We start from the raw sequence: 72,089 nt of genomic DNA on the forward strand, positions 1-72,089 counted from the left end.
GAAAAATGTCCTCAATCTGTCTAACACAACGCTCACACCCGCTCAGCTTCAACTTTTGTCGAGAGGCTTAACTTTTTGTCCATCATCCGGTAGATTCAATGAATTTGAACTGTACCAAGACCTCGATAACTTTGCGCGTAATCTCCGCCTCCGTGAATACTTCCATGATTGCAAGGACTGTACGGACGAGAATAGATTGATTCGTGGTGACAAATCATGGTGTCCAGGTGAGCAGAGGGACAAACACCTCGATATGTATATATCAGCAGTTCAAATAGATATAATCAGAGCGTATGACAAAAATCAGCCATCTCAAAACAACATAGCAAAGTCAGAACGAAGGGCACTTGATGAACTACGAAAAAACACTGAAATTGCCATCAAACCGGCTGATAAAGGGGGCTGTATAGTAATTCTAAACACGTCGGACTACTTAAAGGAAGGGGAGACAACTATTAGACACAAAATTCCACAAAGAACTTCCAACGAACCCGACTCCCGAATTTGAAAGGTAGGTAAAAGTAACCCTATATAATCTCCGCCGAGACAAGAAAATTACCGGCAAAATCTTAAAAGCAATGTTACCGGCCCACTTTGTTCCCGGTTTATTATATTTGCTCCCCAAAATACACAAGGCAGGCTATCCGGGACGTCCGATAGTATCCAGTAACAGCACATCAATAGAAATATATCAGAATTCATCAAGTCCTTAATAAAAAAACATCCCCCCAAATTTTCCCTATTACCTAAAGGACACGAATCACTTCATCTGCGGAACTTCAAGTCTCGACATCCCAGGTGGTAATTTTCTCATGACCATGGACGACTGCTCACTGTACACCAACATACCCCACCATGAAGGAATAGCGGCTATGGTTTCTGAATATGTAACATCTGACTCATCAATGAATGTAAGTGGCGAGGTACTGTTTACACTTCTTGAACTTGTACTAAATTATAACCATTTTGAGTTCAATGGCAAGCATTTCCTTCAGGTCACTGGCACTGCAATGGGCACGAAAATGGCCCCACCCTTCGCGAGCACCTTCATGGCTTCACTTGAAATCCCATTCATTGAGCGACGCACCTTGAAACCTATCTATTACAGAAGATACTTAGACAATATTTTTATGATATGGAACCACAATGAGGGAAGTCTTTTCTGCCTAATAGAGGATTTTAACAAGTTCCACCCGTCAAGTAAACTCACGCACAAAATTTACAAAACTAGCATTAACTTTTTGGACGCCACTGTCATGGTCGAAAATGACCACTTCTCAAAAAACCTTCACAAAAAGCCTACAGACCGTCAAATGTACCTACATTTCAACAGCAGCCACCCAAAGCATTGCAGAACGGGTATTCCATATTCTCAGGCCTACCGGTACCGAAATTATGCACCGATATGCGGAAATTTGACAGACACGCAGAACACCTAAAGCATTCCTTATTGAAACAAATTATCCGGACGACATTATTGGCGATGGCATACTGCGTGCTGGCAACGTGAACAGGAGCGATATAACTAAGAGACAAAACAAAGTATCCAAAACGACTTCCCAAACGAACCTTGTACTAACTTACTCCTCAGCAGTGCCACGAATCAACAACGTACTTTCCCACCCTTTCAACATAATGAAGCAAAGCAAACGACTAACTTCTATTTTCGCGAAGCCACCTCACGTGGTCTACCGCAGGGATAAAAATCTGAAGGACATTCTTGTCAGAGCAAAAACAAACACCCCCAAATTTCAATCAGGGTGCCATCTCTGCGGAAAAGCTCGATGCAAGGTATGCCCACAGATGGTCACAACACCTGAATCCAAAGCGAACTTCTCGGACTTCAAATTCTGCATAACAGAAAGCCTTAATTGTGACTCCAGTAACGTAATATACATGCTCCATTGCAACATCTGCGGACAAGAATATATCGGCCAAAGAGACACGCCATTTCGGCTGCGGTTCAATAATCACCGGTACCACGCCACTTCACTGCCGACGCTACCTTTATCTAGACATCTGCGCCTGCCAAACCACAGTTTTGAAAATATCAGCGTAACTCTTTTGCAGTCCGGTTTCTTAAACAGACGCGAGCGCGAACAGCGTGAGGCATATTTTATTTTCAAATTTCAAACATTTGTAGCCGGCATCAACGAGGACCGCGGAATACTCACGTGCCTCCGAGAAGTAAGCCCGGAGGAAATTGGTGACAAAGATTGATAGCTGGAGACCATGCTTATTTTTTCTGACTGACTCACACGTGTACGCTGTCCTTTCTTGTTTTTTTTCTCTTCTTTTTTTCCTTTTTTTCTTTTTTTCACATGCACATACAAAGTTGTTCTGTTCGCCTACCACTTGATGACCATTGAAGGAAAATGAACGAAGATGAAAGAGAGCCGACCGACCCATTAAGGGGAAACCCTTTCCTTACGCACGCCGTCACGGACCCCTCGCGCCACCGCGACGACAATCTTGGGTGGCCCGACACATGCCGAGAACTGACCAGCACGGGATAAGAACAGGATGTGTACGTACACGGACATTTCGTTTTGTTCTTAGTGTTGACAGTGGTTCTTCCTCTTTTTATTTTCTTTTACTTTCTTATTTCTTTTTTCCTTTTATTCTTTTCGTCTTTTCTCTTGTCTTTTTTCTTTTTTTTTCTTTCTTTCTTTCTTTTTTTTAGTTCTCTCTCACTCTCGCAAATATCTTCCAAGGCGAGAGGGACGCGGCAGCAACGAAGTTTGGAAGTTCATGTTAGTATAACTCATCCCCTGATGAAGGGAGGACCCCTCCCGAAACTGTTGGGAAATAAATATATTTATCCTTGTTGACAACGCTCCCGTTGTGCCGTAACCCATATATATATATATATATATATATATATATATATATATATATATAAATATATATATATATAGGGAGAGAGAGAATATGAGAGAGAGGAGCAGAGGAGTGATAGAAAGGCAGCTCATCTGCTCGCGGCTGGCAGTTCTTTTCATTCTTTGAGTAGTATGCATGTACAACTACACAACGGGATCACAGTCCAATCGCTGCTTATTCTTCGTCAATTTGCATGACGCGAAACAACATAATAAATAAATGAAGACCAAAGCGCCTTCTTCTATCATTTTTGTATAGTTTTGTTGTTAAAAACTTCACATCACTTCACTTTATTACCTCAAAGCCCTCTAGAGGGGGTATTACATAAGGGGTGGGAATCATACAGTAAATGTAATACCTATGCAGGATTGGTTCAAGTATGAACAGGTGTAATCAATACAGAAATAAAATATTACATGTGCAGGATCAGTATACATATTAACAGTCGTAACACCTTGCCAAAAAAAGACAAATTGAGAAGCAGTGGCACAAAAAGGAACAATGTAATGTATTCGAATTGAAAAGAAACGAATAACATTTTGTGTAAATGTTGAGTGGCACATTATGGTGGCGAGATTAGTGGAAAGGCCATTCCGGTCGGAAGCTGCACGAAAAAGAAGGAGGTGGAAAAACATTTTGTACATAGTCAACGATCGCAGTCTTACCAAGAAATATAAGTGAATCTCGCTGTCTTGCGCAGCTACCTTAAAAGCAAGTAAATTTGTAGAGATACTTGACGGAACAATGAAGCTCTCTGGCAGCTGATAAACACACTGTGGGTGCATGTGAAGTAAAAAAGCAGAAAACTGCATAACATTTTTTATGAATCAAGTTTTGACAGAAAAACGCAAGAATAACTTCAGTTCACGTGCTTACGCAAAAAAGAATGAGCCACGACACTGCTGTACCAACGGCGTACGGTCCAGACAAGCCGCTGTTCTTTAACTGTGGCACTGCAGCGTTACAAGTTCTCTTTGTTTTTTCCATGAACGCTCGTATACAACAGCAGTGCAAACTGCGCTGGGCTGCAACGAGAAATAAACGTGTAGGTTGTAAATCATGTACAAGAAAACTAGAAAAAGTAATGGTGCCTTCTTCATCTCAACAGGCCAAGAGTGGACAAGGGTAAATAATGCGTCCACGTGCGTTTCTCTTGATATAGATGGCATGTTGTTCGCATTACGGTAGCCTTGCGCAGGCCTCACCGGGATCAAAGGGAAGGTTCACGAGCATTTTAGAACCCTTCGATGAGAGTTCGCGCACTGCGCCAAAAATAGTGTGTTATGCAACCAACGCTACCGGCGGTGATAACGCAGATATTGACAATTCCAAGATGCGTGAATGATAACCCGTCTTAACGCTGATAAAATTACCACCAACAGACTTTTTAGGAGCCAAATATTTTACGGTCTCAGCGCGCACCGTTGTCTGCTGCTGTTGTCGTGATGGTCGATTTTGCTTGAGTGCAACACAGAGGGCACCACCACCTCAGCGGTGGCCGTGCGGTGAGAGGGAGCGACTACGAAAACGGACGTTGCACCGTATTCCCCATTGGGCTGCAGCAATCAGGTGCCTTCTTCTTTCTCAAATGACACATTCATTATGCGATGAACGCTGAACTACCACCTTCAAGCAACGATCGAAAACTCACTCTCGCCCGCGAAAGACAACACCGAAGCATGCAGTCTGCTAGTGAGTCTCTCGACTGAACAAAACGAACTGCTCGTGCTGCACAACCCTTCACCGGTGACCCCGTATGTGTGGGCACCGATTCTTAACCTGCAGAGTAGGGCCGCAAGGAGATTTCTCTTGTGTGCAGCTGAACAATAGATATTCCCAGCGTGCGCACGAACTAGACGTGGACAAGTGGTCTGTGTGTTAGACCCGTGAGCTCCACGTGCTTCTTCACTCCCCTGGTTTCATGTTTTTGTTTTTTGCGCTTGCTACTCTTTTTGCACTTTCAGTGTTACTGCTCATACGATTTCTAAGCGCCAACGACCTAGCAACGATAGAAGCTAGCAATAAATACATGCGTCTTCATATTAGTCGAATAAATTCCAAAGGCTCCGCCAGCATTTTCTTCAGAAATATTTGACAGCAACGCGAAGTTCCTCAAGCGAGAAGGCTGTAGAACAAAGCTACAGGTAGTGGTAGCAGGCCACAAAGATCGAAGCGTTTAATTAAGTACCTGCCTTGCTGCGTTTCCAGATAAATTCGCGTGAAAACTGGTTCTATAAAAACAAGCGACCACTGTCTTATTTTTTCGCGTTCATCGCCCCGGCCAAAATAGTGAGCACGCATTCTTATTTTATCTTGAAAACTGATCAGTCTACACTTCCACTTGCGCCGCATCGTGCCATCATTAAGTATGCGCATTTGCTTCGATTGATTGTTATGTGGGGTTAACATCCCAAAACCACCATAAGATTATGAGAGGCGCCGTAGTGGAGGGCTCCGGAAATTTCAATCACGTGGGGTTCTTTAAAGTGCGCCCAAATCTGAGCACACCGGCCCACAGCATTTCCGCCTTCATCGAAAATGCAACCCTCGAAGCCTTCATTCTGTGTCGCGACCTGCGGGTCAGCAGCCGAGCACCTTAGCCACTAGACCAACGCGGTGGGGCTAAGCGGATTCACTGAATCTCCTGCAAAATTTGAAACGCCTTAACAGCTGCATTCAGCATTCGCATTATGGAGTACTATGATTGTCTTAGAATGTTTTTGTTCAGAAATTTTGATGCCTCAAACTGTATACTTTTGTCACGGTATATTTTTTGCCACGTTTATTTTGATGGCACTAGCAACGCCACTCCTTAGGTGGCTGTCAGGTGGTAATTGTTTTTTTTTCGTTTGAGCATATTAACAGAAGGCTGTGAAAACTTAGGCAGCGATTAATTTTAGCATAGAAAAAAAATACGAGCATTCTTGCTTAGAAAGCGTGGATTTGCTTAGCAAAACAACAGACTATAGAAAGGACACTTACTTTCCACTCAATTCATTCGATAAAGCTTCAAGTAAGGAATTCTTTTGCGCAGGTGCATTAGCAACACTGTTGCAAAATATTTTTCTAAATCGCCGGCTGACCCGTTAAGATTACAAGACCACGCTGGTCACGGGATCGAATGCCGGCGGTGGCGGCTGCGTTTTCTATGGAGACGAAAATGCTGTAGGCCCGCGTGCTCAGATTCGGCTGCACGTTGAAGAACCAACCCTAGGTGGTCGAAATTTCTGGAGCCCTCCACTAGAGGGTCTCATATATTCACATGATGGTGTTTACGACGCGAAACGCTGCATATGTATCATATCAACAATCTAAGAAACATGAAGGGGACGGGCGGTTGGCATTGGTTTACATTTAGCTGCGCTGAATAATTCTGTCGTCGACATCAATTCGCGCTCCCTTGATCAAGAATGATGTCGAGTCAGCGAGCACAACAGCTGACCATATTGAAAAAAAAATACGATGTTCCTCTACAAGCCCGACAAATTTTCATTTTGAAGGATTACAATAAAGTTAGTATTTAAAATGCCTAATAAACGACCAACAGACATATTTAACATTCCGCACGCCTCGTGAGCACTTGCCTGGGGAGAATAGAGTTCAAGTGGATGAGTAATTTAACATGGGTCTTCGCTACCTGTTTTTACTTTTTTTAAGTCTAAGCCGAGTTTTACGAGCATAAGTCAATCTCACACTTTGAAGAAGGTGATGGCTCTAGAAGCGCGCCTTCGCCCTGAACTTTGCCCGGCGAGGCGTGGACACACCAACTCGCGCGGTTATCTCTTCGGGGCGACAGTTCATGCGGGTTTAATTTTCCATGCAAGATTTGCGTCGGAGCCACGAGCTGCACAAAGCCGTCGACTTAGTTTCCTGCAACATATGTGTTTTTGCAAGGACTGGGCGAACGGCTAGAGAAGCCGAAGTCGGCGCTGATTGGTTGTGCCTAGCCGGTCATTGCGGCACAGCGCTCAAGCACAAAGAACGGCATACGAAAAGAGCTGACCAGTATACGCAGGTGGAGCGCTAACTCGCAATCGTGACAATCGTTAATGCACACTCACCCTGCCGCAGGGGTCTAGTACCTATGGCACTCGGCTACTGACCCAAAGTTCACGTGATTAAATCCCAGCTGCGGCGGCTCCATTTTCGGTGCGGTCGGAAATGCTGGCGGCATGTGCGCTCAGAATTGGGTGCTCGGTAATGAAACCCAGGTGGGCGAAATTCCCTATGTCCCTCTACTACGGCGCCTCTCATTGTCATATGATGGTTTTGGGACGCGAGATGGTATTAATAATCCACGCTCGACTTGGGTAAAACCTCGAGTGCTACTTTCGGGCCTCGTTCTTTTCGAGAGGGGAGCATTAAGTGTTGAGCTGCTAGCCGTTCTGCGCATGCCAATCTGATTCATTGCTATCACATTCATTGACTCGGTCTGGTTATAAAACAGTGACATTTTTAGAAGCTCTTTCTTTCCGACTCATCTCATAGGGCCCCTCCTACTGGCTGCTTCCAAAGATTGTGGCCACACATTTGTCTTCATGTGTTTGTTACCATGAAAACGCCGACCTTAGCAAACGGTACGTCTTTCTCGCGTCTGAATTAGGTGGTAGCATAGTGAATAGTGCGCAAGGTGTCGCACGGCGGTGATAGAAAGCGCGGCTTCCATTCACTCATGGCGGGCGGCCTCTCCTAAATGAACGTGAATGAAAAACACATTTGAGCTTCGGTACATGTTAACGAACACCATGTGGCCAAAGCTTTGCGAATAATCATATTGCGCTTTCATAGCCTGAATCTTCATTTATTTTAAAGAACCAAGCTCCTAAAGCTTGTGGTCAACCGTCAGGTGTCCGCAAAAAAAAAGCCGTTGTTTATCGCTAACGAAGCCCTAGCTGCACCCCACCTGGTTTGAACCTCACCTAGTCGCGCATGCACTGAAGAGCAGCTTCCGCGCTGTCCACGCAGACACATTCCGCGCAGCCGTCGCGACAAGATCGCGTGTCGGGGCACGAACTGATTAGGAACCAAGGTCAATGTAATAGTTCGCGATAGTCGGAACAAAAGTGGTCTGAAACCTACTACGACAGGCATCAAGAACCACGTGACAATTGAAGCGGGACTAGGTTAGGGGAGGACAAATAGCGAAAAGAATTAAAATATTTAAACGTTCATTTTCAATGGTTTAAATTTTACTGTTGCAAAAAATTTATAGATTACTTTAACGAAGCTTTGGTCGCCCCGCCGCGGTGGTCTAGTGGCTAAGGTACTCGGCTGCTGATCCGCAGGTCGCGGGATCCAATCGCGGCTGCGGCGGCTGCATTTCCAATGGAGGCGGAAATGTTGTAGGCCCGTGTGCTCAGATTTTCACGCACGTTAAAGAACCCCAGGTGGTCAAAATTTCCGGAGCCCTCCACTACGGCGTCTCTCATAATCATATGGTGGTTTTGGGACGTTAAACCCCACAAATCAATCAATGAAGCTTTGGTCTTTCGTATGTGGCTAAGCGCTGATTTTTTCCCCTTAAGTTTCAGAAACCGTGGGTACATGCAGGCAGTCTGGTAACTTGGGACAACACAAGCGTATCCAGGCGATATGCTATCAGAGCTTGTGTTTAGTGCGGCGTGATATTTGGTTTGGCGCATTAACAAGTCAACGAGCCATCTCTCACTTTTCTGTGATGGTTTCATGCGTACCTTCAAAAGTTTACTTGTTTATCTGCATTTCAGAAGTGAACTAGCTCACAGATTGTGTAGATAGTGCTCCTGTGACTGTCGACTGCTTTCGCTGGCGCACGGCCGGCGTGCCCTCGCTTTTGGTGGCTGTGAACGCGACAGGCTAAGACACCGTACTCTGCGTTTGCCAAAGCTATAATTTCAAAGCTGCTGTCCAACAGCAGCGGTTTTCAACTACTGGGCAGCGTGAGTTGTTAAACTAATATGCTATCATGCTCGTGAAGAGTTGCCTCACAATCGCCTCTGCGAAGTTTCTCGTGCATATTGCAAGTACGTCATTTGGCTAATAAAACAACTTTGCTTCCCCAATCTTTGTAATTTTTGTTTCCTTTCTCTCTCGCATGCATTTAGCGTGACATATATATGCCACAATTAAGTTGCGTAATAATAAAGGCTAGTGGCAGGTCAGCAATTAAGAACAAAAATCAAGATTGTGCGATATAGGGCAAATGCGTTACGTCGCTACTGCTTCCGCTTGTGATGTCATAATTTTTTTTTATTCTTTGTTGTTTGTTGTCCCCTTTTCACATAGATGGTGACGATGGCAACGAGACACTGGCTAGTCGATTCATGGGCTTCTATGTAAGTTGCGCTGCCAGTTGACATATATCTTGTAATAACGATGAAAGATCCCTGCTTCTATAGGGCCTACCACAGCCAAACTTTGCACGTTCGTTTTTAGCGCTGCAGTTTGGACATTCTTGCACGTATGCCAGGGCCTGTCGTTTGACTCTACTCGGTCGACACCAGTGAAAGACGTGGCGTATGCCACGTAATACCTCAAAAATTGACCAGCTTTCATGTTTCTTAAGTGTTACACAGCTACTCTAAACTTCTTTTCAACCCAATTTACGCAAAATTGGTTGTAAAGCTTTCAACAATTATTTTTCGCATACCTGGGCTGATATACGCCATCATTCACGCAGAGCGCGTAGAGGCCTGCCAGATGCCCTCGTATGAGACAGTGATGAATTCCACATGAGACAGAGATGTTGAATTCCAGTGGGAGGTCCAGATCAAGTTTTAAATGCGAAACATTTCTTAGCGATCTTCCGCGACTTCGGCGTATCTATCCATCCATCTTGCCGCCTCTGACTTTTAGCTCTCCTGGCGGTTTCTATGATGGTATCAATACCAAACTTGGTATGGCATGACATGACTGTATCAAAACATAATTGACTGGTCGTAACATGAACATATTGCCACCATTGATGAACGAGCCACTGTGGCTCATACGCGTTTTTGGGAACGAAGAAGAAGAGAACATCTTCGTTGCTCTGGTTCAAGTGAACTCCTGGCTGCAGGTCTTGTTTTGTTCGTGACATTACTGGTGGAGACGCTGGGTACGTGTACTTCGGCTGTGTCGGCCATCGTGGAGACAGCTACATCTCCCAGAGCAAGAATCAGCCGCCGCCTGCGTGGATTACCCCCTGAATTTGGTCCCTTGGCATCGACACCCAGAAAGATGGCAAGTGCGATGACAAGCCAGGCGGTCCAAACCAGCGATGGCCATGATTCTCTTCTCGCCCATGTTTTTCACGTGCCACAGACACCAAAGCCGTTCCATGGAGACATCTTCGAGGACGTTGATGACTGGCTAGACCACTTTGATCGGGTTGCCAGTATCAACGAATGGGACGATGTTCGCAAGCTGCGCCGAGTTTATTTCTACTTGGAGGATTCTGCGAAGACGTGGTACGAGAACCACGAGGGCTCCTTTGCAACATGGCAAGAGTTTAGCCGACAGCTCCGTGACGCCTATCGCAACACCGAAAGGAAGGAGAGGGCCGAACAAGCCATATCCAGCAGAAACCAACGGCCGAACGAACGTGTATTCATGTTTGTCGAGGACATGCTTCGACTCTTCAAGCGCGCGGACCCTGCCAAGCCTGAGGAAAAGAAGGTGCGCCATTTGATGCGCGGAGTAAAAGAACAGCTTTTCGCTGGGCTCGTGCGAAATCCACCGACGACAGTCGCCCAGTTCATCAGTGAGGCAGCTACGATGGAACGTACGCTGCAGCAGCGGTCGTCTCAATACGAACGCCAGATCCCGGCCGCCACATGCGCTATCGGCTCTGACAGCGAGAGACAGACCCTCGCAGACTTCATTCGGAGTATCGTTCGGGACGAATTGCGACAGCTGCAGGCAGTGGTATCCCAGCCACCTGTGTCAGCCCTCGCAGATGTAATCAGACAAGAAGTCCGGCAGGCCGTCACACCCCTAGCCCCAATCGCACCACCGATTCCCGAGGCCCCAGTCCTGACATACGCGGCGGCATTGCAATCCCCTGCGCCACCGGCTACAAATACTGCTATGCGGCCAAGGTACCAGGCTATGCAGCCATTTCACGACACTGCTTCAAGCCCACCTCTCGGCTCAAGGTTTTCGAGCCCACCCACCTATTCACCGTCTATCGCAAGACAAAGTGGTAGCAAGGCAAGCATGTGGCGCACCTCGGATAACCGTCCGCTCTGCTATCACTGTGGCGAAGCGGGTCACGTATACCGGAACTGTCAATACCGGCAACTAGGTCTCCGCGGCTTCCACCCTGATGCTCGATGCCCGCGCTACGGTGAGCGCCCCCGCGAAATTGAAGCCTATCTCACGGGCCAACGTACTCCTTCGACTATTCGGCACCACCAGTCGAGATCACCATCGCCTCGCCGGTCTACGTCACCCAGTTTGCCCTCATCGTCTTCCGCTCCTTTCAGGAACCGGTCACCAAGTCCCCGCAGGGGAAACTAGGAACGGCGACTTCTGGGGGTGAAGTCGCGGCCCGGCGAACTGTAAAAGACCCTCCTTCGACGCAGCGACCAGACGAGGGCGATTCCGGTTTTGCAGTGTTCTCCGACAGCAAAAAGATTGTTTCTGCCGAAATTGCCGTCTTCGTCGACAATCATGCTGTTAACGCCCTCGTCGACACCGGTGCCGACTATTCCGTAATGAGCGCAACACTTGCATCTGAACTGAGGAAGGTTACCACGCCTTGGGAAGGACCTCAGTTGCGCACGGCAGGTGGCCATCTGGTGACGACTACTGGTATGTGCACGGCACGCATTCGAATACGTACGTCAACATTTGCGGGCTCTTTCCTCGTATTGCGCGTGTGCTCCCGGCCAGTCATTCTAGGAATGGACTTCCTTCGTGAATACGGCGCCGTTATTGACCTCCGTGAATTACTTGTGTCGTTCGAGGATCCTTTTTGCGCTGCAACTGACACTACGCAATTCCGGAAAAGAGCGCTCCGTGTTACCGACGATTCTCTGACTCTCCCACCTCGAAGCAGCCTCTTTGTCAAAGTAGAATTGGGACAGGACCTGTCTGACGCGGTAATTGCAGAGGCCAATTTGTCTCTCCTTATTTCACAACAAATCTGTGTTGCCCGAGGAATCATTCAGCCTAGCAATAGGCATGCTCACCTGCTGGTCACAAACTTCAGCGACGAATATCGCCACCTAACGAGACACACTGCCATTGCATATTGTGAAGAACTTGCCGATGCCGATGGTCCGTCCACGTTAGCTTCATTTTCATCGAATGGGCACCCTGACGAGGCCTTCGTGAGCACTCTCGACGTAAACGAGAGACTACCTTCGGCTCAACGAGAAAGCCTTTTGCGTATACTCGGCTCATTTCAAGACTGCTTTGCCATTACGTCAAAGGTTAAACAGACACCACTTGCTCAACATCGTATCATCACGGAGCCTACTGAGAGACCCATCCGACAACATGCCTATAGGGTGTCGCAAAAAGAGCAAGATGCTATACGTGACCAAGTCCAGCAGATGCTTCAGGACGACGTCATTCAGCCATCGACCAGTCCCTGGCCTTCGCCAGTTGTGCTAGTAAAGAAGAAGGATGGTACGTTGCGTTTTTGCGTTGATTACCGTAAACTGAACAAGGTCACCAAAAAGGACGTTTATCCTCTACCCCGGATAGATGACTCGTTGGACCGTATACGCAACGCTAAATATTTTTCCTCCATGGATTTGCGTAGCGGCTACTGGCAAATCGCAGTGGACGAGCGCGACCGCGAAAAGACGGCGTTTATTACTCCCGACGGTCTGTACGAGTTTAAAGTGTTGCCTTTCGGTCTATGCTCAGCGCCAGCTACTTTTCAAAAAATGATGGATACGGTTCTCACGGGGCTCAAATGGCAATCATGTCTTGTTTACCTTGATGACGTCGTGGTCTTTGCAGACACGTTTGAACAACACGTCCAACGCCTTCGTGCAGTTCTTCAGGCAATTCGAACAGCGGGGTTGTCTCTCAAACCCGACAAATGTCATTTTGGATACGAAGAACTGAAGTTCCTTGGTCACGTTGTGAGCCATGCTGGCATCCGCCCAGATCCCGAGAAAACCCGCGCCGTTGCCACCTTTCCCGTCCCCACAAATAAGCGCGACCTACGCCGATTTCTGGGGCTCTGTGCGTATTACAGGCGCTTTGTCAAAAACTTCTCGAAGATTGCTGAACCCCTCAACAAGCTTACAAAAGACGGTGTCTCGTTTGTTTGGGGTCCCGATCAGTGCCATGCGTTCGGCACCCTCCGAAACCTCCTCCAGGCTCCGCCTGTACTTGGTCATTTTGACGAAAGCGCTGACACGGAATTACACACTGACGCCAGCAACGTTGGACTAGGAGCGGTATTAGTTCAGTGGCAAAATGGCGTCGAGCGCGTGATCGCTTATGCGAGCAGAACGTTATCCCCAGCGGAGAAAAACTATTCTGCAACCGAAAAAGAATGCCTCGCTGTTGTCTGGGCCATAACAAAGTTCCGCCCATACTTGTATGGCCGCCCATTCAGGGTAGTTAGTGACCACCATTCCCTTTGTTGGCTTGCGAATCTCAAAGATCCCTCAGGTCGTCTAGCACGATGGAGCCTTCGGCTACAAGATTTCGATGTCACCATCGTCCACAAATCTGGGCGGAAACACACCGACGCCGACTGTCTCTCACGTGCACCGGTCGAAAATGCCAACACTGACCTTGAAGACGACGACACTTTTCTTTCTGCCGTATCAGCGACCAGCTTAGCTGAGCAACAGCGTCACGACTCGGAGCTCATCCCGCTCATTGACTACCTGGAAGGACGCAATTCTCACCTTCCTCGAAGCTTTGCGCGCTCACTATCTTCCTTTTGTTTCCGTGATAGAGTGCTTTATAAAAAGAACTTTCATTCTACACAAGCTATGTATCTGCTTGTTGTGCCAACTACGCTTCGTGGTGACATTTTACGTGCATGTCACGATGAGCCATCATCCGGACACCTCGGCTATACGCGCACGCTGCAACGGATTCAACGCTCCTACTACTGGCCACGTCTCGCGAAGACTGTGAAGCACTACGTTCGCACATGTCGCGACTGTCAGCGACGTAAGATTCCACCTTTACGACCAGCGGGACTACTGCACCCAATTGGCCCACCAAAGGCGCCCTTTCATCAGATTGGCATGGACTTGCTGGGGTCATTCCCCACGTCTTCGTCTGGAAACCGGTGGATTGTCGTCGCTACAGACTACTTAACACGCTACTGTGAAACCAAGGCACTTCCAAAAGCCACCGCAGCAGATGTCGCCCAATTTTTTGTTAACAGCATCGTGTTACGTCACGGTGCTCCAGCTGTCGTCATAACTGATCGTGGGACAGTTTTCACCGCAGAGATGCTGCAGGAAGTCTTGCGATTAAGTGGCACGGAACATCGTAAAACAACGGCTTACCACCCGCAAACAAATGGGCTGACTGAACGACTCAATAAGACAATTGCAGACATGCTGTCAATGTATGTGGACATCGATCACAAGAACTGGGACACCATACTTCCCTACGTAACTTTTGCTTATAACACTGCTGTTCAAGAAAGTACCGGTTTCACACCTTTTCGCTTAGTCCACGGTCGCGACGTCACGACGATGCTCGACGCCATGCTCCTGCTTGACAACTTAGTTAGGAATATACCACACGGATGCCGCCAAATTCGCGCAGTGCGCAGAAGAGGCCCGTCAACTTGCTCGTCACCGTATTCAACGTCACCAAACCACAGACGCGCGCCGCTACAATCTTCGCCACCGTGAAGTTATTTTTAAGCCAGGTGATGAAGTCTGGGTGTGGACCCCTATCCGACAGCGTGGACGTTCCGAAAAGCTTCTTCGCCGCTACTTCGGCCCTTACAAGGTTGTGCGACGTCTCAGCGACGTCACTTACGAGGTTCTACCACAAGGCAATTCGAGACGTTCCCGTTTCACCCCGAAAACTGAAGTCATTCACGTTTCACGTCTCAAGCCATACTTTTCGCGCTGTGAATCGCCAGTGAGTGACTGACTTTATTGGTAACTGCGCGTCTTTCTTTTTGTTTCATCTTTTCCTTACATTTTGCCTATTTTTCTTATTTCTCATTTAACTTTTGTCCCCACAACCAACTACGTTATCCGCCTTACGCCATTCATTTTGCTCGCATGCTAATTTTCATCTAATTTTCTTTTCTTTTTTTGCCTTCATGTACAGCATCGAGACGATGCTTCTCGGGAGAGGGGGTAATGCCACCATTGATGAACGAGCCACTGTGGCTCATACGCGTTTTTGGGAACGAAGAAGAAGAGAACATCTTCGTTGCTCTGGTTCAAGTGAACTCCTGGCTGCAGGTCTTGTTTTGTTCGTGACAATATTGATATGCACGTCATGAATGTCATATTTACATGAATGTCCTGCAGCTCTTGCGGTGGTTTAGTTCACATGACATGTAGCAAAACTGGTATGGTATGACATGAGTGCATTGCGAACACAAGCGACTGACCCTAACATTGAATTTATGACATGCGTGTCATGTAACAACATGACTACGCGCCACGCTCATGGTGCGCTCGCGGCCACTTCGCTTGCGTCACACATACCAAATTTGGTATTACAGTACGTGAATGGATGACGAACCTATGTGGCTGGTGCAAACATGATAATAATTAGATGCGTGTCATGAACAACATGACTACATGCCACGCTCATGATAAGCTGGCAGCCGTTTTGCTAGCTTCATTATACCAAATATGGTGTTACGGGACGTGAATTGATGACGAAGGTATGATACTGGTGCAAACGTGATAGACATAAGATGCGTGTCATGTAGCAACAGGACTACATGCTACGCTCATAATGCGCTTGCGGCTGTTTCGCTAGCTTCACATGTACCAAATTCAGTATTACGTGACGCTAACGTACTACATAGGTAAATGACACATCTAAACATGATAATCGCGAAATGCGTGTCATGTAGCAACATGACTACATGCCACACTCATGATGCGCTAGCTGCCGTTTGGATAGATTTATATATGCCAAATTTGCTATTACGTGACGTCAATGGTGACGAAGCTTTGTGACTGGTGAATACATTGGTTTGGATTGTATAAACTTTTATTTGGTCCTCCAAAACACAGATCACTGTGTTGCGGGCAGCTCCCACGTGGGGACTGATATGCCAAGCTTCTCAGCCGCCTCGCGGGCTTGGTGGACAGCCCAGAGCTGATCTGCCAAGGATGAACTGCGGATTGCCGCCTCCCATCTGGCAGAGGTGATGTTCGATATATGAGCGAATTTGGTGCACTGCCAGAGCATGTGTTCTAATGAAGCTATTTCCCCACAATGTGGACAAAGATTACTTGGGTATAGGTCAGGGTACATGATGTGTAACATTTTCAATGTAGGGTACATCCGCGTTTGCAAAAGCCTTAATATAAGTGCTTGGGGCCGGGTTAGATTTTTGTGAGGTGGAGGGAAAATCTTTCTAGACAGGTAGAAATGTTTAAAGAGCTCGTTATATGTTGTAAGAATTTCCCTGTTATCCCCTTCACCGGTAGAACGCATCCCCGGGGAGGCGCGGTTGGACAGTTTTCGCACCGCCTCGTGTGATGCTTCATTGAGATTGGGAGGGGAATCGTTGATTTGCCCAAGGTGAGCTGGGAACCAACTCAGAAGATGATGCGTTATGTTCTTTCCTTGCAGTATTCTCAGCGTTTGTCCAGAGACCGTCCCCTTGGCGAACACCCGTAGTGCTGCCATGGAATCACTCTAGACGACTTCAATGTTATCCATCTTGAGTGCTAAGGCGATGGCCACCTGTTCCGCAATGATTGGGTCCTTCGTCCTGACCGTCGCTCAGTTCACGACATGGCCAGCCCCATCGACCACCACTGCCACAAACGCTTTCCCACTGGCGTAGGAAGCTGCGTCAACAAATACGACCCCTCGTTCCTCGTTTGAGACTTGACGAAGTATAGTCCTGGCCCTCGCTACTCTTCTTCCAACGTTGTGTTCTGGATGCATGTTTCTTGGTATAGGAGACACCATGATATTCTTCCTGATGTTGTCAGGGATATCATTGTAATTGTGCCTGATTGCCATTGGGTGTTGGCCCAGCTCCTGTAGGATAATTTTCCCCGACCTTGTTGTAGATAACCTTGCAAACTGTGCTCTCTTGGGCTTCTGCTGTTTCTTTGAGCGTGTTGTGAATGCCAAGGTCAAGCAGACGCTCAGTGCTGGTATGTATGGGTAGGCCCAGGACCTTCTTGATATTTTTCCTGAGGAGCAAATTCAGTGTCTCGGACTCTGCTCTTGACCAGTTGTGCATTGCTGCCTCGTACGTGAAGTGGCTTAGAACAAACGCATGCATCAACCTGATGAGGTTGTCTTCCTTGATCCCATTTCTCTTGTTGGCCACTCTGCGTATGAGGTACACCGCACTGTCTGTTTTCAGAGTTAACTTGGCTGTAGATTTGCTGTTGGCGCCGGTAGACTCTATCAGCATGCCCAAGACTTTGATGGAGTCGACCCTCTGGATGGAATCCCCTTAATTTGTACGGAGGTGGATGTCTATCTGGTTTAACGGCTTCCATCCCGTGGGCTTCGGTCCCCGGCGTGCAGTCCGATACAGTAAATGTTCTGACTTACTCGAGGAACACTTGAGCCCAGAAGGACGAAGGTGCTCTTCTACGGTGTCAATCGCCTCTTGCAGGGCGCTCTCAATCTGCCCCTCGCCTCCACCTGTGCACCAGATGGTAATGTCATCTGCGTAGATGCTGTGCTTCAATCCTTCAATGCTCGATAATTTCTTTGACAGTCCAATCATGGCAATGTTGAACAGCATTGGTGAAATCACTGCCCCTTGCGGTGTGCCCCTTGCTTCAAGTTCGATTGCTGCGGTCTCGATATCTGCAATCTTCATCACGGCTTTCCTATCTGTAAGAAAGGACCATACGTAGTCATAGAAGGCTTTCCCCAGACCAAGCTTGGAAATTGCTTCGAGTATGAATGAGTGGTGGATGTTGTCAAACGCTTTTTCTAGATCTAGGCACAGAATGGCTCTCACGTCTCTCGTTTTGTTGTCGATGACCTGGTGTTTGATAAGCTTCAATGCATCTTGTGTGGATAGCCCTGCCCTAAATCCAACCATATTGTGTGTATATATGTCGTTACCTTCCAAGTACTTGTTTATCCTGTGCAGTACGGCATGTTCTGCAACCTTGCCGATACATGATGTCAAGGATATTGGCCTCATGTTGTCCAAGTTAGGGGGCTTTCCTGGCTTAGGAATAAGGATCGTCCTGGCCAGCTTCCACTGCTCTGGCACCCTGCCTTCTTTCCATGCTGCATTGATCATACCCTTCTGGGTTTCAATTGAATCATCATCAAGATTACGAAGAGCCTTGTTTGATAAACCGACCGGGCCAGGGGCCGACCTGCCGTTGAGATTATGCAAGGCTCTTCTGATGTCCTCGATATTAAAGTCGCCCTCAAGACCTGGATTGGGCCTGCCCTGGTACTGTCTACTTGGTGGTGCCAATCCTCTTTTGATTAGGAGGTACTTATGCACGAGCCGCTGCACAACTTGCTGTTCTGTAGTGCGCCATATCTCTTTATGCAAAATTCGAGCGATAACATGCTTTTGATTTGTTTTGGTGGTGTTTTCGTTGAGGAGATGCTTTACCATATTCCATGTCTTGCCATTACGCATCTGCCCATCGACGGAGTTGCAGATTGCTGCCTGGATAGTGTGCGACAATGTTCCTCGACTGATCTGTTTACTTCAGCTATCTTCTTCCTCAGTCTACGGTTCAGGCGCTGACCCTTCCAACGGTACAGTAGTGCTTGCTTTGCCTCAAGAAGATGAGCGAGCCGGCTATCTATTCTTTCAACTGGAAAATCTGTGGTAATGGTGGAGGAGACGGATTTGATGTCATCTTTAATCTGTTTGACCCACTGCTCCAAGCCTTGTCTGTGGCCATCTTGTTCCCTTTCCATCCTTATCTTCCTGAACTTATCCCAGTCTGTGAAGTGGAAGTCTCTCTGCTTTTTACGCTCCTCGGAGAAGGTAGTGGCAAGAATGCAGTGGTCACTCTCTACGTCTACAGCAAGGTTCATCCACTGGGCCTTTCTTATGTTCCTTACAAATGTAAGGTCCGGGGTGGAATCCCTGCAGAATGATGTACCAGGCCTTGTTGGTAGGCTGGGGTCTGTGATTAGGGTGAGATCAAGTTCACTGGCACTTTGCCAAAGTGGATTTCCTTTCCCGGTGTTGTAGTTGTAACCCCATGTTTGATGAGGGGCGTTGAAATCACCTGCTAAGAGGAGTGGACATTCCCTGGCAATATTAACAGCTTTCTTTAGAACCGTCTTGAACCCTTGCTTTTGTTCCTTTTGACTGCTGTATATATTAAGAATGAAAATGCTCTAACGGTTGCTGATACCTGGCACGATCTCTACCTTGACGTGTTCCAACCGGCCTGCTTCTATCTTGAGGTCGTGGGTTACGTGCGTTAGTTTGTTGCATACGAAGGTGCAGACTCCCCTCCCTTCAGTATCCCCTATTACAGGCCGGAATCCAGGCAACGTTGCTTGCGGTGAAAGGGTTTCTTGTAATAATATAATATCAGACTTTTCTTGGCTGCTCCTGATATACTGCTGTAGGGCTGCCTTATTTTTAAGGTAACCTCTACAGTTCCATTGCCAGACACGAAATGCTTCACGTAGCGCTGCCATCATGGTTATTACATGGGCGGCCAGAGCCTGATGCTGCACCTGTCGACAGGTTTGGTACCACTAGTATTGGTGGCCGAAGGGGTGAATTTGGTGCATGAGGAGGCCTTGCTGTATTGTGCAGATATGCTTCGACCTTTGTAATGCGCAAAGTCATATGCTCTTCCAGTGCCGCCACGCTTGACTGTAGCCTACCCATCTGCTCGCTAAGATTGGCTACTATTTTGCTGAGCGTGTCAAAGACCTCTTTCATATCTTACATGGTCGTTTGGTTGGCTTCCAGGTATTCTGCCATGACGGCCTTTTTTTGTAGTTCTCGAGTCCCCCACGCTTTCAGCCGCAGGGACATCAACTGGCTGAGGCATTGGCTGTGAAGACTGCGCACTGGTTAGCTTAGTAAGAAGAATTTTTGTTTCCTTTAACTCAGCTGATAGCCTCTCATTCGATTTTGTAAGTCTCGCGTTTTCTTGCTCTAGCTGTGCAATTTTATCATGCTCTGGCAGCTTACCTGTCATAACCTCTGCCGCGCCGTTGCGCACTCGCTCAGCCCAGCTGCCTTTCGATGTAACTGCAGGCGTCTTCCCCGGGTGTGAAGCCGTGATCTCGAACTGAACGTTAGGCAGCTGGCCATCCGGGTGCCGCCCAGGCTGATCCCGACCCTGATGGTGACCTTGAGAACTCGAGCGCCCCCGTGATTGGGAGCGGGCCTTAGGTCTAGAACCTCTTCTGGAACGCGACCTCCCCCTGGAGTGGGGCCGCCTTTCTTGTTTTTGAGTAGTCTGGATGCTCTGGGTCCCGTAGGCTGGAATAAGCTGCTTGTCGTTGATTTCTGGACTCGATGTGATTGATGCGTCCCCGGCTTCTGCGGCTGCTCGCGATCTTTCCCAACGTCTGCGTCTGACGACGTATGGCACTAAGAACCTGTTCTTGCACTCTTTGTCTGCCGTGGGATGGTGACCGTCACACAGCCTGCATCTTGGATTGCACTGGTGCAGACTATCTTGGTTCTTGATCTCGCAGCCTCTGCAGATGGTTTCAGCTGGGTTTGGACAGACGTCAGACAGATGTCCCAGCTTTCCACAGACGTAACAATTATCGATGTTCTTGTGGTAAAGGGAGCACTGCAAAAGTGAAGGTCCATATCTCACGAATCTGGCCACCTTGTGTCCTTCGAACGCTATAATGATTGTCCCGGTATCCTTGATTCTCTTGGCCTGCAGCGCGAGCGGGTTGTTCGCGTTCACAATCTTTCGGGTCAAAATGTCCTGAGTATCGCTTACGGGGATCCCGCGAATCACTCTTTTACAAGTATCGTGGGATGCCGTGGCGTACGCGCTAACCTCGAAAACTTTGCCTCCAATGTCAGTTTGTTTGACCTTGAGGTATCTTGAAGCTCTGTCTTGGTCCGGAATGCTTGCCACCATAATGTTCTGCTGCAAGTTGGAACAGAGGATGTCCTGCATGGCCTCCTCCTCTTTGATGCCGGCCGCCAGTACTACAGCGTCTGCCACGGCTCCAGTGCCAATTCTCGAGATATTTAATCCTCCACGTGGTCGTAGCACAATTTTACTGACGTCCTTGGGTAGTGGCGGCATGCGTCCAGCTCGCACGATTGTATGCTTGGTATCATACCTACTACGACTGGCTCGAGCGTCTTCCGCAACCCCAGCCTTAGTCGCACCCTTGGCAGCAGGAACGCTAACCGCGGCTTGCTTATTCCTTGAGCGCTTTGTTTCGGCTTCCTTCCAACCCATGTCTTCCGTGCAATCCTCTGGAGAGATGTCCTCTCCATCTACTTGGTATTCCATTCTCAGTTGCAGGTTCTGGAACGCGCAGAGCGTTGAGTCACGTTGGCGCCGGGTCGGCGCATCAGCGACAATCGCCTCCTTGGTTGTTAGGCTTAAATTTCCCGGTGGCGTTGCCGTGTAAAAATGCCCCAAAAACGGTTTAAAAGCCCACTGAACAGCACAAAGGTGGTATCTGCTGATTTCTTGAGAACTTAGGCACACGATGGGACTGAAAACTCGGCGACAAATGCGTTAATACCACAGGAAAGCATTCTTGAAAGCAGGAGCCGATCTTCGTGCGTCTGCACTGGTCGGCACTTAGAGCGTCTCCTGGTGAATACATGACAATCATAAAATCTGTGTTATGTCATAACATGACTACATGCCGCAGTAAAGGTGCGAATACATTTCGACGTGACGCGGTGCGCGTGCTCGCCGGCGTTCATTTCGTCGCGTCACGCCGGCGTTGCCACGCCAGGCACCGGCCCCGCCATATACTCGCAGGCGCCCGCCGCGCTGCGTTGCTTTGACGCATGCGCGTTTCACTGCGTCCGGCGTCCATCCGTCACGAAAAGAGTGAGACGCAGTGTTGTCTGGGTAATGCATCGGTGCGAAATGCAGCATGTTCCATTTCGTGCCGGTTGCCGTATGGGGCTGTGCCAACGGATGCTGTTCGCGCCGTTCGCGCCTTGCGTCAGACTAGAACAAAGTGCTCGCGTTTTGCTAACTTAGGGTAGCTGTGCCCGGCGTGCTCGCGCATCAACGCTACATTGGAGTATATTGGGTCCTTCATGATGCACTCTCGACTGTTTTGCTAGCTCCACATATACCAAGTATGCTGTTACGTGACGTCAATGAATGACGAAATATATGACTGGTGCAAACATGATACTCCTGACATGCGTGTCATGTAAGAACATGACAATATACCGCGCTCATAGCATGCTCGTGGCCTCTTCGCTAGCTCCACATATACCAAAATCGGTATCACGTGACGCGAATAGATAATGAAGGTAAGCGACACATTCAAACATATTAATCACGACACGGAAGTCATGTACGACATCATCTAGCTCCTCCTCGTTACGTTGTGCTGATTTTAAAGTGACATATCAATCTTTCTCATTCCTGCTTTGCATATGATGGATTCTCACTGTACGTGGGATCTGCCATTTTGTTTTTCTGCTCTGAGCGGAGCAACCACATTCCAATGGCGGATTGGGAGCGTGAATTGTGCGTTCCAATGGGAGATTGAAAGCAACCGCAAATCTTGGATTCCTCTGTAGAGCAAAAGTTCTTGATCCGCCGAATTCGGCAGACTTACCCGGAAGTTTAAGTAACGTATTATGTGCGCCTCCTCTCAGCCAATCACTGATGTATATCCGGAAAACGCTTTGCATCCTTTCGCACCTTCTGATACTGCCTCCGTAGATTTCCGCTCACAAAAAGCTCCCATCGAGACGCGCGCGTTCCAACCGCAGATTTGGCGAGAGCGAACCCCCTCTGATCTGCTCGCTCCACTATTGCAATCCGCGGCCCAGCGCTCACGATCTGCCGTTGGAATTCAACATGAGAGAGTTTTTGTATGTATACTGGGAGACTAGCTCATGGTAATAATGTCATCATCATAACACACTTATGTCCTCCTGTGTTAGTTTTTTATGTACCAACGCTAGTAAAGTTAGTGGGATTTGTTTTCTTCTGGTCAGTCCTTGGAATAGATGAAGTTTGAATCACTTTGTGGGGCCAAAGTGTTTGTTACAATACAGTGCGAGACCAACTGAAAAGCGAAAGGTTTTGTAAATGTTTAAAACACTGCAGCAAAAAAATTCCAAGCGGTTTGATGCTTTTAAGCCCAGTGTCAAACGTCGATTTTATTTTGAATAAATAACAGATTTCTGTTTTTGTTCTAAGGTGCAATTTTTCTGTACAGAATATCATTCTCATATTATGAGAAAGAGGCGCAATAACTGAGCCGAATGTTTAATTTTCTAGCCGAGAAATAGTGTAGATGTACTTTCTCAAAGGCCCCCGGATAGCTTACCTCATCACCGGTAGGCATGCATGACTCGCCATCATACGGACCATCGGCGACGGGGCAGTCAGATGGGGTAATCTCGAATGTCAGTGCGTAGTTTACTCCGTTAACAACCTGTTGTGAAGAGCGAAAAACTTTCATTATTTTAGGGTCAGTAGAAAGTCGTTCTATTCAACCAAATTCGGCGTGACGGCGAAAAGTTTCAAATGTAGCTTTCAAACCAAGTTTAGCTTACTTAGTCAACGAGGGAGGTGATTTGGGCTTATTGGTATGGGTGTCTTCAAGGTGCCTTCTCTTGTTCGTGTCCTTTGTCTGCGTTAACATATATTATCATGTTTAGCCTACGTAGTTTAAGGTTTTACAACACCATTTCTAGCTTCGAAGTGGCATTAGTCTTTTTCGGAGGATTACTGTGCAGCAGGCTTCATAAAAAGCGCCATCACTGTCTCCGTTAACACACCAATGCGGTTAAGGCATTGCGTTCTCCATTCATCAAGTAGGCCGTGTTCGCACGAATTCTGTTGCCTCCCCGCTGAGATGTCAACATTTCGGGAGGTCGTTGACGTGTCCTAAGGTTACGCGTACTATCTTTTTGTACATTTACATTCTTATGACACGGGCGCTATCGAAGCTTATGCGGTGGTTCGGCTTCTCGCAGTGGTTTCAGGAGGATTTTTGTTCTCTGATGAATCTACCAACAGTATTCAGCAAGCTTTAGCACGAGGAACCCGCCACGTGTCCTCAAACAGTTTCATTGTGCTAAAACCATGTAGCTTTCATTTATATTGCTCAGAATTCACCGTTACACGCAGACATAAAACTCAAGCATTTCCAGGTACCATCTCAGCAACAGCGCCCACCTCTTCGCGGCTGCAATCAGTCAACGTAAACGAGGACACACGTCGGAGCATTAGTGTTCAGCCTGCCCATGAATATACGTTGTTTCTGTATAAGCGTACTCTTCCCGGATAATATTTCGTCCCGCCAACCGCGTAAAATCACGCTGACTATTTTCATTATCAAGGCCAGTTTTGTGGTCGGTGAAAGAGTAGTCCAAGTTCACGGGTGTGTTTGTACATCCGCCTGAATTTCTTCATTTGGTCGCTGATTCTCTAGATACAACAATCGGCGATCAAAACGGTTATTTGGGGGAATAAGCCTTGTCGGTGACAGTGCTTACTTTAATGCACAAGAAATTTCAATTGTCCTGCTCGTCTGGTCGTCGACATACACAAAAGATGAATCTGCTTGTCCATTGTTCAAGAGGCTGGCAGTGACTGATTCTCTTTGTGTGAAGAGCTATTTCTTTGGATAAGAAGATGACCTTTCCGCGGGTTGAGAGCATCGTGATAACAGTTGCCTTTGTGGCTGGTGGTGTAGTGACAGTTAAAATGTACACATCCTCTGGTGTGGTTCGTTTTTTTTTTTGTAAACCTAAAGGCTCTCACGCCCTTCCGTAGAAGACAGAACGTTGTTCCTCCAAAGGTGCACGATGAAAAATATTTCTGGTTGGACTGAATTGAGGCTTGCTACAGAACCGCCCACAAAGATCGCACAAAAAACGTCATTTACATGGTTGAAAAAAGTTTTTTTTCGGTGGATAGTAAACAGAGACGAATAGGCTGAATTGGGCGTCGAAACGTATGACTGATTTAACAAATATGTAGTTCATACCTAAGATGAAGGAACCGGTATATCACACACAAATCTTTCAAAAAATACAAGGTAGATGTATGAATATACATTAAGAGGTCCCGAAGTGAAAACTGTTGGGGGACCTTCTAACAAAAGATAAATGGGGTTGCAATAATCTCAGAAAACAATGAGTTATGCATTTTGTACAATATGAAGCGTGTCAAAAGTGCAGGGAAACTATATTCATAGAAATATCAATATAATAATCACAAAAAAAACAGATTGAAGAAGCAAGATAGAATAAAGTGTACATAAATTCACACAAGCATAAGCAGCACGTGGAACCAGCGACGCAAAGACACATAAAGATAGGTAGAATTCATAAATAAGCAAAATTCAAACAATTTAAAATTGGCAACAGTACATAAGAAAATGATCTGTTGGCAAGAAAAAACATTATCAATTTTATGTGTGCCAAAGAGTGTTAATTAAATGATTCGTAGCGCTTCGTTTGAACATTAAAAATGAGGATAACTTGAAGAACCTTGGTAATGAACTCCAGAGTGAAACGCTTGCAACTTCCCTGATGAATTAAATATAGTTTAACTTAAGAAAGAAGTAAATCGAATTGTTTTGAAAATATTGTATTATTGCAACTTTTCAGGTTGAATCGAGTAGAACCTCGAATATTGAGCTCAATATTTATAGGACGTAAAATTAGCAGTACCACTGAATAACATACGCAGAGAAAAAAATTTATGGAACTGAAGATAGGAGACGAGGCGAGGGTTATATATCAGGTTGAAATGTAATTTATCGCTATGCCTGCTTTTGCAAAATTTCTAGATGATGAAGATATATGGCATATGTGTTACCCTAAGTAGAAACGCAATATGACATGTGACGGCGTATTTATGTATAATATAAAGACATGATAATATTTCGTTATCAATAAAAACGAGTTTTTATCACAATGTGAATACCAAATGAGATTCTTTAATATGTGATTGAGCATGGTACTGAAGCTTTCAGTTCTCACATGAAACAACACCAACAAATTTAGTCGACTTTGATCTGGAAATTACATCATTATTTAGAAACCACAATAGAATGTCTGTCTGTCTGTCAGTCTGTCCATGTATCTGTCTGTCTTTCTGTCTTTCTTTCTGTCTGTCTGTCGGCACATTTGTCTGTTTGTCCACTTTTAATGGCACTGGGTAATTGAAACGGCCGACCCCATCCGCAGCGCCCACCAATGTTGCTCAAGCTTTAGCGTTCATACTTGTGCAATTGTCAATTAAAAAGCAATTATGGCGCATGTCTGGGGCATCATAACAACAGGTATATACTCTGCATTTGCGTCTTTTACTAGAAAAGACATACATAACTATATTTAGGGACCGAAGCACTGATCAGGCTTCGCTGACGATTTAACGATTGCACAAAAAGTCGTGTGTTTCCAAGGCTTTGCTAAGACGACATGGGGGTGGCACCTACCTATCGCCTTGCGTTCTACAGCTTATCACCTCTGAGACAGGCGCACTTCCATCTCAGAGCCATGCGCTTCCTTTTCCAAGAAAACTGCCAAACGGCGCTCATGTCTCACGTGTGACGTGACTTGATGTGCTCGTTCGCCTCCGCTGCAAGCTCGAGACAGTCTAACGCAGTGACTCCAGAATACTATTCACCGATTTTGTTGCGCAGAACCTCAAATAAATGTTTTTTTATTCTGTCCACACGCAAGACTATCGTATTTCAACGACATTTGTAGATTAACGAGCAGATACGGGGGCAATTTCTTTCAGTGCCTGTTGCGTCGTGCCCGTTCCGTTTGCTCTACGATTGGCGCTCTATTTCTCCGAGTAACCGTTTGGTGGTGTCAGGTTATTACCCTCTCGCGTGGTCTCTCTTTGATTGACTTGTGCAAAATCATAAGCACATGTGCGAGACTTCCTTACAGGCAGATAAGTCACTATCCACATAGGGGTCCTTAAATCTCAACCCATCGCCGTGGGTGATTTCGGTACTCCCCAAGGGGCTGTCCTTACCCCGCTCCTCTTCAATATCCCCCTCATGCACCTCCCGAAGGCCCTAAATAAAATTTCGCAACTACGGCACGCCATATATGCTGATGACGTCACAATCTAGAGCTGGTCTGGTAACCTGATCAGATAGAAGAAGACTTCCAACAGGCCGCCTTCATCGTAGAAAAGATAGGACACAAGAGTGGTCTGCACTGCTCCCCCACCAAATCAGAAGTAATAGTATATAGAAATAAGGCATCTGACAATACATCCCTCAACGTGCAACTCAATCAAACGCAAATTAAAGAGGTTGAAACCATCCGAATTCTGGGGGCCCACTTCTATAATTGGGGCAACAACTTCTTTGCTTTACATAAACTAAAAACGTCCTGCTTACAAAGCTCTCTCATGATTAGTCGGGTGGCTAACCAACGACGAGGAATGAAAGAACACGACATGATGTGACTCATTCAGGCATTTGTTATCAGCCGCATAACCTATAGCTTTCCTTACCTGAGGGTCTTGAAAGCAGACGAGCACAAAATAGGTCATAGGTGTCACTCTCAAGAAAGCTCTGAACCTTCCCCCGTGGACCCTCATGGAACGTCTCCTTCAGATGGGGCTCCACAATACCGTATCAGAGCTATTCCATGCACACCACATGAATTGAGTCATGCACCTCGCCATCACTAATACGGGACCGAAAACATTATCAGAACTTAGCAAGAAACCCCCATTGAGAGAAGGGGAAAACAACGTATTCGAAATGAATAGAGGCAGCACTTCATCATCAAACCACTTCCACGCACATCGACGTCGGGTGCGGGCAAAAGTTCACGACAACTACTTAGATACTAGGGGCGCCTTCACTGTCGTTGCAGCTGGATCAGTGAACGGCAAATATACACCAAACTTCATTGTTGAAAACAGGTTGATTGTATATCAGCCCAGGACACAGACACAACTAGTATGGAAGAAGCAGGAATCGCTTTCGCCCTGCGAAACCCAAGGTCCACTTTCGTTTCATTAGATTAAAAAACATCCTACCAAAATTTTCGTGAAGGCTACATCGCCCCATTGCGCATCGACTGCTTACACAACTCTCGTCCTCACGCTCAGAAGGCGAATGGAAATAGCTGATATGGATACCCAGCCACTGTGGAGTTAGAGGCAATGAGCTCGCTCATGCTTCAGCCAGAGAATTATTCTTCCGGGCTTCCGACACCGGCATATTGCACCCAGCCTCGACTATGCGTATAGACCCGTTCCTAACATGCACAAATCTTCTAGAACATCAAAGACTCGAAAGACGGAAACTTCCGCCCCCGTGGGGCCAAAGCTCAGTAAAGAATCTCAGGTAGCGTGGCGTCGCCTACAGATCTTTTTTAGGGGCGAAGATCCTTATGGCGTGGCTTGTGCGTCCCTCGTAGTACGTAACAACCAGTGGCACATACCCGAAATAGGTATAACATTTGACCTCCAAGATGGTGCCGGTGAGAGATTTCTTCTGTGCGTTGTTTAACAATAAACAATAGTGCTCAATGTACATGCCGACGGCTGCTAATGGGGAATGAGAGACAGAAACATTCGGCTTTTAGTCAACGCGCACGCTGCGATCCCCATTAGCAGCCATTGGCATGTACATTGAGCGCTATCGGACAAGAAAGGGTCGCTGCATTATACTCGCTGGGTGTAACCTTCTTAGTTTTAGAAAGGTTTAGCGAGCGTTGAGCTGCAGGGCCATGAATACAATGAACTAGTATATACCATGAATGAATTCGAGGGGGCTAAAGGGGGGAAGCAGATACGAAGCGCAAGCCGTAAGAAATTAAAAGCTGAATACTCATGTCTCTCATTTCACATTAGCAGCCACTGGCATGTACATTGCGCACTATCTGACAGGAAAAGGTTGCTACGTTATACTCGCTGGGCGTAACCTCCTTGGTTTTAGAAAGGTTTAGCGAGCATTGGGCCGCAGTGCCATGAATACAGTGAACTAGTATATACCATGAACTCAAGGTGGTTCAAGGTGGGAAGTAGACCCGAAGCGCAAGCCGTAAGAAAGTGTGCGTGTGCCACCTCTCGTTTAGTCCTTGGAATGTCCACTGAATGGCGGTGCTTCTATATGGGGAATATATGATAAAAAGATGCGAGATGGTGGGACTTGGAGTGTTGAATAGATGAACGAACGGAAACACAGACAGATGCATGGATGGACGCATGAACGGTCGCAGGGGCGGATGCATGAACGAACGCAGGGATGGGCGCACGAACAGACGCATGGACAGTTACACAGACGGACGCATGGACGTACGAATGCTTTGCTCCCCTCTCCATCATTCACTCCGTGGATATGCTGCCATTTCTTACCCGATTCCATACATAGTGTCCAAGATAGATCCCGACACATACACACTAGAGTGCAGGTTCTGTGTCACCTAAAACAGCCACCCTGGTACACATGGTATGGGAATGCCCACACAATCCACCTCTACAACCCAGAGCACAGCACAACACTGTAGGGTGGGAGGCAGCTCTGTCCAGCTGCCTCCCACCCTACAGAGGCCCTCGTGAGAAGAGCGAGGACAGCGGCCCGTGCCAATGGGATCCCTGACTAAGGAGCCCACTCACCGACACTGCTTCCTCGTTCGCAAATAAATGTTTTCTCTCTCTCTTGACTGCTATTGGTGGATGCGGTGCAGCCACTGACTTTTTAGGGGCGAAGCTCCAAATAGCGGCACCCGTTCGTCCGTCGTAGCCGTTGTAGTCTGTAACGAGTATACGATTTTGACCACCAAGGTGGTGCCGGTGAGAGATTTCTTCGGTGCTTTGTTGAACAATAAAAACAGTGCTCAGTGTACATGCCAATGGCTGCTAATGGTGAATGAGGCACAGGAGCATTTGGCTTTTAGCTAATGCACACGCTGCGATCCCCACTAGCAGCCATTGGCATGTACATTGAGCACTATCTGACTGGAAAGGGTTGCTAAAATATACTGGCTAGATGTAATCTCCTTTGTTTTAGAAAGATTTAGCGAGCGTTGAGCCGCAGTGCCATGAATAAAATGAACTAGTATATACCATGAATGAACTGGAGGTGGTTAAAAGTGGGAAGTAGATACGAAGCGCAAGCCGTAAGTTTCAAAGTTCAAAGTTTCAAAGTTTATTTGCAGGAAAATACAAAAACTTCCCTGCGGGAGGCAAAGACTAAAGGCTAAATAGCCTGACGAGGTCTTGACCTCCTGATACAGTCTGCATCAGTGCCATATTACACATATTCACACATCAGTAACATACATATACAAATAAGTGACATTATACATATCTTATGTAGTTACATAGTATACATTCAGAATATGTTTTACATAAACAGGAAACAATTTTGGTATCAAACGATTCTGTTTAAGTATCATTGTTCACAGTAAGAAAAAAAATCAACTCAGTATACAAGTATTCCTAAATATAAAAGCCTATGGATCTACTATGTCCTTAGTCAAAAGAAGAAAGGATTTATGATGACATTTAAATTGTTTAGTTTTCAGAGTAAAGTCTATATTCGATTCGTGAAGGTTTAGCAATTGTATGATCTTATAATCAATAGCCTGCTTGCCATAGTTCGTGCGTGTTTTCTTAGTTTTGCGGGTAGAATTTCTGAAGCCATATGTTGTTGATACAGTGCGTGGAAAGGAATCCTGTAGTTTATGTTTGTGGATGTGTTGCATCAGTTTAAGATTATATACTTTCCTAGCAGATAGAATTCCATGTTTAAGAAAAAGCGGCTGAGTGTCTAAGTCCTTGGGGTGACCTTTATATTTTTCTATTACATGGAGCGCGCGCTTTTGCAAGATTAATATTCGATCGTAATTGGTCTTAGTTGTTGTTCCCCATACAAGCATTCCATATAGAAGCTTGGAGTAAAACATGCTATAATATAATGATTTACATAACCATGAAGGGAGGAGGAAAGCAATTTTACTCAAGCACCCTACAGAACGAGCTAGATCTACCAAGAGACTATTTACGTGCGGTGTCCATGTTAAGTGCTCATGAAACCAGACTCCAAGGAATTTTTGTGTGCTGACTTGTTCGAGTCGCTGATTGTCAAACAAGATTACTATATTATCATTGATGTGCTTGTTAATGGGCCTGAACATAATAAATTTTGTTTTTTGTGTGTTTAATTTTAGTTTGTTTTTTGTTAGCCAGCCTGAAAGTTTCGAGAGATATACATTTGTCGAAGCTTCTACTTCCTGAATGGTGGAGCCTGTGAAGAATATACTTGTGTCGTCAGCGAACATTTTAATTTCGGGTGTATACTGAACCTCTGTAATATCATTTATATATAAAAGGAAAAGCACGGGGCCTAAAATGGACCCCTGCGGAACTCCTTTCTTTACGCTTAAATAGTCTGACTTTTTACTGTCTATGCTAACAAATTGTTGTCTGGATGATAAATAGCTTTTAAATAAATCAGAGACTATTCCACGAATTCCATAGCGGCTTAATTTCAACAGTAAGATATTATGGTCAACAGAATCGAACGCTTTACGCAAGTCAAGGAAGACACCTAACGTGAACATTTTATTTTCAATATTTTCTATTATGCGGCTTTTTACATCAATTAGTGCCTCTTCCGTGGTTTTATTTTTGCGAAAACCATATTGATGCGGTGATAAGATATTGTACTTCTCAAGATATTTCATAAGGCGCGTATTTATACATTTTTCATAAATTTTTGAGAATACAGGTAATACGGATATCGGACGATAGTTTGTTAATTCAGTAGTGTTGCCACCTTTATGAATGGGTGTAACTTTGGCCACCTTAAGTTTTGTTGGAAAGATTCCAATAAGAAAGGAATAATTTACCAGATATGCTAATACGGGGCTAAGTATAGATGCGACAGCTTTAACTGGAGCCACCCTTACGTCATCATAACCACTCGCAACGTTTGTCTTTAGTTCTTTTATATATCGGTAGACTTCCTCGGGTAATACTTCGTGTAGTACGAGAGAGTTCATGCAACTACTTGTTTCATCTTCATATTGTGTTGAGTCTTCATCATAAACAGCCACATTTACAAAGTATTGGTTAATTGCGTTTGCCAGTTCCTTACCCTCCAGAATGATATTGTTGACTTTTACTTGTTTAGGTGTATTTGACGTTGCTGTTCTCCCAGTTAAGGAAATAACTTGTTTCCATATTTTTGCCGGTTCTGATTTTATACGTGAGAAGAAAGTCAAAGCCGAATTCTCCTGTCTCTCATTTCTCATTGCTAGCCATAGACATGTACATTGAGCATTATCTGACATGAAAAGGTTGCTACGTTATACTCGCTGAGCGTCACTTCCTTAGTTTTAGAAAGGTTTAGCGAGCATTGGGCCACAGTGCCATGAATACAGTGAACAAGCATATACCATGAATTCGAGGTGGTTACAGGTAGGAAGTAGACCCGATGCGCAAGCCCTAAGGCAGTGTGCATGTGCCACCTCTCGTTTAGCCCTTGGAATGTCCGCTGGATGGCGGTGCTTCTATATGGGGAATATATGATGAAAATATGCGAGATGGTGGGGCTTGGAGTGTTGAATAGATGAACGAACGGACACAGAGACAGATGCATGGATGGACGCATGAACGGACGCAGGCGCGAATGCATGGATGAATTCAAGGACGGACGCACGAACAGTCGCACGCACGGATGGGTGGATGGACGCATGGACGGACAGAAGCAAAAACGAATGGATGGACGAATGCTTCGCCCTACTCTCCGTCATTCACTACGTGAATATGCTGCCATTTTTTTCTAATTTCATGCGGTTACTTTCTTTTGTATTCAGTATTTTCGCATTCGTGCAGTTGTTTTGGTAACTTATTAAGAAAATAGCGCGTGGTAGGGTGTCTTATTATTTGTTTGCAAGTGCTCGAAAGAGTGATGTGCCGAGTATCGATCCCGATGGAAAAATAAGTGAAATTCACAGGTTGAAGTAATGAAACAAGAGATAGCATTTTTGTATGCACAAAGACAAAAATAAAAAGAAAATGAGTCACTACAAGTTAAGAAACAACTGGTTGAGCTGGAACCACTTGCCAGTTCAACGTTGAAGGTTCGCGCGTGTCGTGTAAGTTTTTTTACAGCTTCAAAAACTACCGTGACAACGGCTTTGTTCGATAAAGCCTGGCCAAAGATTTTTTATCTGTGAAGTCGAGAGCATAGTTTGTGAACAGTGGCTTCATGAACTTTCTGCAGACAAGTTATAATATTTGCGTCTTTGGATTTCGACACAACGGTCACACAGCTATACTGGCAGGCCTACAATTGATGATGATAGGAGAGGTTTGATGTCCCAAAAGCAACATACTATTATGAGAGACGCCGTAGTGGAGAGCTCCGGAAATTTCTACCACCTGGTGTTTTGATTGATTTATATGTGGGGTTTAACGTATCAAAACTATCATATGATTATGAGAGACACCATAGTGCAGGGCTCCGGAAATTAGAACCACTTGGGGTTTTTTAACGTGCGCCCATATCTAAGCACACAGGCCTACAACATTTCCGACTGCATTGGAGATGCAGCCGCCGCAGCCGGGATTCGTTCCCGCGACCTGCGGGTCCGCAGCCGAGTACCCTAGCCACTAGACCACCGCGGCGGGGTCACCTGAGGTTCTTTAACTTGCACCCAAATATGAGTACACGGACTACAACATTTCTGCCTCCACCGGAAATGCAAGTGCCGCAGGCGGGATTCGATTCCTTGACCTGTGGTTCAGCAGCCGAGTACCCTAGCCACTAGACCACCACGGCGGGGCCGCAGGTCAACAATTACATCCGCACTCTTCACGATGCACGCCTGTGGAGGCTAAAGGAGAGCTGCGCGGTGCAGAAGCATCACGTCCACAAGTCTTTTCAGGGCATCCAGCACACGCATGAGCTCCGCCGCGGGGTAGCTCAAGCCACGTCTGTCCTGGTGTGAAATTAATCCATCCGTAGCACTGGTGCTGCTTTCTTTTGTCTTTAAGACTAACTACACGCTGCACTCGCAGTCAATCTTTTCCCTCAAGACGCGAGATGTGTATCCTGCGTTGAGAGAATCTGCTGCTATATCTGGCGTGGGCTTAAAGAGCTTCGTCGAAGTGCAGAGTTCCTGCAGTAGGTGCTGTGCTGAGTTGACTGCTGCTACGGCACTTAATGTTGATGTCTCGCCGCTCCTAATAATGCTCTCCGAGGAAGCGAACGAAGCTGAGCTCTGCACATTGCTTGTGTGAGAAGCCGCAAGGATGCCCATCTTCAGCACCTTCTCAATGCCCGAAAGAGCGCTTCTGACATAAAGCATATCATTGCAGCCAGCGCTGCGTCGAAGCGTCCCACACAGGGATTCGATGGGGTCGCTTGCAAACTTTCTACTCAACACAAATTTGAACCCTCTAACGAAAATGTCACACTGGACGTTGGCGACTATGGTAAATACCAGCGTATGGTGAGTTTATTTTGTTAGAAAGTTCATTGGTGCGCTTGCCATCTTGAGCTCTTCAATGTATTCTATTGATTGATTTGCGGGGTTGAACATCCCAAAACCACGCGATGATTAGGAAAGGTGTCGTAGTGGAGGGCTCCAGAAGTTTTGACCACCTGGGGTTCTTTAACGTGCATCCAAATCTGAGCACACGGGCCTACATTTCCGCCTCCATCATAAATGCAGCCACCGCAGCCGGGATTCGATCCCGCAACCTGCGGGTCAGTAGCCGAGTACTTTAGCTACTAGACCACCGTGGCGGGGCTTCAATGTATTCTGAAAAACAAGTTCCAGCCAATGAAGTCTAAATCCTCAGTATCATCACACTGCCTGGTGTCCGGGTGGTTCTGGTGAATATGCTGCTGGCAGCTCCGGAGGTCCATAAGGGTAAATCATCTGCTGACATTATTCATCAACTCAACAGTTGGGCCGACGCTAGCGAACTTTGCGTCGCACGTGTGCCTGGGATGATCTTTCATGAAGGACAAAGCCGCTGTAACGGCTGGTGAAAACAACTTGACGGCAGGCTTGACTCTCTTGTATTTGTTATATTAGACGGACAGACGTGTTTTCGCGTGAGAAAACGGACCGGTTTGGTAATCGTGCCTCGCTGTATCTTGTAGAGGTCCTTTACGTAGGTTGAAAAAATTTCGCACTTTCTTCCCCTTTTTTGTGCCGTAAATTGCAATGGATGTTTTTGCGCATGTGGCTCTCATCGAACGCCAGAAAGAAACTGCGGCTTGGGTCAGCGGGATGAGGCACTCGCATTTTCGTTTGCCCACGTGATAATATGTTCATTGCAGCAATGTTTATTTCGCGGTTTTCCGTCACCACTCGAACTATCTCGAATCCCATTTCTTCAGTTATCTTGATGGCGTTCTTGGTCGTTTCCGCAAGTAGTTCGCCAGTGCATGATCTGGTAAAGAAGTATCCCACATGGATTCGAAACCTAGCATGAAGGCCACACATCAAAAAGCACAAACGCGAGTTCGCAAGTTCCCTTCTTTTCGAGTCTGATGGCACTTGGTTTAGAGCGCCCGTGTCTATGTCTCCCAAGAAGGCGTCTCGTTGCTTACAGTATTCGAGCCTTTACTTTATTCTCATTTAGTCTATGATGAGGCTGCTAATTTCGGCTTGCTCCGTCCCGAGGCACTTGATTTCAGTATTGAGTTTTTTCTTCACTAGCTCACTGAAGCCTACTTCTCCGGCAGTTGTTCTCATGTATCTTTGCAGCGTAGTTACGCACGGGAGTGCGAGGAGCTCGGTCCTTATATACCCGTATGACTTTGTTGAGAGGCTTCAAGAATCAGGCACTGTCGTAAAGTGGTTTCACACCGCTTAGGTTTTGGGTTTTTTCCCCTTGTAGTTTAGGACTTAGTCCATTATCACTCTGGCTTTAGTGCAGCCCTGATCGCAGTCTCTGGCTACTTGAAGAAATTTGTTACGTTGCACTTTTTTCTTTATTCTATGCAGCTCCTTCTTGTAGACATCTACTGTTATCTGCTCCAAGAACGCTGTTGCGGAGCTTATGCTGTCAGTTTGAACACCAAAGATCCTTAAGGCACGCGCACCTGCACCCTCTTCCGCTGGCTTCGCATCAGTTTGCTCAAGAAAGTTCGCGGAATGACAGTAGTGACTAGCTGTTGCTACAAAAGGCAAGTCTGGGATGTCACTCGAGCTACACTTTCTGGTTGTTGCCGGCTACTGGGCTCAGTGGCTTCGTCAAGCGTGTTTGCGCGAACTTCTGGCACCAGTGCAGGGCGCGAATCGATTTCCTGACTTGGCAGACTTGCCAACGGGCCCGTTGAGGAATCGCGCTTTCTTTTCTGAGTGCTGCTGCAGCTTCTCACCTTTGGTGGCTCCTTCCTCATGTAGGATAGCTAACGCGGAAAGACACTCTGCACCGCATCGGGCTTTAGCATGCGTCTTTTGGTATTTTCCTTCAAGTCAGTTTCCACAAAATATAGGCTGCACACGGCTATGTAGTTAGAAGTGTAATACGGCACCCAGTTCTTTACGATGCCTCGTAGCCATCGTTCACGTAGCTCAGTGTCCATTGGAATTTCATGAAAGGACACACCTGCTTCTTTCTTTCGCTGGCTAGAAGTGCAGAATGGAGCACAACAGCAGCGCATGGTGACCGATGAAAAAGCGGGTTGACATCACCGCTGAAGCAAACAGACGGACCTACAACTGCCACTGCGACCAAACGACGGGTTAAACTTGTCGTCTGCAAAGTGACTAAGATGCGAATTATCACACCGGTAAGAGGCATATGGACAGTTTATTTTGCCCTTTATATTTATTACGCGTGAATGCTAGTTCTTTTAATGTGATGGCAACAACTCCGAGCAAGGTTCGCGATTACTCTTAGCAGAGTACGAAAATAAAAATTGGCCCCAAGTCTGCATGTTTCACTGCAAATGTCGTCGAGAGACAATAAACTTGCGTCTAGAAAGAGTGAACAAAACGTTTATTTGACGTTCTGCTCAAAAATATTGGTGAATGGTGTTCTGGAGACGCTGCGTTATTGCCTCGAGCATGTATCGGAAGCGAACGAGCGCGTCGAGGCACGTTAGACACGAGCGCCATCTGGCAGTTCAAAAACGAAAGAAGGCACACGCGCCCGTGGGGAAATATGCGCGCTTGCCTCGGAGGTGATAAGATGTAGAACGCAAAGCGACGTGCAGGTGATACCACTGTGTCGTCTTAGTAAAGCGTTCAAAGCACATACCTTTTTGAGCATCGCGTTGTACTGTCAACGCAGCGTGATAAACACTATGGTTCTTAGAATTCCTTGTGTGTACTTCTTTAGTATAAAAACACATACAAAACATCGACGTGTTGTTATAGTGCCTAAGATATTTGTAACAGTTGCTTTTAGGGGCGAAGCTCCTTGAAACGACACCCGTTCGTCCCTCGTAGCAGCAGTAGCAGTAGTCGTAGTGTGTAACCAGTCTTACATTTGGGCCTCCAAGGTGGTGCTGGTGGGATATTTTTTGTGTGCGTTGTTGAACAATAAAAATTTCGCAGCGTGCGCGTTAACTAAAAGCCGAGTTCTCCTGTCTCTCAATCCCCCTTAGCAGCCATTGGCATGTACAATGAGCACTATTTGACAAGAAAGGGTTACTACTTATACTCGCTGGGTGTAACATTCTTGGTTTTAGAAAAGTTTAGCGACCGTTGGGCCACAGTGCCATGACTACAGTGAACAGTATATACCATGAACTCGAGGTGGTTAAAGGGGGGAAGTAGACACGAAGCGCAAGCAGTAAGAATGTGTGCGTGTGCCTCCTCTCGTTTAGTCGTTGGAATGTCCGCTGGATGGCGGTGCTTCTACATGAGGAATATATGATGAAAAGATGCGAGATGGTGGTACTTGGAGTGTTTAATAGTTAGACGAACGGATACAGACAGATGCTAGCACGGACGCATGGATGGCTGCACGGACAGATTGACGCATGGACGGACGCAGGAGCGGATGCATAGACGAACGCAGAGACGGACGCACAGATAAACGTGCGGACGCACGAACAGACGAACGCACGGACGGGCGGATGGACGCCCGGGTGACTACATGGACGCACGCAAGGACGAACGAAAGCAAAAACGAATGGACGGACGGACGCTACGCCCCACTCTCCTTCATTGATTCCGTGGATATGCTGCCGTTTTTTTCATTGACAATCGCACAAGTATCAACATTGAATCTTGAGCAAAAATTGGCTACGTATCTGCATGTATTCTGCAAATGTCGTCGAAAGGCGATAGTCCTACGTTTGGAGACAGTGAACAATTAATTCGTTGTTCTGCGCAAGAAAACAGGTGATTGGTATTTTGGAAGCGCACGTTAGATTGCCTCGAGCATGCAGAGGAGGTGAACGAGCATAAGTCACGTCAAACGTGAAACAAGAGCATCACCTGTCAGTGTTCTTGCAAAACGAAGCGCGTGGCTCTGAGACGGGTGTGCGCACTCGTCTCAGAGGTGATAAGGGGAGGAACGCAAGGTGACGGGTAGGTGCCACCACCATCGCGTCTTAGCAAAGCGTTGGAAACACCTTATCGTGCAAGCGTTGCATGGTCAGCGCAGCCTGATAAGCGCTACGGTCCTTAAAATAACTTATGTATGCATTTTCTAGTAAATGATGCACATGCGGAATATATACGTGTTGTTATGGGGCCCCTGACTTGCGCAATAATTGCTTAATAATTGAAAATTGCCCAAATATCAACGCTAAATTTTGAGCGACATTAGTGAGTGCTTGGGATAGGGTCGGGCGTTTCAAGTACCTGGTGCCGCTTCGAATGGACAAACTGACAACTGTACCGACAGAAAGACAGACATACAGACAGACAGACCAAAACTTTTGCCTCGAAGGTCCTCAAGAAAGACTATCGTCTTTAATATTTATTGGTGGGCACAGCGGATGGGGCTGCTTTTTTTGGTGCTGTTCGAGGTATTGGTAACGGTGAACAGACAAATGTACATACATACAGACTGACTGACTGGCTGGCGGACCGACTGACCGGCCAAGACAGACAGACAGACAGACAGACGAAAATTTTTTCGTCGAAGGTCCCCAGGAAAGACTATCGCCATTAAAAGCGCAGAAAACCGGCGCGTGAGCGCCGGTGAGCGTTATCTGCTGGATGGATGGATTAATATGGCTGTACCCTTTAGATTGGGTGCTGGCGAACGCCACCAAGCCGTAATACTTAGTGAAGAAAAAACTACATTTAGTTTTTTCCTTTAAATGGTGAGATTGAGGACTCGCACATTCATGTGAAGGGTTTAATTTTCACTCGTACCTTGACTTTAGCCACCAATTGGATAACCTCCTTCTAGTTATTCCTCCGAACTTAAAGCCTATTTTACCCTCCCTGTCCCTAAATCCCAGTGCTTTGAAACACTCTGCGCCATTATCCTGAACTATAGGGTGAAGCCCTCTACAGAACATTATCAAGTGTTCAGTACTTTCTTCTTCTTCTCCACACGCACTGCATACCTTGTATACCCCTTCAAACTTGGCCCGATATGTCTTGGTTCGCAGTACTCCCGTCCTGGCTTCAAACAGTAGAGAACTACCCGGCGTATTATCATTGATTCTTTCCTTGACCCTTTCCTGCTCAAAAGTTCGATAGATCTGTAGTGCGGACTTTTTAATCACGCCGATTCTCCACATATCAGTCTCAGCTTTTTTCACCTTCTTCTTAACTGATAATTCTTTTTGGTTTGACCCCTTGATGTATTCTAAGTATTTCCCAGTCCACTTTTTTGTTCGCTTTTTTTCATTTTGTACAGACATTCTTCATGTACAAGTAGCTGAATACCTTTCTAGCCCAACGCTCTTCCCCTATTTCCCTCAATCGCTTCACAAATTTTATCTTGCGGATAGATTCCCTGCCCTCAAATGATGTCCATCCCATATCACCTTTTACTCCCTGATTTGGTGTATTCCTGTAAGCTTTTAAGGCAAGCCTACCTATTCCACGTTGCTTAATTTCTAATCTTGCTTGAACTTCTGATCTCATGCACAAGACCGCATTGCCGAACGTCAGACCAAGAACCATGACCCCTTTCCATATTCCTCTCACAACATCATACCTATTGTAATTCCACAAAGCCCTGTTTCCCATCACCGCTGCATTCCCGTTATCTTTAGTCGTCACGTATATTTCGTGTTTCCTTAGGTACACGGTCCTATTGCTTATCCATATGCCCAGATATTTGTATTTATCTGTTATCTCTAGTGTGACCTCCTGTATTGTAAGCTCACGATCTTCATTATCACTGAAAATCTTGACTGGTGATTTTTTTACTGAATATGACATATAACATATCTCCAGCGTTACCGCACATGTCCATCAATCTTTGCAAATCTCCCTTGTTGTCGGCGATTAGCACTATATCATCTGCGTACACCAATGCTGGTAGTGCCTGTTCAATGAGTGTTCCTTGTTTGACGAAAGAGATGTTGAAGCCCAGTCCACTTCTATCTAAGTTGGCCACTAATCATTGTACGTAAATCATGAATTACAATGTGATAGAAGACTCCCCTACCTCAGCCCCCGTTTTACCTCGGTAGGCTTGAATACCTGTTTTTCCCACTTTATAAGTGTCTTGTTAACTTTATAATGATCCTTTAAAAGATTAGTGACTCCATCTTCCACACCCAGTGTGTCCAGAATTCCCCACAAGTCCTCTTGATCCACGCTATCGTATGCTTTTTTGATATCCAAAAATGCTAGCCACAGGGTCCTGTGTTCCTTTACTGCTATTTCGATGCACTGCGTCAGTGAGAACAGAGTCTTTTCCAACCTCCAGTGTTTCCGAAACCCATTCTGCAGTTTCCCCAGCACCCCCTCATCCTTTATTCATGCCTGCAATCTTTCTTTTATATTCTGCATCGCCTGCCTGTAGACCACTGATGTCACTTATAAGACGGTAGGTGTTTATGTCAGCTTTGTCCCCCTTTCGTTTGTTCATCCATCGGGGACTTCACTATGGATTATTATTTTGCTCACCGCCTCTTTCAAAGCCTGCTTAGACTTCGGAACTAATGTCTTTATCAGAATAAATAGAATGCCATCTCGGCCTGTTGATGTACTGCTAGGGACCCTCTTCTCAGCCCTTTCCAACTCTCGTGTTGAAAATGGAGCCATTGCAACACTTGATTTAACCTTGTCTATTGTGCTGCATAAAGCACTTCTTTCTTGGAAATTTTCTGTCACCGATGTTCTTATATATTCAATAGCTTTGTCCCCTTCCCGCCTCGCACCTTGAGCTTTCGTTGTAAACCTCTGCTCTAGGCTCGTCTCATTTCATAGAGAGTTTAGATGGTTCCGAAATTTTGCAGCTGCCTTTTTATCTTTCTCATGTACTTCTGCTAGCCAATGAGCTCCCTTTCTTCTAATCTTTTCATTGTTCAGAAGGGATGCATCCTTTCTACAGCTTTCTACAAAATGAGAAATCTTTCTAGAAAGATTTCCCATTTTCTTTCTACATCATCTGTCAGTTCACCCCGCTGCTTAGCATGTCTCTGTTCCCTTAGAGGCTTCCTGATGTTTTGATATGACTCTCTTGACCTCCTCATCGCACCAACTCTTGTGTTTGTGTCTTCTTTTCCGGGGTGACTTGTCACGTGCCTTAGCAAGCCCTAGTTTAAACAGTCTAATTAGATTCGTGTATGTCCACAATGTTTTCTTATGCTCAGTGATTACTTTCTCATTTTGTTTAGTAGCTATTTCTATTTGCCTTCCTGAATAAAGGTTTTCCTGTAGTTGCTCATCTTGTCTCCTTCCCACTTTCACTGTTCTTCCAAAACTTAACTTCATCCGTTTGTAATCACTACCCAGGCTTCTGGTGCCACATTCATCTATGTGCTTTCCCCTGAGCCTATCATACATACTATGTGACATCAGCGCGTAATCTATCATCGACTGAAGCCTTTCCACCTCCCGTGTTATTTGCCCTTTACACTAATAGGTACTGTTGCAAATGATCAAATCATACCTTTGCCAGTTGGGTAGGTATACCCATCTATATCTTCTATGTGCGCATTCATATCTCCTAGCATAATTATCTCGCTGTCTCCTCCTAATTTCTCGATGTCCTTTTATATACACTCTACACTTGCCTGGTTTTCCTCTCTGGCCTTTGCTCCCGTCCACAACTACACAACACCAAGGAGTGTCATGCGCCCTGCCACTTGCCCTTTTAGCCATAAATGTTCCTTGCACTCCTGCTTTACCCTTTGGCAGTCTGTACTTTTATGAATGAATGCCCCAACACCAGCCCCCTTTCTGCTGCCATCTGTTCTATTACAATATTCCCACGCGTAGTCCGGATTGTTAAGAGGTTGTTTCATGTCCCTAAGATGTGTTTCTACAAAACCGTATACCATCGGTCTCTCCTCCCTTAGCTGTTCTTTTATTTCTTCCCCCTTCAGGCTGTTCCTGCCACCCTGCATGTTAATATACCCTATTTCTGAATTGGCTCGGCCCTCGTGGCTACTTCTATTTCTGCCCCGGACTCTACGTATCTTATATACTGGTGCCTCTTTGGAATCGTATCTGTCCATACCACCTCTCCAGTAGTCTCCTTGGTTGTTTTCCGAGTTACTAGCTATCCTGCACCCCGAGGGACCCGCGTGCCCCTCAAAAAAAGCTAATGCGCGTCCGTCAAGTCGCCAACCCACCTCATGATCTAACCACCCATCGAAGAGAATTCTGTGTCGTTGAAAGCCACCCCACCCATGCACCTCTCCGTCTATTTCCACCTCAAAGCCTTTCTCTCGACTCAGCTGCCGTATCCCTTGGTTTGCGCTGACAACCGCTCTTTGCAGGTTGCCGTCACGCACCGGTGCCTCTGGTATCGTGCATATCACTACCTGTACCTGAGGAGGAGTGGCGGGCATGTCATCGACTCCTTTGGCCAGTGTGGTCGCTAGTTCTGCCGTATCTTCATTTAAGACGTCGTTTAAAACGCCTGAAATTATCACGAGGTTTTGTCTATCAGCTGCAGTTTTAAGTCTTGCGGTCCCTTGCCGCGTGACTCCTTCCAGCTGGAATCTTGGGAACGTCCCTACTGCAACCCTCTTGTCACCTCTTACTCTCTCTTTGATTGCTTCTGAGCATAAATTTAAATTCGAGTCCCCGGCAATTATCACATGCTGTGACTTTTCAGCTGGAGCATCCTGAACCTGGGGGTTACTTATACACCTGTGACGCCAGCTGCTTTGTCCCCTCCCAGCCCCACTACTAAATCGCTGAAGCTGGGCCTTGCGACAATTGAACAGGCTGAACCTGTTTCTTGCAAACTTGCTTGCTCTTTCTTCTCCGCCTTTGTGGTTGCTGGTGCCCCACTCTTCTGTCCATCGGTCACTCCTTTGTTCACCTTGGCTAGTGCTTTCTCGGCGGACTTCAACCTTTCTCCCATTGTCCTCGTTTGGTCTTGCTCTGTCGCTAACGCAGACTCCAGCTCAGTGATTCTTATCAGCAGTGCACTCTGGGCAACCATGTTTCTCAATTTTTTCCTTGACCCCACTTTGCCTACATTTCATGTCAGCTTCCTCTCGATCGCTTCTGCATTTGGGTCTATTTTCAAACCCACCCCACGTCCTGAATTCTTTACAGTCTTTTAGGGGCGAAGCTCCTTAGGGCGTGGGCTGTGCGTCCCCTGTAGCCTGTATGTAGCCACCTCTAGTTTAGTTCTTGCAGTGTTCACTAGATGGCGGTACCGTTCCCTGTATGTAGCCACCTCTAGTTTAGTTCTTGCAGTATTCACTATATGGCGGTACCGTCTCCTGTATGTAGCCACCTCTCGTTTAGTTCTTGTAGTGTTTACTAGATGGTGGTACTTGTAGCTGATGATGAAAAGATGCAAGATGTTATAAACTAGAAAGCGGTACTTGTAGTTTATGAAAGACGCGAGATCTTATAAAATAGGAATGATGTCACATATGGCGCGTGTCATTGGTTGAAGGCAATCGTTCGATTTAGTGCGGCGACGTACGCTAGGGGGAGCGATGTAATAAAATCGAGTGGGCAAAATGTACAGAGGATTCATGGTTTACCAGGTTTACCTCCGGAGCTTCGCCCACTCATAATCATTCACTTCGTGGACATGGCGGAATTTTTTGAACCATGTCTTTCTGACACCAATTGTTCTTATGACTTGTCTTACTCGATACTTACAAAACACAATCTCTGCCCTGCGAAAAAGAAAAATTCTAAGCTCAACTACAAAAACTTGCTTGTTCAATGTACGTGCTCCTCCCCCATGGAGTGGCAAGAGAAAAAAAAATCGAAGCACCAAACACACGCACACAAGAACAAACTAGTAAATGCCTGATGACTGACCAGCGAAAAACCGGTACGATGTAATTGGTGCAACAAAGGTTTTAACTGCTGCCTTATTATTTATAAAGGCAAACTCAAAACATGCAAAACAACTTATCGGCGCAGTCTATCATGAACGCTCAAAAACACGTTCATTCACCGTGCCAGTCCGAACTGAACTCTGTCTCGTTGAAAATAGACAGAGTTTAGAGGGTATAGCACAAAGGGTATAGCGCAGAGCCGCCAAGCGGCGTCGAGGGGCAGAATCGAGAGAGTAAAGCGAGAGGGCACGGTGGGCGTGGCGGCACTCACGCGGCAGGCACGAAAAAATATAGGAGGCGCTGTTTTGACACCTGCGCGCTTGAGTGCGCCCAGCGTCCCTTCGTCACAAAGCTGCGCAGACGCGGTGCTGTCTGGGAGCCATCGCATTTCGCGCCGGTTACCGCCGCGCCTCACCAACAGACGCTGGTCGCGCCTGGTGTTTCGCTAGTGTACCATCGCTGCACCCGGAGCGCGCGGGCGTTAACATTACGTTGGAGTATATCGGGCCCATCATGATGCGCTCGCTGCCTTTTCGCTACCTTCACATGTACTGAAATGGGCATCGCATAACGTGAATAGACGACGAATGTAAATGACACGTCCGAACATGATAATCCTGAGATGCGTGTCATGTAAAGCATGACTACATACTACGCTCATAGCATGCTCGAGGCCATTTGAATAGTTACCCATATACCAAATTTGGTATCATGAATGGACGACCAATGTAAATAACGCGTCCAAGCATTAAAACCATGGCATGCGTGTCATGTAAAAGTTGCCTACATGTTACGCTGATAGCACGCTCACGGCCGTTTCGCTAGCTGCAGATATACTGAATTTGGTATCAGATGACATGAATAGATGAAAAAAATAAATGACACGTCTAAACATGATAACAATGATATAGAAGTCATGTACGGCATAATTTACCTCCGCCTCGTAACGCTGTGCTGATTTCAAACTGACACACCAACGTTCCTCAATGATGCTTCACACATCGATTCCCGCTGTACGTGTGATCTGCCAATTGTTTTCTTCTGGTTTCTTTCTATACATTTTACAGCGTCATATCCGGGACGAAAATAAAACAGTAAAGGTTGGGTGAGCCCTGGCATTAAACACTTTGTTTGCGAAAAGAACAGCGGTGTGCTTATCACTCTTACGTGATAGCCAAAACTTACCACGACATGCTGTTCACCTGATCCTAACTCTTTGTATCCCAGCGTTTACATATGTGGACAGATCATAATAAAAAATAGGCTTAAGCTGGCCTAATTCTTTCCTTAAAGTTAATTTTTAATGAGGGCATTACTTCATGAAGGAACGACAGCACGAGTTAAGACCGATGTTTAGGGAAGACGTTTGTTCGCTTAATCACTGTTTGCTGAGATTTTCTTCCAATATACTGCACGCTGGGCTTTTGTTTTTATTTTCTCCTATTGGGCTGTTGTGCCTACAGCTTCTCTCATCACCAATTCTCTGTTACTGGTACTCCTGCGCTGCATTTGGCCCCCTAATTTCTGATTGATATGTGGGGTTTAACGTCCCAAAACCACCATATGATTGGCCCACTAATTTCTCTCGCCAAGCTAAAAACGCAGCTTTTTTCATAGCCTTTATTTTCGAGGTTATTTACGAACAGCGATATTTCCAGCCAGTGCAGCCTCTGTCGCCAGAGAGTACGGTGTGGGATTTCCACGCCGGAGACCACCATAGAATGCACTTGAAAAAAAAAGCGCGAAAATTATCACGCAACACTGAGCTGAAAGAGAGGACGACGTCCATGGTTATTTGTTACGTATTCAAATAATTGGCCTCACCTGTGTCTTTACTTCCAGCAAGTTCAGAACTGTGTAGTAGTACTTTTCTTTGGGCTCCTGTTCAATAAGCGCATAGTGCGCGAGTTTCATATACTTTGGATCACTCAACGGGTCCTGATCCATCCATTCACCAGGCCTTTTTGAGGAACATTCTGCGACGGTCACGCTGACGACGAGAAGTACAACCGCTCCCTTCATGGCTTAGGTGCTGAAAGGACAAAGCGTTTCGCGGTAACTTCTCTGGATATCGCGAGCTCCAGCATATGTACTAACCAGTAGCAGCAATCTGCAAAGTGGTGCTGCCTAAGGACAAGGTTAGAGGAAGCTGCTGGCGAGTACGTGCTAAAGAAGTTAGGCAGGCACCTCTAACCACCCCCTGTACAGAGGAATTAGGGATCTTTCAGTAAATATATCTTTCACATACAGACAGACACGTACACGCACTGTAAATAAAAATATACCCAGCTGGGAGGATTTGGAAGATGATGCTCCCACTCTGGTCCAGTTACCTCACTTAAACCCGGATGTACCGGAGCATATACAGTAGTTTTCGACCGTTTTCCTCCGATGAATGACGGACGAAGGATAGCGAGCAAAAACGAACCCTATTTCATGAATATGCTGCGGTGGTTGCTCCGCAACTGCTCGAGCAGATCACTTGCGCTCCGGTGGATGCTCCGCGATTGCTCCAGTGCTTCGCTCAGCCGCTTTCACTGGCTGTTGCAGGAGTGACGTAGGCAGCGTTCTCGCTGGGTGGCCGTTCCCCACAAACCAACATGGAACAGACCAAGCCGGTGCAGCGCGGATAGTGCGAAGCATTCGGTCACGTTCAGGAAAAGGAAATCGTTGTCTGCACTTTCTAGATATCGCAAGCGACTATAAGCGGCACCGAAGGTTCTCATCGAAAGAAGGGAATTGTGGGATCCTGAGTCATGTGATGGTTCTGGGCAGCGAGCGGCACTTTGTCATCTTGCGAGTGTTGAGCGACCCGGCAGTCGCTGTTGTGGCGCAAAACTGGTGAGTGAGCGCTTCTTGAATTACCTGTGTCAGGTAGTGCTAAGATTGAGCAATGTCAGATTGATTAACCAAAGTTGTGATCAGTAATTTGCTAATTTTACAAAACGCTGGTGAAAAGTCCGCAAAATTGCCATATTGCGTTGCGTGGACAGCGTGTGTTTTTAAAAACACTTTGATAAATTGAATCAAGCCGCGTTAATATTTGGAGCGCTGATTAAATATGCAACAATGGAAAATATCGCAGTTTAGGGTTGCTTCTATAAAAAGTTGAAAACTGCTATAAGTCTAACTGATTCAGAAATCTTTTTGGTCTTTAAGTACACATAAAGAGAAATATTTGTCCGCTTTACATATCAATAAACGCCATGTCGAGGTCTACCGGTGCGTGCGAATTGTTTTGATCTATCATGTAAGCTGAACTAATAAAACTTGTGTAACCTAGTTGTATCACAGAAACCTTTATATGAATTGAGAAAACGAAACCATTGGGTTTCGCCATTTTCAAAAACAAATTACGGCTCAAGTCGATTGCAGTACTGAGTGCCTTGGGTTTTAAATGTGTTGTATTCCTCAAAAAGCGAGTTGAGCACTCTTGCAAAGAAGGCGTTAAAATCAAACCTACTAAATAAGGGTACAATCATATGAACATATTTGCTGATCTCAACTATCAAGTCTTTTTTTTCTTTTTGTCTCTTTTTTCCATGCTGGATTGCATGTATGTATGAAAACTGTTGTATGTGAATAGATGTAGATAATTTGTGTTATTGTATAAATGAAAAAGTGTTCAGACGTTGTATATATATGCATGTTGTTGACAAAGATGCGTGTGAACTGTATGTAGCCAAGCCAAGGTGGCAGGAACCTCGTCAAGGTGCTGTTTTGCAGCTTTTTGTTCCTTGCCCTTGCGTTTCCTTTTTTTCTTGTAAAAAGAAAATGAAAAGAAAAACTTGAAACTTGATACTTGAACTTAAATAAGTGAGATCAGCGGTGTTTTTTTACAGATATAGTGAATTGAGGCCGGGCAATGTGTTTGGTATAGACGTTTAGACCGCATACATGCACACATATTGATGAAAAGTTATTTTTATTGTATAATTGGTATGTCAGACAATAATATAGAAGTACACTGTACTTTTCGACTGACGTGGTGCTTTCAGGGCAAGAGAAAGAGAGACGAAAGGAACTCACGAGACTTAGGATGAGGAATGCGAAAGAAACGACGGGGTTGCTTGGCAGAACAAGTCGTAGGGCGCTCGACATTTTCGTAAAAACAGAGCTGAATCCCTTTGGCAGCCGGGCTCAACTTTGTAATACAAAGGGGAAATCGGAGTGCGAAAAAGAGAGAAAAGAGAGGATACCCTCTCGAACAACTAGCCGTATTTTCTGTGTCGACGGCGGGAGAGAACACTATCCTGCTGCTGCATTTTTTTTTCTCTTTTCAGTCCTGCGGCTATGGCCGTGGCTGCAGTTTTTTTTAGGGGGGGGGGGGGGGGGGAGGGAGAAGATGGGAGATACGTTTCCGTGAATAAACAGTTAAAACTATTTAAATCTTTGCCTTTTCGTCCTCTCTTGGAATAAAACATTTATTTCTATTTTTTATGAAAGGTGCTGAGACAAATTTTTGACCTGGACATTGCAACGGCGCTGGGCTGTGAACAGAACAGGGGAAAAGAGAATATCTGCAAGCCTGGTAAACACTTTGGGTGCGTCATGACACCTCCACGTACATCACCTTCTGTGGCCTCCGGACGTTCGCACGGACCTTTAGGTTGAGTAAACTGGTCGGATTTCGCTTGTTTTCATCAGTATATATGAAAATGCGATTGATTTAGGTGGCGCAATGTTTGTACGTTTTATTGCTACTTAATTTTAATACCGTGTAGCGAACTTTTTTTATCTTTTGCTGGACGCTTTTTCTTTTGAAGAAATACATGTTCTTGCTATAGCTACTTTGAAATATCTTCACTTAGACAAGTAATAAAACTGTGTGGGCAGTGCTAATTAAAAAAATAATGCCAACTTATTTCGAAGTTAGTTTGCAAAGACGATGAAGCTACGCTTTTGTTAAAGAGAGGCCACTACCACGCAAATTGTAAGGGCCTGCTTTCCTAGAAAAATGACGATGACCACGTACTTGTAGGCGACTGAAATATTCAGCATTTACGATTTTACACATGTAGGTACTGATACAGAAGGTCATTCGTGATGCTATCTATGAGAGTACCAAAGCTCAATTATATTAGTCTAAAATTGCTTTTGAATGTGTCAGCAAAGGTAGAGCTATCAATTTAGAAATATATAAAAAATGTAGGACAGTTTCGCACTTTATTCCCGTCATGGAGGTGTGTCTTTATCTTGTATCGGCTGTCTGACAACGAAGTACGTAGGATGTGCGTTTTGATTTTGAACGCTCATCTTGTTTTTTATTTGTTTGTTTGTGTGTGTGGTCAATTTAGCAAGTTAGTTATTTTCGTGTACTCAGAGACTGTATAGGATTTATCGAGTCTCTGTGGCTTTAGTGTTCTCAGTCTTCCTACCTCACGCATGATTAGCAGTGTTCATGTATAATTATTTTTGCTAAATTATACAGAAAGCAATCAGCTGAACCCTTGCTTCGTAGCGAATATGATGGATGGTTATTCGGGGATGGTGAAGAGCTTTGGCCGATACCAGCACCTTCTTCGCTTTTTGAGCATCATTTTGCAGCGTTCTTGGCTCTATTTCAAAGCGCTGAGCCTAAAACTTGTGGGCTGTTGATTTATTCTGATATATCTCCTTGTGTTGTTTTTTTTTTGTTGCTTTACAAGTTTATTTCTTGTGTCCTTTCCCCAAAATCTGGGTCATAAACCAGAAACTGCAACTTATTTCGAATAAATCAAATAATGAGAACTCAAGTGTTTTTTTTTATTTCATCTACTAGTGTTCCGTGTAAAAAATCCACAGTAACTCGGCAGTGCTTGCACGACAGTTAAAAGTTTCTTCATCTAACCATTGCGTCAAACGTTCAAGAAACAATAAATAAACAACAGAGCAAACACTTAGAAAAACAGATCCGCTTCATCTAAATTCTGTCCGGACAAAGAAAGTACATTCGTAAAATACTCCAGAGGTACCGCGAAAAACCTCTGGCCAGCTGGAGTGGAAAATCCGCAAAAGATGCTCCTGAGGTGCCACGTAATCATTCCTACCAACCGCAAGGAAATGCCGGTAAAAAATACTCCGGCTGATAAATTTCTTCAGTCGGCCGGAGTAATATATATATATATATATATATATATATATATATATGAGATCTAACAGACAGTAATGCCAAGGAATGTACAGGGGAAGTTATTAAAACCAATGGAATGTAAATGAGAAGAAAGAAAAGTAGATGAAAAAATAACCAGCCGTGAGCAGGAATCGAACCTACGACCTTCGAATAACGCGTTAGATGCTCTAACCACTGAGCTACCACAGCGGCCTTCCCTCCATCCACTTTTTTGGGTTTATATGTGAATTTAGAAGTAGGAGTGACAGTTAGCGCCATCTATAAGCCAAACGACGAGTGTGAAAACACTCTTACGCGCATGTTTGCGGTCACGTAGCACGTGAACTTATTATGAGCGGGCAGCTGGTTAATTGTCCCTCTTATACAACTCAAACACACCAAGTCTGCCAGTACGAGACCCTTGTTCAATGAAATAAGGAAAAGAAGTGTATACCTAAGGGCTCGTTTTTCTTGTTTTAACACAATATTAATGAGATCTAACAGACAGTAATGCCAAGGAATGTACAGGGGAAGTACATCGAGCCACCATCTTGATCACCAATCCCTCCTATGTACTGGTGATAACCAATCAGATGGGTTATCACCTAACTTTAGAAAGAGTTGTCCTTAGATTCAGTTATTTTATTACATCCTTGTGAAATTCAATAGCGATATACACTGCAAAAGTACATTAGCACAGCATTAACTATGCTCGCAACGGAATGCCTCGAACAACTACAACAAGTCATCATTTCATTCGTAGTACTATGCGTGATGCATGTTTTTTAGTGTATATTCATAATACATATAATAATAATGAATAATGGGGCATTACGTACGGAAGGTAGCTTGAACAAGAGTGCCAGCCTCAGCAACAGGCCTCCAGAATAAGTACTCGTTCATGATACCCTAAAGATGGCGTGTCTTTTGTGTGACAATATATTAGGCTGGGATAAACTTCTACGCGTGTGTGAATGCTCTTTTTTGAATTAATTTTAATTACGTGGTTGTTAAGCAAGTAGATTACAAATCACGCAAATGTCAATCTTTTTTCCACAATGAGCATTTCACGATTTGCTTTTGCTACAATTTCCTTAATGTGCCATTGCCTAAAAAGTAACAATAGAACTAAAAGAGCAAGCTGTTTTTACTAGCGTGCAAAAATGCTTTTTTTAGGCAGAATGCAGTCGTGTGCCGAATAAATGGGCTGTTTTATCCTTATACTTTCATTTTGCCGTATCTTTAGCTCGTTGAAGCTTTCTCTTTCATGCTATGACGAACGAGTGCTGTTAACAAGTGTTTTCAAGTTTACAAGAGAAAAATAAACTTCCTTTGTGCCGCTTTCTGCAGACGTCTAGTGGATTCTATAAGAAGAAAGAAGTAAAAGGGCAGACACATGGTTGATCAACCACTGGGTTCGGTTAAACTTAAGGCGCCCCCCTACAACAGCCTATGTCCAACGAAGGCTGGTTCAGCAGCTGAAACTTGAATAAATCCCCATTTCGTACGTGCAGAATATATATTCTTTAATCACTTATCGTGTCGCACTCTTCTATCTTCATTACCAAAAAAGATCATGTTTTGACGTGTCATTTAACCTCATCGTCCATTCAAGTCAAGTAGTGCTAAATTTGGTATATGTGGAGCCAGCTAAAGGGCCGCGAGCACGCTATGAGCGTAGCAGGTTTTAGAAGACAATGTCATGATTATTACGTTTGTACCAGTCATATACATTTGTCATACATTGGTGCCACATAACACAAAATTTGGTATATTTGAAGCTAGCCAAACGGCCGCGAGCGTGTCATGAGCGTGGCATGTAGTCATGTTCTTCCATGACACGCATCTCATGATTATCACGTTTGCATCAGTCATGTACCTTCATCATGCATTCACGTCCCTGCTCGCGCATGTGCAGTGTACCTATACAATGTTATAAATACGACGCACTGTAATAAAGCAGCCCTTTTGCTTGTTTTGCACCCTGCTGTTGCCTCTGTCAATTTTAAGTGCGATACATGGTGTCATAATTGGTGCCCTATCCACCCGCGAAAAAGCAGCGATGGAAGTAAGACCCCCTGAACCACTGCAGCTGACTGGTAACCTGGCTTTGAACTGGAAGCGCTTTAAGCCTAAATTTGACCTGTTTCTTCAGGCGACAGCGTCGAAGGAACATTCAAGGAGCGAATCGTCAAAAGCTGCTCTCCTGCTGAGTGTGGCTTGAGACGACGCCCTTGACGCGTTCAACACCTTCCTGTTCATGGACGAAGATAGTCGGGAAGACTACGGCACCGTCGTGCGAAAGCTTGAAGCCTCTTGCTCTGAGGTAGAAAACGAAGTTCATTAAGAATACTTGTTTCGCTTGAGGAACCTAGTGGAGAGAGAGCAGTTTGAAAAGTTTTTCGTGACCTCAAAGTTTCTTAGCAAAATGACACCATTTCTCAGCAAGATTTCAGTAGAGTTACTGTAAGGATACAAAAATAAACGCTTTTGATTGGGCTTTTTGTGTAGAAATATGTGAAGCCTTACGTTAACAAAGTAAGGTATTGGGCAACTTGGTTTCTGGAAAAAATTGCGATACAATTGCTGCAGAAAAAGAAGTTATGGAGGAGACAAAAAAAAAAGAAGTGGACATTACAAGTTCAAACTATCAACTGAAGTTTATGAACAAGCCCCGCCGCGGTGGTCTAGTGGCTAAGGTACTCGGCTGCTGACCCGCAGGTCGCGGGTTCAAATCCCGGCTGCGGCGGCTGCATTTACGATGGAGGCGGAAATGTTGTAGGCCCGTGTGCTCAGATTTGGGTGCACGTTAAAGAACCCCAGGTGGTCGAAATTTCCGGAGCCCTCCACTACGGCGTCTCTCATAATCATATGGTGGTTTTGAGACGTTAAACCCCACACATAATCATCAAGTTTATGAACAAACTTGGAAGAATGAAGGCTTCCTGGAAAAAGAAAAATCAGTTTACGAAGAGAGTGGGAATCGGTGATCTTGCTCCACGGTTTTCAGGTTCAACACCTGGGGTGATTACAATTACTAGATGTGGTGCTGATTCAAAGTTCTTATCCAAGTATGCTGATTAAAATGCTATTTATGGCTTCTGATCAATTCGTTTTCCCGTGTGCTCAGATTTGGGCAAACGTTAAAGAACCCCAGGTGGTAGAAATTTCTAGAGCCCTCCACTACGGTGTCTTTCACAGTCATATGGTGGTTTTGGGACGTTAAACTCCATATATCAATCATCAATCAATCAATCATGAATTAGATTTTAATGGGGGTTGGTACAATGCAGCTGGAACTGATGCATGCGCTTCTTTTGTCTGATATGTATCCCAAATTTGGCGTGTTGTCTTATTTTTTTATTTGGCCAGAATTGTAGTTTTTTCAAACAGTGGGCTGCACCCACATTTTCTGCAGTGCATAAAAAGGTTGCCTGCGATGGCTGTCTGCTGGCATGCATAGAGATGCTTTTTGAGCCACACGTTGATAGTTTGTTTCCGCAGCAATCGTAGCACAATTTTTTCCAGTCGTGAGGCCTTGCGACATGCGTAGGGGGAAATCAAGTGTATTGTAATGGGGGCTTGTCATAGTGAGCGGTATTCTATGGTTTTGTAGATGTGTGAAAAAGCTTTGCACTTACTCACATCTCATATTTTTGATATGAGAACAATGAGGCTAGGCTCCATAATTTGCAGCTACTTACTAGAGGTTAAAGCTTCTTATTAGTATAAAAAGTAAACTGCATTATAGTTTAATCAGAAAAAGAAACACTGTATTGGTTTGTTGAGGCATACTAAAAGATCCTTCAAAAATTTTTCGGACATCCTTTGACCTTCTGCTTGTCTCATACTAAGGACAGGACAAAACATAAATCCTTTGCAGTGATGATGTCTGTTGCATCAGAGGTGTTTCACTCACACACTTGTTTATTTAGATCTAAAGTTGAAATCACTGCTGGCCTGCAATAATACGGCCCTCTTCGATTTTTCATGCTGCTTGTTTTACTTGACAATAATTTCCAATGGCAGAGTTGGAGCAAACTTATTGCAATTACAATATAAATAACAATTTATAATTACAATTTTAAAGGTGGGAGTCAAATGTAACCATGAGAGAGAGTTGGTGTCGCTCTGTGAAGCAGGAAAAGTTGCTCCACCTAAATCTGTGGAGTAGACTTGGACGCGGCATGACATACCCCTTTGAAGCCCGTAGCCAGCAATATCATTTTTTGAGAAGGGGTGGGGGGGGGGGGTCACTTGTTTACAAACACCTATTTTCAATTTTATTCTTTGTAAAACACTCTCCAACATTCAAATACGGGGTGGGCCTGCATGGGCCCCTAACCGCCGTATTCATGAACCGATCTTAAGTTGTGGCGGTAAGGATACTTACGAAAGGACGAGGAAAGTGCATGTGTAAGAAAACTACAAGGTGCCTTTCGCGAACCTACCTTATCCTGTCGTAAGGGCACCTTATTAAAGGCGTCCTTAACTCGTTAAGTATAGGCCCTGGGCGTGAGGGTAGGTGAATGTTTGCTACCAAATCATTACCTAAAGCAGTAATAAATTAGCCTTACTGCAAGAATCAAACAACAATAGGCACAGAAGCAGCCAAATACAAACAGCAGAAGTGTTTGTTTAGGTGCCTGCAGTTTTTGGTGAAATACATATTTTTGGTCTGGCCACTTTGCTGCAACTCTAGTCGACACAGTTTTTTTTGTTATTTCGACGTCTTGTATCTTTACGTTGTATTCGGTTGTGTTATCGGGCTCACTGCAGCGTTTGCTATTTTGTTTTAATTTTTTTATTTCACTTCATTTATTTCATAATTTGAGTAGCATAACAGCTTTTTTTACGAAGTTGCACGGACTGTGGAACGGTGCACTGAAGTGAACTTCACCGACAAAGTAGCTACGCCCTGACGGATTTTGTGAACAAGTACCAAGACGGATGCCGTGTGCCTTCAAAGAAAAGGAAAAACGTGGAAGCATCTCACAATAGAATTCAACGAACCACACACTGTAATTATGTGAATGACCAACCAAACAACTAGGAAAGTACTTGCACCACTTCGAGAAGTTTTACCAGTACGGTAAGAAGTGTTTTCAACCATAGCTAGTATCCGCTCGACTGAATACTTGTGACATAGTCGGCTACGAGATGTTTACAAGGTCGTTACTTCCAAGTTGGAACGTGCCAACTCCATAACCCAATAATTCCCAGTATGAGAAACAATTTTTGAAACTTCAAAATATTTCTTTGCCATGCTCTTAGAGTCACTAGGAGTACAAATGTTCAATAAAAAACTTGAAGATATAGTCTGCAAATTATTAATGGGATGTTGCATATGTGCAACAATGGGCAGTAGTGTATAAAACGGACGCCAAGACAAGTGAAAAAAAAACTTTTTATTGCCACCAATTATTTTGGCGAATTTTCAAATTGAAGAAAGCACAAAACTGAAGCATAGCTGTTTGGCGCCTACTGGTGAAAACTAACAAAACAGTTACAGTCTTTGTTGAAACACAATATCACCTTACACTTGGCACACGAAACATAGGTGTACCCTCCTGGGCATGCCTTACAGTGGTTCCGTTTTGCATTCCATGTGGGCCAGTGCTCCTTGCTGTCTCTTCTGACATCCCGGGGGACATTTAGGCACACTTTCTTGAATGGTGTGACATTCTGAATCGAAGGGCGCCCTGGTGGTCGTTTGTTGAGTAAGATCAGACTTGTTTCGAGCTCAAAGAGAAATTCTCTCAAGGATGTAGGCGGCTGTTTGTGCTGCTGGAGAATTCTCTTGTGCATGAACCATGCATTAACAGCTGATATTTTGAGCGTGTGCCAAAACAAATATATATACCAGCGTTTAGACCTGTTAGAAAAGCGATAGGAGAAGCCCATTTTGTCAAGAAGATCCACGCCACCCATTGATCTGTTGTAGGAAGGAATGATCGCTGGACAATCGAAAAAAATGTGCTTTTTCTTCTTGCTGTCCCACCTTTTGACTGATGTAAGCGAGTCAGCACCAATGCAGTTCGAAAGAAGAGTAACAGTGCGGTTGTCATGCCACTTCGCTGCCGCCATTGTCTTTTGGTCACACAAAGTGACTGAAGTATCACAGGTGCCCCGACCTTGCTTTTTCATCAATTTCTCATTCATCAACTTGCCGCAGCTCAGTCTGTTTTCACGAACCGTACCAATATAGGAAATTCCCATTCTTGAAAGCTCCTCTACAAGCTGAGGGCCTGTGAAGAAGTTATCAGCGACGACTAGGTTGTCGTCGTGCTTCGGTAGGCTGGAACACAGCTGGAGCACGACAGCAGCTCCCAACCCAAGCTGGTAGCCACCCTGGCTGCCATAAAAACCTTTGTTGCAGCGCTGGTAGACATCAAAATCATAACACAGACCTGATTACCCGGAACGTGCCGAAAGTTTTAGACCCCATTTACTCTTTGGTTTATTAGGCATGTACTGACGAATGTAACACCACCCACAGAAAGGGATCAAGATTTTGTCCACTGCAGATTTTTTTTCTTGGGGCAAGACAACCATGTTGCTGCGCAAGGAACTGAGCCATGGGCGCACTTTCCAGCATTTGTCTTCTTTTACTTTGTCATTGGCCGCTTCATTATCGAAAAAATGCAGGTGGCTTGTGATCTTTTCGAATCTCTTATGCGACATTACCTGGGCTACTAATTCATATCTACTTCCATTTTCCCAGTAAGCACGAACCCTGTGCATGCTTACGAGTCCCATCCTGAAAAACATGCCCAGCACAGGTGTAAGTTTTTCTACGGTGAGGTTTAGAGTGGTTCCATGTTTTTGAAAATAGTACTTATTGCTTTCATCGACGACAGCCTTTAGCATGGATCGAGAAAAAAACATGTCAAAGTATTCCACTGCACTCTGCGGCTCTGCAGGTGGCAGCGGAAAGTTGTTCTCGAAACTACCTGCCTCGATATTAAAATCCTTCTTTACCCATGTGTACCGCCTTTTCGTGTTCCGCGGTGTTCGATTCCGATCTACAGGAGGCGCATCTATCGAGGTAGCAACCTCTTCCTCAGCTTCTTTTACCTCAGTTTGGATGGCATCTCCTTCATCACTGCTGTCTCCAGACACTTCTTCGTCACTTTTTTTCATCAGCGGAAAAATCGCTCTCATTAGGGTCGATAACATCTAGCAGGTTTGCATGAACAAAACGCTTCGGCCTCTCTTTTAGAACAGAACAGAATGTTGAGGTTGAAATTGCAGTATGTCCCTGAAAAATTGTTAAAACAGCAAAATTAGGAAACAAACATCCGTTCACACACTCCAAACGAAGGCGTGTCACGATATGTAAGACGCGTTTTAAGCAGAAAAGCCAAGTTGCATATTTGCAACAATGAAAATTGTGGCATTTAGTGCCCACTGTTGCATATTTGCAACACACCACGTGCAAAAAATATTTTCTCGAACAGAGCAAGCAAAAAACTAACTTTTGGATTCTAGATTACTGTCAAGAGTGTTTCGAACACACATTCAGTGAAAATAGCAGCGCAGGTTAACTTGAGGGCTGATAAAAAAAATATTTACAGTACCTTGTTTGCGGAGCTCGACGACGACGTGGATGCTGCCATTTTGAAAACTGCAGATACGACGAATGTGGCCCCCAAGCGGCTGAAAATTGTACTGCGTGAAACGAAGAACCCTCAAAATAACATAGAATGAACAACTTATACCGGTGCATTAGGATCCTTGCAATTGGCAGGGCACGGACATGGGTGTTGCAGATATGCAACAAGGGGCAATAATGGAACGTGCCAACTCCATAAAAGCGTGATGTGATGAGCAGCTGAATAAGACATGGCACATTGAACTCACGACCATGGATATTTTTCTGCAGAATTAGCATAGCGAGCAGATTCTTCACGACACTTTTTGTAAAGCAGGGGCGGCACAAAATGCCCTGTTTGTCATCGGTCTCAACCAGGTCCCACCCATCGGTCAGGACTCGCCGTGTCAGTGACGTGTACGCGTACGCTGTGCCGTTCAATATTTACTATTTGCAGCCCACATAATAAACAAAATACGCAAGTTGTCGTCCCCCGCCATGTTGTTTCAGAAAGCCTTAAGGTAAGTCATAGGCTACCTTAACTGAACTTTACTTAGGTACGAGGAAAGTTCCGCGATAAGTACAAGGTAGGTTCTTGAAACGCGCTAAGTGCGGACTTATAGTTAAGCTTGACTCAAGTCATAAGGATAAGGTTAAGTTAGGCGTGTGAATATGGAGATAAGGCTCTGGTTGTGGGCCTGCTTCCTTCAACAAATTTATCTGCTTGGGGGCACCAGCCGTATTGGTGCGTGTGGTTATAAGTTTTCATAGTAATGACATAGAAAATGTACGGCTTGGAAAATATTGCAGCATTGCTTCTCCTGCTTGATAGCAACATCTTCAAGTGGGAGACCTTGATTTCTTGAAAGATGGAGCTTCCACCAGCTGCCTTGTTCAAGTGGTGTTTGTTGTTTTTCAGTTTTTCAGTTGCGGATATGCAGGTACTGTTCTTTGCCAGGGTAGGAGTTCAGTGGCTGCTTTAATATAGCTGCCATTACAATTAAACACTGGGAAAACAATGTTATTTTCATCATTATCCTGAAACCTGAACTACCCTTGTATGCAAGGCACCCTGAGCATTGGCCCAGCCCAACGTTCGAACTAAGTAGAAAAATGACAGCATACATATTTGCTCACATAATGTGCACACCCCTAATACTTAGTCAGCTTTACTAAACAAGATTTAAAAAATGTTTCGCACTTCCAGACCCATCCTGTGCGTTCTCGGCGCACGCATGAAGTGACTTAGCACCTTCTGATACTTTGGACGGGTGTGCTTTTCACGGAACAGGTTAGAGCAGTCATGCATACCACGGGTTGCAAGTGCGAAGTCCCTTCTTTAAAAGACTTCTCCTGAACGACGGTCCTAAAAATGCCATACCCTAACAGTGTGGCTTACCGAAACACCCACACCTCTTGATGGGTTTTCAGAACTACTCGAGTTTCTGCCTCCATATATTGTGCCCTCTTTTCTGCCGTGAGAAAGCAGAGCAGACTTGCGACACGGCACAGACTATTCTCTGCATCGAAAAGATTTGATTTCTTTTTCTTTTTTTAAAGGTACACAAACTCAAATAACAATTTACGTTAGAGTAAAAGCTCAATGTATGACAATACCTAAAACGACAATATTATCAACAGCAGTGCCCTACTCATAGAGAAGTGGGGTTTAACATCCCAAAGCCACTATATGATTATGAGAGACGCATAGAGAAATTAAGATAATTGCACAAGAACACAAGCGTTTAAAAATGATCCCGATGACAACAGACGGACCGCCAGCAATTAATCACCAGGGATCGATCTAACTGCACTAAATAAAGAACTTTCCGCGCATCAAGAGACTCAATAAAAGGCTGCTTGCTCGTTTATGTTTCATTCATGGAAAAGGGAACTGCTGGACGTTACTATTGCGATTTGCGCGAGTGGTTCAAAAATTCAATTTTCGCGTGGGTACACGAGACAGGTGGTGCCATCTAGCGGGGCGCAGTTGAAACAAAAACGCCTGCAATCTCGGAGCTAATGGAGGGAAATTGATCAATGGCCGTTTTGGCTGCTGTGGCTCCCACTGCTTTCGGTCTGCCGCTACTAGCGCAGTAAAGCCGGGCAACGTTGTGCACGGCAACAGTGACGTGAGACGGACCGGTTGGTGCACTTCTTGAGGCGGGTAGTTTAAAGGGCGCTAACCCAATGCGGACCACTAAAACATGATTCTATTTCAAAATAGGCCCTTCCTCGGCACAAAAGTAACACTACGAGGTTTCTTGACCACCATTTCAACAACCGACGTCGACTTAACAGTTGACTTTAGTGTCCGTTTAATGTCGAGAATGAAGTTTCACTCACACCTCCTTGAACTAAATTCTTAGCTCAGACTTGAAAAATAATAGTCTATTCTACCTCCCTTGGACTTGGGCAGGGTCATGCTGCAGGCTTAGTGATAATAATAATTGTTGGATTTGAGGATCTCAAAAGTCAGGCTTATTGAGGCAGCTTGTACCCATTTTTTGGCCACAGCTAAATGTAAGTTCTGATGTTCCTAATGCATCGATTATACATCTGAATTATAGAATGGTTTTGCATGGTCACCTCACATTCATAATCAGGGCTGGACTGTGTTTGCTTGTTGACCAAGGGCAGCAGTTGATGCAGCCTGTGCTTAATGCGCTGCTAGTATAGACACTGATTACTGGCCGAGTTGCCTTTTTAGTCTAGTTGACAAGAATCATCTTTGTATTTTGTTCGGCACCAGCGTTTCATTTGACAATGAGTATTTAGCTGAAATTGTCAGCTTGACATTTTTTTTTCACTGGCACTTACAATTACATGTTTATGCTGGCAGTGGCCTTTTTTGCTTTATCCAGAACTTGATGGCTATTTGAAAAGCGCGGAAGCGCTTGTCAAAGAGCTGTCAAAATGCACATCTTCCCGAAGTAGCGGGGAAGTCGAGGAGGAGAAGCGCGGTGCGGCCAAAAAAAATGGGCGCAATAGACCGGCCTGCCGTGCTGAAACAAATTGTTTCAGCAACGCTGCCAACATCAGCAGACGCGCGTTAACCTCAACTGACCTGTGACCCACAGCACGAGTCACTGGACCTGCGAGTCACCCCACACCTGCAGGCTGAAAAAGAGCAGGGGCCATGTTTGGCCTCGAGGACAAGCAGCTGTTCACCAGCCTGCCCTGCTGCAGAAGACAGGCCAGTTTATAGCTGCAGCTCTGCGGGCCCAAGCAGGGAACCTGGTTCTGGGACAGCCACGCAGTTGCTATTCTGTTGGAGTGACCCTGATGTAAGTCTATTTATATAAGGCGTTTATTGTGCACAGTTGTAGGTAAAGTGGAGAAAAAGGCTGCGCTGCAAAGTTGGGGACAAAAGATGGGACTGACACAGCGAAAGTGCATCGAACAACTGAAGGTAATTGAAAGAAATAGCCAAAAAAAGAGGGTAGAGTAACATACAAGAGAGTGGCTACCGGAAGAAAACCACGCATGATCCTTCTGGTATGCTATCTATGTCGTAATACACATGCTTTTATCAAACTCCTATTTTTTTTGCTTATCTTATTTGTCGTGATCTGTAAACATGCCACTTGTCTATCTGTAAGTGCTATCGAAGGTGTTCGCCAAACTTCCCTTGTATGTTACTCCACCCCCCTTTTTTGGCTATTTGTTTCAATAAACTTCAGTTGTTAGATGCGTTTTCCCTGTGTCAATCCAGTTTTTCGTCGTCAACTTTGCAGCGCAGCCTTTTCCTGTAGTATGTTCCAACTAGCCTCCACACAAGCTTTTCTAATGAAAGTGGAGACAGTCTCATTGACCTAATATGAAGGCCCTCGATGACAGTATTTGTAGCCGCTGATTGATAAAAGATAAAGCCCTGTGATAGCTCTGGTATGAATTAGGTGAATAAAATAATATTTAAGAGGTAAGCATAGTTTTTTGGAAATTTACCTATCTTCTTATCATGCTTGTTAATATAGGCCTTGTGTGCCGGAGTTTTAAAATGCCACTGTGTAGCTCCAGAAAGCAGTCTGTTTGCCGCGAGACAAGCAGAGTCATTCATTGCCTGGCGAGAACTGGCCGAAACGGTGAGGTGTGGATTGCTCCTTGGGTCGTCTGCTAGCCACGTCGCGTTTTTATGTGCGCGTAGGTCATGCAAATTCTTAAAATGCGGTTTGTTTGGTCGTGTCAGCGCGAATGTAACTGTTTCTACGTATGCCTGAAATGACGTACAAAAGCATTTGATCCTGCCTGGCTGATTTGCATTGTAATAAGATTGGCGAGTGCAACTTTCCAGAGTGCTGTTTATTGTCGTCGGGCCCTCCACATTCAGCAGAATAATTTCAAAATGGGTGCCGCTTTCTGTGTCAAACATATCGCAAAATGCTCTTAGCATTCTCCCAAACATGAGGACTAATAAATTCTGTGTGAATGCAGCATTCTATAGGGACTTTGATGTAAAAAAACAAAAAAAGAAACGCCACAGGCTCTAGGCCATGCGCTTGCGCGCTCTTGGTAGGTGTACAACTACGGCACTGTAGTTTATCGATCATGCAAGGGGGCTTAGTTCTGTTTATCTGGCCCTATAGAAATACAGTCGAACCCCGCTACACGAAAATGACAGGACGCAGAAAAAATTTCGTTATAGTGAAATCGAAAAAAAAATCGCTGATCAGAGCTAGCTAAACAAAGAAACGTTTATTCTCAAAATTCAAAAGATGTCTGCTGCTTCCTATTCTTTCCCAGCAGCGTCACGTCGTGGTTCTCACCAATGCATAGCGAGACCATGGTGAAAAGCACGCTGAAACAACGCCTAAAACCGCTTTCATGAACGAGCCTAACACTTGCATTGACACGTTAACATCAGCTGCTGTCCGCCATCAAAAGTGTCCGACAACGCCGACATGGAGGCAGGGTATCGTGGAGCGGCGACTTTTGCATTATTCTATGGCATTCTTATCATCCATCACTCGTAACTAGCTGATTTTGTTGATAATGCGGAGGAACAGCCTCTGAATAGTTACCACACTGGCCAAGCGCGAAGATAATGATAAGCATAGGAATCGGAAAAGGCATCGCCCCGCGGTTGCACTCAGCAGCTGCGAGAAGGACACCATAAACTGAGCGACTGAGCTTCAGCTTCGGACCGTCCGCGGCTCAAAAGCAAGCCAGAGGCAAAACAAAAGCAGGGCAGTCTCATTGCCATCACTATCAAGCAATGGCGGCACCCATGCTTGCTAAACAGCGGCGGTTTCTGGCGGTGCCAACAAGTGTTTTATACTTTGTTGACGCATTTTAAGGCTCTGAAAATGCATCAAATTGTTAAAGATTGGGTTTTATTAGATAGCAATAAGTATATGAGCCGGGAATTTCATCGCGAAATTTCGTTGAAGTAGACGATTGAAGAAAAAAATGTTCGTATTGGCGACAATATTTATGCATCGACTCCTATGGACCGCTGATGGGGAATCGTAAATTTTTCGTTGTAGTGAAAATTTTGCTGAAGCGGTGTTCCTTGTAGCGGGGTTCGACTGTAGTACTACCACATACACTGCGACACGTTGGTACTTAAACTGTACTTGAAATACAGTTACTGTGCTCAACCGTGCGCTTAAATTTAAGACCGCTTTAAAAAGCCAAGACGCTGAAAATTAATTCAGATTGCATGACCTATATATGATGTTGCAAAATTTCGCTGGAAATTTCATCTTTTTTACATTGTCTTTAGCGTTTATGTGGCATTGTTGGTGACCGACATAAGGCAGTGGTCTTTGTCGTCTGAAAAAAAACATGCTTGTCCTATTAACCAGGCCTTTGTTGTAGCACTGTCATGCACGTAATCCATTGATGAAAGCTAGGTTTTTATATTTTTACTGGTGCAAGAACATGTGCGTACGCGTGGTAAATGCTGTGTAGCGCAAAGTACTCTCAGCTACTGAGCTTTTCTGTTTAGACTTGTTGACTGTCTCACATTTCATGGCGAACACAATGAGAGAAAAAAAAATCAGGTGTGCAAGGTGCGAATGGTGGTATTGAAGTAATCGCACAGATAGTCGGGCTTTCTGAGATAATTATTTTTCTCTCTTTTTTGTAGTATGCAGATGACAAAGATGTAGATCAGTACAGCAGTGCATAGTAGGTGGAACACAAGCTAACCACGTGCAAACAGCACAGCAAAGACATGATTTATTTAGTGCGAAAGCGTGAAGAGTCGCCCAGGGCGAGCATAAAAGGCAGAATGCGCTTTATTCTCGGGTAATGTTTAACGTTGCATAGGTGTCATGCACCGATTCAGTAGAGAAGAGTGTAACATGAGTTACAATGCCTCAGGCTACGTAAATCTAACTGCGTGTAATTTCAAGATTATCGAACGAGCACATTCCAAGCTGCCTGGCAGAAAGACCCGCATGGCATGTGTTCTTTGGCTCAGCAACGTACCACTAGCATTTTTTTATGGCACTACGTTTCTCGATTGGTCGATTTTGCCACAATAACTGGGACAGTTTTATCAAAACCACTTTTTTTGTGAAAGCCTATTTGTTTTGAATAATCGACCTACAATCGCTGAGGCCAGGTAACTACCTGAACACGTACATTCATTGTGATTCTTTTTTAACTGAATTTTTTAAGACCGACAACCATTTTATTAAAAATGGGCACACTTTTGGCATATCGCCAATGGTGGCTTGCTGCGCTGAAAGGAACTTACGCTATCATGCCGTGCTTCGAGATGTATAAGACGTTTATTTTCACTTTCTCTTTGCGTTGCTTCTACGTCGGATTTCAAGCTCATTCGTAATACACCCGTTCGTTATCCAGTGCAGTGATTAGACACAAGCTTGACGACACGAATCAACACACACATCAGTGTTTCTGCTTTCATTGTTTCGCAAACTTTGTATTGCGACATTCTGAGCCGAACCAAATGATCTGCTAGCGATTGTAGAATTACATTAAACTTAAAGAGTGGAGGGAAATAAGCAAGAGTTATTTTAAACACTAATGCACGCCTTAAGCGCCATTGGACAATGGTGTACGTATTCGCTCGTCTCGATTTACATTTCACCCATTACTTCAACAGTTGTCCGTAAATTTATTGCTAGTGCTTACTGTATATACAATGTCCATGCATGTTAAAGAGCTCCAGGTGGTCTAATTTTCCAGAGCTAGACTTTCACTGCGGTGTCATATTGGGGTTTCGGGGCGTAATCTCAAATATTAGTATTAATATTCTTTTTGTCATAAATGTGTGCACTATGGCAAGGACTGCACTGCGATTCATGCATGTCTCATTTTCGTTCCCCCTAGCGTTAGCAACATAACTCGATCAACCAGTCAGAACTATAGCGCTTGCGTTCTGGCCAGTGGATGGCATCTACAAGTGTTCAACATGAGCAACAGTGCGACATGCTGTATATATGCATTAAAGATTTAGTGATGCACTAGAAAATTATTGTTCTTGAAGAAACCAGCTGGCTGCCATACAGGTGGAGCCACTGATTAGTATGTGCATATTTCTGTAACTAAAACAATTTACAAAAAATGGTGTCTCGATGCATGTGTTAGCAAGCCACCCTCATAGAGTTTTTAAGTAAGGACCCCAATAGTTTGAATCCCAAAAGTGCGCTTTGCGTGCGTTGACTGTGGGCCTTGCAGGATCGTACAATATTGGCCTAAAGGCAAGCTATATATACAAGAATAATTAATAATAGCTGACACTTGTCTGCTGCATGAGTTTGGCCTAATTTTTATTTTTTTATGTGTCCACAGGTTGTGGAACTGCAGCCGGGGTGTTCAATCTTTGTTCAGGCACGGGCACTGCAAGCTGTGCGCAATTCAGCGAAAACATCAACTGCATTGGCCCGGATCTCCTCCCTGCAGTTTTCAACAAGCATGCTCTCCTGACATGCTCAATGAAGGGCCAGAAGGCCAAAGGGGCACACAAACCAGTGGCCCAACGGCCTCCTCTTCACGCTGCTGCAATTGATGCAATTTAAGGTAAATATGTTTCTGCTAGTGAATATCGATTACCCGAACTTGCAATGCACTTTAAGGTATAATTTACGCTTGATTGAAGTAATGACATTTAAACTACATTACCTAGAATTTTTCGTTGTAGGGGGTTTGATCATATGCACATATTCAAAGTATAGTGCCAGAACCAATCAATAATTTGTTTTTATTCAGGCCTTGCATTCATTATTAGAGGCTTTTGCAATAAATTTATTAGAGCTTATTGGCGAGGCTTATCTAATAAGTTTATGTACACATCATGGTACATGTTAATCTGATTTTCGATTTACAGCGTACACGAAAAGCACAGCAATAAGGAAAGGGTGGGACTTCTCAGAAAAACTCCTGGTGCCCTCAATGGGCATGAAGCTGGCTGAGCTGAGAGCTGAAGAAAAAAAATGCAGTCCTCCAATAAAACTAGTCGTTTTTACAGCATTATGTGTTTGTGAGTTTTGTAAAAGGAGGAATGTGCCTGTGCATGCGTGGTGCTGCCATACGTGCATCGACATGCAGCCCTTGTGATCAATGCACACATAAGCCATTCAACTTAGCTTTATTGTACGTGCTAATTATTAAATCCTGCCTGCTGCTAGTCCCCACAGTGCTTGCCACGTGCTGTGGCTGTTGTGTAACATCTTACACTCACCTGATACTTTAGCGAATTCACCTGCTGTACAGGCAGATGTGTGTGTGTGTTTGTATAATATATATATTATACAGCTGGCTCGATCATATATCTGCAGCAATATGATTTGTGTGTACATGTACGTCAAGCAATTTTACTGTTGTGTTCCCCAGCTTTCTAGACCTTCAAATCTGGAGTGGATACTCTGGCCATACATCGATCTTTGTTATATACACCAAATAATAGACTAATTAAACTTGATACTTCATCAATCTTCATATAAACCGTCGACACTAAAGTTTATTAGGTGCATGAGCAATTGGATATATAGGCTGAAGTAGTTCACTGGGAACTATTGGGGGCACCATCAATTATCAGGCAGTAATAATTATAGCTGTAGAATGATCCGTGAAACTGTTTAATTATGCCATCCACAAGCTGAACTCATATATGCGTGGAAATCGTCTATATATGGCTATATATAGAAGTGTTTATATTGACACGTGCGGTTCTTTTGGTTTACGAAGAAAGGCGCTATCACTTTCTGTTAAGCGCAACGCAGGCCGCGTTTATCTTGTATGCCACTCTGGAACGCGTTATGACGCGTGTATAAAAGACTGACACGTGCGCAACGCAGGCCGCGTTTATCTTGTATGCCACTCTGGAACGCGTTACGACGCGTGTATAAAAAGCCAGCGCAGTGCGCCACTGGGAGTCTTGCCGTGCAGGTTCCAGTCGGTGTTATAAGGTGGCCCCCTGCTGTTCGGATATCCGGTCCTTCCCATGCAGTCTTCACCTTCTTGAGCGTAGCGGCGAAGAGACCACTGATGATAGAGTAGTCAGCGCCGGTATCGACTAGGGCGGTGACGCTGTGGCCGTCGATGATCACGTCGAGGTCGGTGGTTCGTCGTCTGGCGTTCCGGTTAGGTCGGGGCGTCGGATCACGGCTGCGTCGGCTTGGTCCGGTGCTGCTATGTCGCGTCGGCGGCGAGGCTTTGTCGTAAAGACTCTGCTCAGGCGGCGTACTGCGACTACGTCGGGAAAGTTCGTGCGTCGTGGTCGTCGTCATCGGCAGCGGCGGCGGCGGCGGAGGAGGATCTTCGGCATTGCGTCGTGCAGCAACCGCACCTCCATCGGTTGCTGCCTTTAGTTTCCCGGGTAGGGGCTTGGGGATCGGCCCCGGTTAGGGCCGGTGTACTGGCGGCTATCCGGGGAGACGTAGCGGCCAGGCGAAGGTGAACGGGATGGTCGTCGTTGTTGCCACTGCGATCCGGCGATGTAGTCGGCGATGTCGCGAGGTCACTCACCTGGGCGCGGACGCGGCGTGTTCACGTCGAAGCCACGCAGTCCCATCTCACGGTACTGGCAGTAGCGGTAGGTGTGCCCGGCTTCGCCGCAGTGGTAGCATAGTGGGCGGTGGTTCGGGGTGCGCCAAACGTCAGTTTTCCTCGGCGAGCGGGGGATTACTGGCGAGCGGGAAGGCGTCGGGGGTGGCGGCGGTGGCTGGCGACGAAACTGCGGAGACGTTGGGTCCTGGTGTTGGCGAGGAGCGGCGACAGGTCGTCGTGCAGTAGCGGCGTAGGTCATCGCCTCCGGTTGGGGCTGTGGCCGTTCAGGAACGCTCAGTGAGCGCTGTAGTTCCTCGCGGACTACGTCTTCGAGAGAGGTGACTTGGGGCTGAGACGATGGCAACATGCGGCGCAGTTCTTCACGAACAATAGCGCGTATGGTCTTGCGCAGGTCGTCGGGGCAGAGTCCTCGGACTTCTGCGACGTCTGGTGACATGCGCCGATCGTATTGGCTGGTCCGCATTTCAAGAGTCTTCTCGATGGTGGTAGCCTCGGAGAGGAACTCTTGTACCGTCTTTGGCGGGTTTCTGATCAGTCCGGCGAAGAGCTCCTGCTTCACTCCTCGCATAAGCAGGTGAACCTTCTTGTCCTCAGACATGTCGGCGTCGGCGTGGCGGAAAAGTCGCGTCATCTCCTCCGTAAAGATCGTTACGTTTTCGTTGGGGAGCTGCACCCGAGTTTCAAGCAGTGATGCGGCTCTTTCCTTCCGCTCGACGCTTGCAAAGGTGCGCAGGAAAGCAACGCGGAAGTCGTCCCAGGTTCGAAGCGTTGACTCGCGGTTCTCGAACCAAGTCCTTGCGGCGTCTTCCAGGTAAAAATACACATGACGCAGCTTGTCGTCCGGGTCCCACTTATTGAGGGCTGCGACGCGGTCGTAAATGTCAAGACAGCTTTCCGGGTCTTCGTAGGTTGATCCGCGGAAGGTAGGCGGCTCTTTGGGCTGGTTGACGACCACGGTTGCCGAAGACCTTGCTTCCGTCATCGTGGATGCCGGCTTCGTAGCAGCCTTTGTTTTCTTGTCCTTGTCGGGGAGCAGCAGGTATTCGGGCGGTAGTCCTTGTTGTCTTCGGCTCACTCGAACGACCGGGTCGGCGTCGTCCTCTTGGCGGCTTGGGCTTGGCTCACGGCTGGACGGGGGCGTACGGTACATGGACCGAGAAGCACCTCCACCAGATCTCACGAGGTTGTGATACACGCAGCACTTGAGAGGAAGCACGCAGGAGTCAGGGCGGTGTCAGGCGAACTGTTTATTGGGCGAACTTGTGCCCAGCAAAACAGGGCCAAACGCAACTCACAGCAACAGCGGCGTGAACAGTCGTCGGCCGACGGAAAAAAAAAAGACTCCCAGTGGCGCACTGCGCCGGCTTTTTATACACGCGTCGTAACGCGTTCCAGAGTGGCATACAAGATAAACGCGGCCTGCGTTGCGCACGTGTCAGTCTTTTATACCCGCGTTTATCTTGTATGCCACTCTGGAACGCGTTGCGCACGTGTCAGTCTTTTATACACGCGTCATAACGCGTTCCAGAGTGGCATACAAGATAAACGCGGCCTGCGTTGCGCTTAACAGAAAGTGATAGCGGCTTTCTTCGTAAACCAAAAGAACCGCACGTGTCAATATAAAGCCATATATAAGTATATAAGGCCATATATGGCTTTATAAAGCCTGATATACATTCTATTCATATATGGGGACATCAGGTTGGGCATTTCTTGCCATATATGGTGAGCAGTCATATATAGCTTGATATGCCCAATTCCTGATGTGGCCATATATGGCAATTTTTATATATGTCCATATATAGGATTTTTGTAAGGGACCTTTCTAAAGGTAATATATGCAGTAACTCTACTGGCATGAAGTTTTAGGTGTTTTATGGCATGTAGGAAGTAGAGTTACTGTATATGTTTATGCGGTATCTATAAGGGAACGAGGTGTCTGGCGCTGTCTGTCGAGCTGCGAAAGCATACTTGCCGCGCCTCGCCTCACAGGCGGTAGGTGGCAAAAGTAATCAAAATAGTTGCAAAGAGCTCCTGACACGCAGGTTCCGCGTAACTAAAACAGCCACCCTGTACCCCATGGCATGAGAATGCCCACACAATCCACCCCTACAACCCAGAGCACAGCACAACACTGTAGGGTGGGAGGCAGCTCTGTCCAGCTCGCATCCGAAGACCCAAGAGGCCCTCGTGCGACGAGCGAGGACAGTGGCCCATGCCAATGGTATCTCGGACTAAGGAGCCCACCCACCGACACTCCCTTCTCGGTCGCAAATAAATGTTTTATTCTCTGTCTTGGTAACGCCAAGAAGCGCCAAAAAAGCGTTCTCCACTGGCTATGTAGACGCCATTAGGGAAGGAATTCCTTCTTCCATAGTAGACGCGATGGAGGCGCTCACGGAGGTCTTCCTTCATGGAGGGGCTTTAGATGAGCCGCTTTGTGGTGAAGTAGTAAGGGAAAGGGACAGGAATGTTGAATCGTGTTATAACGCTGATGGACGTGCTTAACTGCGCTAAACGCGCATGCAAAATATTCGCGTGACATTAGAGCCTTGGGCATTATGCACACGCTGCAGGCCATTTGCCAATCTGATTACAAATTACGGCCGGCATTCACACTATTCATTCTGTGGCTCAATATATTAGCGTTTTTCTGTATGGAGCACTCACGTCGAATTCCACATATCCACGCAAAATTTATGTCAAATGGGTCAGAGTAAAAATTAATGACACTTCGTCAACGTGGCGCGACTACCGCAGCCGTGACCTTGTGGGAAAGTGTCCGCTTCAACTGCGGGAGCTCATGGGTTCAAATCCCGCTGCCGCAGGTTACCCACCAGTTTCTGCAAAATGGGCAAAAGCGCTCTCCCAGCCTGGTACTTCGCTATTCAGTGGTGACGTCGCTTGGGAAAGGAGCCTGTGCCTTCAAACTCTGTCTGAGCAGAGGCGACGTGCCATGCTCCCTACTGGGCTGCAAAACTTCGGCGCCTTCTTCTTCTAACCACCACCCACCAAAACGTGGGACTCACTCGAGTGGAGAGATTGAATGGCTTGAGTCACAGTATCTGTTGTCTTAAGACCGGGAGGCTTTGACGGCCGACGACGACCGCTAAGACGTCGTCTACGTGTGCGCGCAGCTCTTGGTGGGCTAGCTGCCACACGGAACTTGGAAGTTGATGTACGTGGTGTACTTTCGACGTGAGAAGTGTGGACGCGGTACCTGCTGTCGATGCCGCGCATCCTGGCTCCGTACACATGGCGGTGGTGTGTCCGGGCGGGTGGCACACCTATGAGGTTCCTTTTTACTGTTTTTTTAACCCTGAAACCGATGTTCAAGTGCAGGTAAACTTAACGCGTACTTGCCACAGAAATCGGATACATCCCTTCATTGAAAATCACAGGAGGCAAGGCTGTGGGCACCTCTGCATTGAATGGTTTTCGCGAAAAAACGTTCCCGAACGAAATATACCCTGAAGATACGTCCCCGGAAAAAAATGTTCCTTGAAAAAGGGTCCCTGCTTGCGTTTTCCGTAAAAACTACCCAACACGAACACATGGAAACATTAAACCATTGCAGTCGCAAGTTTATTTATCAAAAAAATAAAAGATGAGTGCGAAGATTGCAGTTTACTGAAGGATTACAGAAGAAGCACCTTAAGGACATACAAGCTTTCGCAACTTATTGATATTGATTGATTTGTGAGGTTTAACGTCCAAAAGCCACCATTTGATAATGAGAGACGCTGTAGTGGAGGGCTCCGGAAATTTTGACCACCAGGGGTTCCTTAACATGCACGCAAACTAGACAACTTATCGGTATAGGTGCAATATCAGATGAGATCATCACATACAAAGCGCATGTCAGATACATGTTATCAATTTAGGCAGGTGCCTGAAAAAGAC

At 45.6% G+C, this 72,089-nt stretch overlaps 1 protein-coding gene across 1 annotated transcript; it reads right to left on the minus strand.

Moving 5' to 3' along the window:
- Window positions 1–3,610: 3,610 nt before the first annotated feature.
- LOC119168121 (cystatin-2) lies at window positions 3,611–51,509 on the minus strand. The gene is made up of 4 exons (XM_037419532.2): window positions 51,448–51,509; window positions 46,342–46,549; window positions 23,470–23,577; window positions 3,611–3,905 (listed from the first exon to the last, which is right to left on the minus strand). The coding sequence occupies exons 2-4, from the start codon at window positions 46,537–46,539 to the stop codon at window positions 3,822–3,824; spliced, it is 390 nt and encodes a 129-aa protein (XP_037275429.2). The 5' UTR covers window positions 46,540–46,549; window positions 51,448–51,509; the 3' UTR covers window positions 3,611–3,821.
- Window positions 51,510–72,089: the final 20,580 nt, after the last annotated feature.

This window comes from Rhipicephalus microplus, chromosome 6, assembly GCF_043290135.1.
Source record: "Rhipicephalus microplus isolate Deutch F79 chromosome 6, USDA_Rmic, whole genome shotgun sequence".
Classification (NCBI taxonomy): Eukaryota; Metazoa; Arthropoda; class Arachnida; order Ixodida; family Ixodidae; genus Rhipicephalus; species Rhipicephalus microplus.

Coding starts and splice junctions, on each gene's coding strand:
- LOC119168121 (XM_037419532.2), bottom strand. CDS start 46,539: ATGAAGGGAGCGGTTGTACTTCTCGTCGTCAGCGTGACCGTCGCAGAA. Junction 23,578..46,341: donor TGCTGGAAGTAAAGACACAG/GTGAGGCCAATT, acceptor TCTTCACAACAG/GTTGTTAACGGAGTAAACTA. Junction 3,906..23,469: donor GCATGCCTACCGGTGATGAG/GTAAGCTATCCG, acceptor TTCTCGTTGCAG/CCCAGCGCAGTTTGCACTGC.